We start from the raw sequence: 72,089 nt of genomic DNA, 5'->3' as shown, positions 1-72,089 counted from the left end.
TGTGAGTTCTACATCCATGGGATGCTTGCTAGCTCAAGAGGGTGACCAGGGAGTTGAGAAGGCCGTTTACTACTTAAGTAAGAAAATGGTTGGGTCTGAAGAGCGCTACACCGCCTTGGAAAAAACGTGCTGGGCTTTGGTTTGGGCTTCCAAGAAGTTGAGACACTACATGCTGGCTTACCCAGTGAAGTTGATTTCTCGAATGGATCCACTCAAGTATCTGTTTGAGAAACCGGCTCTCACTGGTAAGTTAGCACGCTGGTTGCTCCTTCTGGCAGAATTCGATCTCGAATACGTCACGAGGAAGTCGGTAAAGGGGCGAGCCATCGCTGAGTTTTTGGCTGATCACCCTGTGGATGGACCGGAAGATGCAGATTTCGTGTTCCCAGATGAGGAGGTGCTAACAGTTGTCGAGGACGTCTGGACTCTGTACTTCGATGGGGCGGCCAATCAGAAAGGATTTGGGATCGGGATTTTGCTAGTCGCCCCCGATGGTTCTCATATTCCGCTTGCATTCAAGCTTAACTTCGAAGTTACAAACAACCAGGCTGAATATGAGGCCTGTATTGTGGGTATGGAGGCCGCACTCACGCTCGGCGTAGAACGACTCGAAGTCATCGGAGACTCCAATCTTGTTGTATCTCAAGCCAATGGGGACTGGAAGGTGCGTGAAGAGGGGTTGAAACCTTATCATCAGGATTTGGAAGGGCTAATTCCTCGCTTTAACAAAGTGACTTTCACCCACATCACCCGTTTGAAGAACCAGTTTGCCGATGCCCTCGCAACTTTGGCTTCCATGGTCGAACTACCCTTCGGAGTCAAACTCCGCCCAGTCTTAATTGAACAACGGGACCGCCCCGCTTATCAATATGTCAACGCCATCGATAATGTCGATGATGGCCTACCCTGGTACCATGACATATGGAATTTCCTTGAGAATGGCACGTATCCGGCTGAGGCCTCCAAGAAGGATCAAACTGCATTGCGAAGAATAGCCGCCCAGTACATCATTTGTGGGGGAAAGTTATATAGAAGGTCTCATTGCGGAATGCACAAGCTCTGTGTCAACGGGGCCGAGGCCGTCAGAATCATGGAGGAGATCCACGAGGGGGTCTGTGGCCCTCACATGAGCGGCGTCATGCTGGCTAGGAAAATCTTGCGCCAGGGTTATTTCTGGTCTACCTTGGAATCTCAGTGTGTAGATTATGTGCGGCGATGTCACAAATGCCAAATTCATGCTAATCTAATGCATGTTCCACCCTCTAACCTATTTGGCATGGCTTCGCCTTGGCCTTTCTCTGTATGGGGTATCGACGTCATCGGCATGGTTAGACCGTCCGCATCAAATGGTCATAGGTTCATCCTCGTGGCCATAGATTATTTTACCAAATGGGTGGAGGCTGAGTCTTATAAAAGCCTAACGGCAGTTCAAGTCGCTCACTTCATCAGGAAAAACATCATCTACCGATATGGGGTTCCGCAAGCGTTCGTATCAGACAATGGGAGTCATTTCAAAGGTAGGGTCCTGGAGCTCTTTGAAGAATTCAAGATCCAAGTCCATCACTCAACGGTCTATCGCCCCCAAACAAACGGTGCGGTTGAAGCGGCCAACAAAAATGTCGAGACAATCATCAAGAAGTCTGCAGAGTCTGCCAGGGACTGGCACGAGCAACTGCCTTTAGCTCTTTGGGGTTATCGAACGTCGATTCGAACATCAACGGGGGCAACCCCCTATTCTTTGGTCTACGGGATGGAAGCAGTTCTCCCTATAGAGCTTGAGGTGCCATCTTTGAGGATTATGGTAGAATCGGAACTCTCGGAATCTGAATGGCTCAGTGGGAGATTCGTTGAACTCATGCTTTTTGATGAAAGGAGGCTTCGGGCCCTGTATCATGTTCAGGGGTATCAGCGGAGAATTGCCCGGGCATTCAACAAAAAAATGAAGTCTAGAGACTTGGTCGAAGGGGACATGGTTACGAAAGAGATTCGGGCACCGGTTTTTGACCCCCGTGGCAAGTTTCGACCCAAGCGTTCCGGACCTTACATCATCAAGACCATCCTTTCTGGGGGAGCAGCTCAGTTCATTGATCTTGACGGCAACGAATTCAGCTCTCTGGTTAACCTGGATCAACTCAAACGATACTATCCCTGAGAGAAGCTCGTTGGGCCGAAAACCACAAGGGTGGGCGGTTCCAAGCAAAAATTAGAGCAAGCCTGCTAGACCGAAAACCTGAGAAGGCGGTTTAGGCAAAAATAAATAGGCATCAATCAAAGCTCGCTAGGCTGAAAACCCGAAGTGGCAGCATTAGGCAAAATTTAGAGCGCAAAAGGAGAGTTAAAATACTCGAGTGAACCTTAGCCTGAACTACGTGCTGACCTGATTCCCTGAAAGGGGATACGTAGGCAATCTCTCTGTGAGATTCGGTCACAATCCATCAACTTGATCCACGGTTTCCCATTACCAGGGGTTGGCGCGATACTTGGTTGACACGGCGGTTCAACACTTGGATCAAAAGGGGAAAACTCTCGAACTTTCACTTTTATTCAAATTATAACTTCTATTACACAGGCTGAGCAGTCTTAAAAAGATTAAAGCATAAAAACAGAATAAAGCGCACGAGGCCTTAACAGGCTCACGGTTTATTCTAGATCATCAGGATTCGTCAGAAGTCAATTGTTGTTTTGCCTGCTTGCGATTTCCCTTCTTAGCCATGTTTGATATCGGTGCGTAAGTTCCGTACTAAAGTCTGGGTCAGCTCCTCCGAGTTGCCGCAGGCCCCAGTCGTGCTCATACCCTCTCAGATTTTGGGCAGTGAAAGCGGGGACTTGGAAATCTTCAGTCCCAGCTCGGTGGAGTCCTTGGCTCATTCCTAGCTGACGAAGGATGCGTCCGGGGATGTAGAATGTGAAAGCGGTCAGCCCAGCTATCACTACTCTCTCGAATCCTGCAGAACTCAGAGCCATGTCTGGAATGTTTAAAGCTTCATGCCGCCATGTGATCTCGTTCGGCAGCATTTCCCTCATAAATGCGCACCATTGATTCACAGACATTTCCGGATAGATCATACCCCGCTGGTGCATTCGGCCGGGCAGATGAGGCCAGTTTGCTTCCGGTACTGTGAGCAATCCCAATTTGTCAGATAACCAGAGCTGCATGAGTGGAAAAACGAGTGAGAAGTCACATAAAGCTTGAGAGAAAAGACAAGTAAGGAGTTTCGATATAGCCGTAGCTGAGAGATGAGGTAAAAACAGAACGTGTGAAAGCCGGAAAAAGGAGAGCTGAGTGAGAATTAAGCTAACCTGCAGTAGTAGTGGACTACCGCCAAACACGTCTGTTTGGCCGGAAGAAACCAAATCCAAACCTATGAGTGTCTCTGCCAGAACCAGTGGTACCACATTTCTCCGGGCACCCATTTGAGCGGCGACGCTCACCAGCATGGGGTTGGCTTGCCCATTTGGGGATACCAGTAAATAAGCAGCCAGCACGCCAATCGCTAGGGCAAATCGGCGTCGAGCCTGCGCGGCTATATTCTCTACGTCACCTTCTGGCCCATACCACTCCATTAGGCGCATGATGTTGATTTGCCCTCCAGTTAGCAAACTTTCAGCCGCTCCCCGGGTGATACCAAGACTTGACTGTAGCAGCTTTGGCATGCTTTTCCTATAAGGCGGCACGACAATCACGCTCGAGGCAACTCCTTGGAGGTATGCTTGGAACTCCTCCACGGTTGGGCACAGCTCGTTAATCCCAAACCTGAACACGTGAACCTCTGGGTCCCAGAATTGTAGGGCTGCCCTCAGGAACTCTGGACGGACCCTCACATTGCGAAGAAAACGGAATGCGGCCAGCCCGTGAAACCGGAATGACAGCCAATCTCCAGCAACAAAGGCCGTGAGCCAAGGGCTAATCAAGGCCGGAAGATTATTTGCCATTCTGCTTCCTCGTGGGACTTTCAAACTATGGGAGAAATGCCTTTCATTTGCAGGATATTGGCCTCTTTATAGGCAGAATGCATAGAGCGTCGTCCCTTCCCAGTACAAACATCCATGCCATGTGGTGTTTTCTTCTTCAAAGTGAGGGCATCTCTGCACTGCCCCCCCCTCTCTGAAGTACTCTGAGCAGTTAAAGGTTGATGACGAGGCTTGGACGTCCAAAAATCTGAGATGGTCAAATAAAGGTGGCCTGGCACGGCCCAACCATCGCGCGATGGTCTCAGTCCATCGCGCGAGAGAGCACCATCCACTCCATCGCGCGACATTCTCATTCCCTCGCGCGATGGTTCAGCCTGCATTTTGACAGATTTCACCAGCTACTGTCCAATTTTGGTCGCATCCTATTCCAAGGGTACTTTTGCAACTTTTGTGGTTCCGGTAAGTCAATATGAGCATATGCAACCATATCCAAGCATCGGATTCGAGATATCACGTTTTACGAGGTTTTTGAACCCTCGGTGGCTTGTTTCAAGGCCAAATGTGTGTTTCGGAAGGTTGAAACTCGTTCCGGAGGGTCGTGTCCTTTTCTCTCAGGCCGTACAGGTCATGGTGACCTATTGTGACTGTACGGAGGTGTCGGTTTCAGTCCGGGACATAATAGAGTCTTGTTTTCCCATCTCGTGTCCCTTTTGTGTCCTCCGTAAGGATTTTGGGCAATTTTGCGTTTCGGGAGGTATTCCTCGAATCCCTTGGCTCTCTTGAGTCATTTTGTGTATTCATGACCTCATGAAGGTGTTCTTTTATCCAAGTTAGGATATTCTGGGTTTTGGCTTTTGAAGGTCCCATATTTCGTATCCTCGTATCCTAACCGTATCCTGGGGTACATTTTCGTTTTTCCTCCGAGTCAATCATGTGTGTACATGTGTGCGCGTTTGTGAACAGTCTCGGTACATTATCAATGCAAGCATGGTATTAGTGGCAAGCGTTTATTTACTCTAAGATCATTGCAAGAGTAAAATGAACTGAAAATGCAAATTTTATAGCTAATCCATATCTATCCATGTCAAAACAAGGAATACTATTGTGCATGCGGCGCTTCGGCCGGTCAAAAGTCATCATGTCAGTTCAGGCACACTCGCCCATCAAATCCAAAAAGGCACACAGGCCCCAAAAACATGTATCATGTATCAACTAAGGCACTCCGGCCTTCCATCTATCTACGTGGGCACGCAGGCCCAAAAGCAAAAATCAAAGATGCGGAGAGACAAGTGAGGCTTCTTAGTAGCCCTCATTCCTCCCCGAACCAGTCACCATCCCCGTCGTCGTCGTCGTCGTCGTCGTCGTCGTCTCCCTCTCTAGGATCCTGTCTAAAACCAGGGTCATCGGCTGAGTCGTCTGAACCACTGCTGTCAGGCGCCTCCTCGTCCTCCTCTTCTTCTTCTCCCTCCTCTTCCTCTTCTTCCTCGGAATCCTCGGGCAGGATCAGCCGCTTCTTGCGGACCGGCTCATCTTGCGAGGGCCTCTGGCGCATCTTCAATTGATACCTCTCCTCTGCGCGCGCCACGGCCTCTCGGGCCGCCTCCTCACTCGCGACGGGTGGCTGTATGCCCCGCGTCTGTGGTCTAGTAGTAGGTGGAGGAGCGGGAGTCCTGCTTGCTAGCTTCTTCTGCGGAGGCTCTCTCGCGCTCTTCCTCCTAGGAGCCGCCTGTCCCTGTGTCTGCATTGTAGAAATTTTGCACATTTAGTATACATTCTATATGTTGTATGTTTGCAAGCAGGTACAATCTATTTCAAAGTTGAGGGCAATTAAAGTACACTATGTATCGAGCAAAGCATGCATATGTCAAGTATCGAATGCAGGAATGTATCGTTTCTCTGAAGGGTATATACCTGAGATCTCTGAGCTGCCGGTGATGGATAGCGCAAGTCCAAAGGCAGGCCACTTGCCGCCCGCCTTATCACGTTCTCCAGTGCAAGCATGCGCCGAACGGCCTCGTTCGCCCACTCATTGGGCACCTGCAAGAATAACTTGAGCATAAGTAATGGAGCAATATCTCAAAGCTTTATGGAAGTACAATAATGAAGGGTACAATGCCTTATCGACACAGTGACGGGCGCTGGCTCAACTTGGGCAGGAACTAGGTGTAGCTCGGCCGGATTGCCCTGAGAATCCACCACAGCTATACGCCATGTCAACTCTGGTGGCCCACCTCTCACAGGTCCACTCGGACTCCGCCTCGCGCGACTCTCGCCACTGCTTTGCCTCGCAGCGACGGCCCTCCTCTCCTCAGCAGCTCCCCGGGCCTGACTCCGGACCTCCCTGAACTCTCGTACTCTCAACGGCCCCGCCAAGCGCTCTCTCTGGTAAACTGCGTAGTCCATGCCGGGACGCAGATAGCGTGTCAAGTCAGTGTCGGGCCGTGTGAAGACCTCTAGCTCGGCCAACGTGTACTCCCCTGTGTGTGAGGCCTGTGGTGGAAGCGGTCCGGGCACCTGGAACCCTGCATGGCCAAGCGACTGGCGTGTCACTTGGTCACCCAAGTACCACTGCCAACCAAAAGCTGACTCCAGCAGCACTCTGCTCGCCGTCACGGCCCTGCTCCTGGCCAAGTACTCAGGCTCTGACTCTGCCACTTTCCAAGGATCCCACTCTACCTGCGCAAGCAAGCAACGCAAACGTCGGTCAGCGACAGCATTAAAGCAATAAAAGGGACGCATATTTAAAATTGATGAAGTCGTGACATACCTGTGAGGGTCGGAGCTCGTCTAGGTATACCCTGAAGCCGTTCAGGTCGCCTCGCCCTCTTTTCTCTCCCATATTCTTCTTGCTCCAGATATGAGCACGTGGGAGGATCCCCAGGTCCAGGCTCTTTATCACTGGACGGCACATGTTCAGAACTTCGTAGGCCCAGAGCTGCACAGTTATCAAGGTTCAAATCATTAGTACAATGCAAGAATATTTTTGAGCAGTTTATGTATTCAAAAAGATAAGTGCATAATGGAAAATGTGCTTTACTCAATTATGATCATACCTCCCAAATCCGCCAGTATCCAGCTGTGCTCATCTCGGTCCTCGACGAGTCCCCCATGAAACCATAGGCCGCGCCAAGCGCAGCTCCTCCCCAGTCAAAACGTGAGGCCGTCCTCAGATCCCTCAGTGCAGGCAAGTACGATAGGTGGACCTTGCTGCGCCTGTTCGGATACAGGGTGGCACCAAAAAGGTATAACAGGTATGCCCGGGCCATCTGCTCCGCCTCCTGCTCCGTTGCCACCTCCTTTGCGAGGTATCTCGTGAACTGGCCATATCTCGCCATCCCCTCCTCAACCTTGGGCACCTCTCCCAAGAACCACTCCAGGGCCGCCTCGTCCTCCTGAATGCCCGAGTCAAACGGGATAGGGTCACCTCCAACCCTCAAACCGGTAAGCGCCGCGAAGTCAGTAGGCGTCACTGTCATCTCCCCGAGCGGTAGGTGGAAAGTGTTGGTGGTATCTCTCCATCTCTCTGCAAGCGCAACCAAGACCGCGTGATCATTTCTGGCCCGAGTCAAGGTCTGTATGAACTCCCCAAAGCCTGCCATATCCACCAATTGCCTCACCCTCTCCGGCAAACCCTGGTACAACGCCAAAGAGCTACAGGCGCCCCCGAAACCCCGGATGTCCCTCTGTCTCGCTCTCTCCTGCATTAGACACGGAGACAAGCAACAGGAAATATATCAACATGTGAGGCTTTCATTCTCAAGATCTAGGTAATCAATACAACTTGGCAGTGGATGGTTGGTTCAAGTTATTATGTTTCATGCATGGCGTTCAACGTGAAGCTATAATCTCACTATTCTTATCTACTTCAAAGGGTTGCGCTATGTTCCTCAGTTTTCAAGCACATGCATTGTATTGAAATGACTATCACAAAAGTAAATGAGGGATTTTCAGAAATTTACCTCAGCCCAGCTGCTAGAAATGTGGATATCGGGGTCTCTCAGAACGAGCTCGGGGTCGTACTCCGCTTGCCGTGGCTTGTATGCCGCAAATCCTGACGGTACAAACAGGTGTGGAACTGGTGACCTATACCCCTCTGCTGAAAACGGAGCACGAGTCAAGCTCTCCGCCTCTGACACTGCGGTCACTCTGGGTCCCTCCCCCCTCGCTCCAACCCGCTCCTCGGCCTCCGCGTCCCTCAAAACCTCCTCCTCACCGGCTCTCGCCCTCTCGGCCCTCGCCGTAGCCTCTGAAGCGGCTATCTCCCGCTCTCGCTCCTCTCGAGCCTCCAAAACGGCGGCCCCAATCATAGGATCCTCCTCAAGCAGCCGGGCTAGCCTCTCGTCACTCAGGAACTCCGCCAGATCCTGTCTTGTGATCGGCCTGTGGCCCGATGACGTGGCCCCCGGCCGAAACAATACCTCCTCCTCCGGAACCTCTGCGGTGTCCTCTTCCTCGCTCGCCACACCCTTGCCTTTTGCCGGATCCCTTAACGGAGCCCCGTTTGGCCCGGCACCACCATCCTCGGAACCTCCACTGCCTACGCCCTCGGAACTGCTACCAACCACCACCGAACCACTCACGGCCTCGCTCGGGTCCAATTGCACGACCCCAGCCCTCACAGCCCCGATCTCAACCGTCGCGCGACGGTCTGACTGCGTCGCGCGATGATCGCCGTCGCCAACCGCCTCCTGCTCGTGACCCCGTTCGCCATCACCGCCGCCCGCTACCTCTGCACTGGTGTCTACAACAACCCCCGTTGCCGGCCGATCCTCTGTTTCGACCACCATTGGTCTTCCCTCGTCCTCCGGACGATCAACTACTTCCCCACTGCCCCGAGTGACGTCGTGATCAGCCATGGATGATGATACGCACGTGGGTTTTGCTTGGTTTTGGGACGAAATCAAGGGTTGGAGAGGAAGAGTTTGGGAGAGAATAGTGTTGGAGGGAGTTCGAAACTGCTGTGAGCGGTTTTCGAATGTCCCCGTCGGTTGTATGGAAGAAAGCAGGTCCGGGCCGGGTCTGGGCTCTTAACAGATCCAGGCCTGAACAAAGAACCCTCGCGCGATGGTATGACTATGTCGCGCGATGGTTTGGTTGTTCTGAATGGGCCCAATCATGCTCATCCACCCTTAAGAGCCCATAGGTTCTCACTTAGGCCCTGCAACAATTTTGAAGTTTATTGTGAGTTGATGTCTTTTTAAAACCCAAAGCACATTTATATATCCCCAGCGGTGGTCCAATTATTAATCAACGACGATCTATCCGTCCAACTTTCAATCAGCGACGATCCATCCGTCCAATTTTCAATCAGCGACGATCGATCCGTCCAATTTTCAATCAGCGACGATCTATCCGTCCAACTTTGAATCAGCGACGATCTATCCGTCCAACTTTCAATCAGCGACGATCTATCCGTCCAACTTTGAATCAGCGACGATCTATCCGTCCAATTATCAATCAGCGACGATCTATCCGTCCAACTTTCGATCAGCGACGATCTATCCGTCCAATCAGCGACGATCCATCCGTCCAATTTTCAATCAGCGACGATCTATCCGTCCAACTTCCAATCAACGACGATCTATCCGTCCAACTTTCGATCAGCGACGATCTATCCGTCCAATCAGCGACGATCTATCCATCCAACTTTGAATCAGCGACGATCTATCCGTCCAAGTATCAATCAACGACGATCGATCCGTCCAACTTTCAATCAGCGACGATCCATCCGTCCAACTTTCAATCAGCGACGATCCATCCGTCCAATTTTCAATCAGCGACGATCTATCCGTCCAACTTCCAATCAGCGACGATCTATCCGTCCAACTTTCGATCAGCGACGATCTATCCGTCCAACTTTCGATCAGCGACGATCTATCCGTCCAAATTCGGATCAGCAATCAATCTGCTCCCCAATCCGTTGGTGCACGGTATTTGTATATACTTGCTAGCACTTTTAGTTTAAATCGGCTTTTGGGTGGATTGGATGGGTGTCTAGAAATCTTTGACGTTACCCGTACCAGCCAATGGTGCTCCGCGTGCCGTCAAAGAGGGACTACTGTAGACACCCCAATCTGACTTCCCGATCGTTTTACTTTCTTCTTCGGTTTCTTGATTCCCCGATGATGAATCAGGTCGAAACAGTCTCGAGAACTTGGAATGGCTTGAGTTTGGCATGTGAGGAACCCATCCTTAACCCTTAAAACCTTTGATCAGAACCTGGACCTTGGTCTGAATGTCGCGCGACAATCTAGGACCCTCGCGCGATGGTTCGTCTGCCAGGTGGTGGTCAAAGTCAAAGCTTTGACCATTGACCATCGCGGGGTTGGCTGGACCCTCGCGCGATGGTTTCACTTCATCGCGCGATGGTTTCACTTCATCGCGCGATGGTCAACACCTGTCTTTTTCACCCAGATTGCGTGGTGGTCAGGGGGCTACAGGCCTATCTGACCCCGTTTTCTCGGCTGAACAGCGTTCTGGGGGGGCTCCCCTTGCACCACCTCACCCCCCATTCTCCCATCACCTTTGCCACCCACTCCTCCACCAAGCATTTGTAACCAGCATTGTTGGCTGGTTACAATGCCTTGGTTAGCCATCCACTAACCCCTTCTTTCTATAAATACCCCCCCCCCCCCCCCCATGCATCCTTGCAAAGGGTTACAAAAACTCTCTAAGAAAGAAGAAGGCAAACTCAAGCACAAGCATCTCACACCATTCACACCCACATAATCACCCTCCAAATCTCACCATCTCATCATTCAAGCCATCTCCAAGGCACTCAAGCAAAGGTATAATATCTTTCTGCTCACTGTTCGAACCCCTGAGGGGGGCTGGCAGGGTCAAGGCTGGTAATCGATACCAGTTCTGGCCCTAAAGCCGGCAGAGTTTCAAGGGCTGTTAGCTGGGAAACCCTCGCGCGATGGTCCCGTATCCTCGCGCGACAATTCTGTCTGCGTGAGATTGGACCACGTGGGGAAGGGACCCTGGTCTTTAAGTTTATTATTGTGTTTGTAGTCTTTTAAAAGTCTTTTAAGGAGCTTTAGCTCACTGCTTTGCTGTTTTGCATGTTGAAAATCATTGTTGGGCTTAGTTTATAATAATTCTTGGTTTAGAATGCTCTTGGGATGCTCCTGAACGTGTCTCAGAGCCCTAAGTATGCAAAGCAATTCCTGGAAGTCCAGTCTGAACAATCGCGCGGTTGTCTCATACTGTCGCGCGAGGGTTCTGTGTCTTCCAGGGACTGCCCTTGCATGAGCAGTTTGGCCTTGGCCTCCGTTTAGACACCCCCACTGTTTAGGGGTTGCACTTATATAATTTTTCTGTCTATTGGCTGTAATATTGTTTACTTTCAAGTACCCATAAACTGCTTGGTTTGCACCTGGGCGAGCACTGGTCCTTCCAAAGCCCAGAAGGGGATGAAATTCAAACCATTGGTGAAGCATCAATACTCGCGCGAGTATGTGGTTATGTCGCGCGACGGTTTGCTTGCATGCGGATGAACTCACGCATGCAAGCTGGCTGTTCGTTTGTGCCAAAATCATACACAGCGCTGTTTTGATATATGATCAACGTTTTGAACTTCATTCCATTTATTACTTGTCATCTCACTAACCCATGCCATATCTTTTCACATCCTGCAAACATGTTACAGTTTTAATCCCCTTAAACTGTTCCCCTGCCCTAAATGGCTAAAAATTGATTAATGAAACAGAATCGCAAACAAATATCTTTCGCAAATGCCTAAGTAGAGACCGATCTCCGGATTGGGCGAGAGGGGTGCCATAAAACCCTTCCCCTCTCGTAACCTGGCTCCCGAACCCAGATATGGTTATGACGGATCAGTTCCTTAACTTTTTCAAATCAAACAGCGCGGCAAGTGCTTCGAAATACGGTTCCTCGGGTGTCGAACCATCAAAACCTGAGTGGCGACTCTGTATTTTGCGAGCGCTTGCTTCCCCGCTCGCGCTCCCTCGACCCGGGCCCCTTGCCTCGCGTCTCGGAATCCGGAAATTCCGAAAATCGGGCACGCATGCCCACAGGATCATCATAAATATATTGCCGGACCTCTCTCAAAAATCGCTGCTTCTCAGCTGTGGACCAATGGGGTGGAATTTGCCCGGTCACCAAATAATTGGCGATATCTGCAAACCATGGGCACACATTAGCAGCGAACAACTGCTCGTCAGGGAAAGAATCCACAATGGGGAGATGAGAGGTGGGGTCCTCAAACTCCAAACGAGACAGGTGGTCGGCCACTACATTCTTAACCCCATTTCTTATCCTTAATCACGAGGTGGAATTCTTGCAGCAAAAGAATCCACCGGATAAGGCGAGCCTTCGCATCCTGCTTGGTCATCAGATACTTCAAGGCCGCATGATCGGTATACACCACAATCTGCGAACCCACCAAGTAGGACCGGAACTTGTCTAAGGCAAACACCACTGCGAGCAATTCCTTCTCGGTAGTGGTGTAGTTCATCTGTGCCTCGTTCAATGTCTTGCTCGCGTAGTACACGACGCAGGGATCCTTTCCTCGTCGTTGCCCTAAAACTACCCCGACAGCATAGTCAGAGGCGTCGCACATCAACTCGAAGGGCAAACTCCAATCTGGAGGCTGAACAATCGGCGGAGTAGTGAGACTCTGCTTCAATGTCTGGAATGCCTCCTCACATGACTCAGACCACACAAATGGGGTGTCTTTGGACAGCAAATGACACAACGGTCGGGAGATAGCACTGAATCCCTTAATGAAACGCCTATAGAAACCGGCGTGACCGAGGAAAGATCGAATGTCTTTTATAGACTTTGGAGTGGGAAGATTTGCAATCAAATCAATCTTCGCCTTGTCCACCTCAATACCCTTAGATGAGACAATGTGTCCCAACACAATGCCTTGGGTCACCATGAAGTGGCATTTCTCCCAGTTAAGCACCAGCTGCTTCTCCTCGCACCGTTGCAAGACCTTCCCCAAGTTCTTGAGGCATTCGTCAAACGAATCCCCGAAAACTGAAAAGTCATCCATAAACACCTCCACTATATTCTCTACCATGTCGCTAAATATTCCCATCATGCACCTTGAAAAGGTTCCGGGAGCTTGCACAAGCCAAAGGGCATGCGACGGTAGGCAAACGTACCATAAGGGCACGTGAAGGTGGTCTTCTCCTGATCCTCCATGGCTACCTCAATCTGATTGTAGCCAGAGTACCCATCCAGGAAGCAATAGAATGCCCGGCCAGCCACCCTCTCCAAAATTTGATCAATGAATGGGAGAGGGAAATGGTCTTTCCGGATGCTCGCATTGAGCTTCCGGTAATCGATACAAACTCGCCAACCGGTTTGAACACGGGTCGGCACTAGTTAGCCCTCGCCTTTTCTCACGACGGTCACTCCTGCCTTTTTAGGCACCACCTGCACTGGGCTCTCCCACTCACTATGGGCTATCGGGTAAATAATACCCGCATCTAAAAGCTTCAGCACCTCAGCCCGAACCACCTCCTTCATATTGGGGTTCAGACGACGCTGAGGTTGCCTAGTAGGTTTCACATCCTCATCTAGAAAAATGCGGTGTGTACACACCGTTGGACTAATACCCTGCAAATCTGCTATTGTCCAGCCTATCGCACCCACGTGCTTTCTCAACATGGTAAGCAACTTAGCCTCTTGATCTACCTCAAGGGATGAAGAGATCACAACCGGAAAAGTATCATCGCCTTTAAGGAAGGCATACTTAAGTGTGTCCGGCAGAGGCTTTAGCTCTGGTTTAGGTGGCTGGACAGACGATGGGAGAGCTGTAGGAAGTGGGGCGCCCAGCGGCTCAAGAACTGGGTTCCAAGCGGCGCCACACACATCGTCCACTGCAAGCATCTCCATTAAACTTCCTACCTCTGGAGAATCTAAGAATGACGCCTCTTCGGCGGTTAAGGCTATCTCCAGAGGATCCTTGTACAACACACTATCGACATGCTCTTGTACTAGCGTGTCGATCAAACTCACCTCATATATCTCCTCATCATCCTCAACCCGACTATCCACATTGAAAACATTCACCTCCATTTTCAAGTCCCCAAACGACAATTGGACTTGTCCAGTTTTGCAATTCATGACAGCACTGGAGGTGGCTAAAAATGGACGGCCTAGGATGATAGGAGTCTTTTCAAAGACCTCTGGTATTGGGCATGTATCCAGGACAATGAAGTCGACTGGAAAAAGAAACTCGCCCACTTGAATTAAAACATCCTCCACCACCCCCTTTGGAATTCTCACACTCCGGTCAGCCAACTGCAGCGTGACCAGTGTGGCTTTCAAATCGCCTAAGCCAAGCTTTAAGTATACTGAATAGGGGAGCAGGTTGACACTCGCTCCTAAATCCAGCAAAGCCTTATCAAACCTTTGGCTCGCAATAGCTATAGGGATGGTCGGACAACCAGGGTCCTTACACTTGGTGGGGATCTCCGCCTGGAGAATGGAGCTCACTTGCTCCGTCAGAAGCACTTTGTCCTGACTCTTGGTTCTCCGCGTCGACGTGCACAGATCCTTCAAAACCTTCGCAAACTGAGGAATTGCGTCAATGGCTTCCATCAAAGAGATAGGAAACTGAACTTTCTTGAATAATTCAAGCATTTGAAAGTTCACATTGACCTTAGGTTTCGCCACCAAGCGATTTGGATATGGAGCAATGGGTGGCGTTGGAGTCGCGGGAGCCGCAGTTGCAGGCACCACCACTTCAGGAGACTCCGCCTCTTTCTCTACCTCAGGAACACTTCCCAAGTCTGGAACGACTGCTGGAATAGCTACCAACACCGGGGGTGGCACCGATTTTTGCTTTAGGGGCAAATCTTTGTCAATCACCTTCCCACTTCTGAGAGTGGTGATCGCCTTAGCATCTTCCAGACTGAGATTCGGATTACTTGGGCCAGAAGAATCACCCACATAATGGGTACCAGCGGCATTGACTAAAGGTTGAGAAGGAAACTTTCCCTTCTCCTGTTGGACTTGTCCAACTGCCGCCGTCAACTGGGTCAATTGGGTCTTAATGTCACCAATTGCCTGTTTGGTTTGTTCAGTGAAGCTTAACTGAGACTGCATGAGAGCCTTCATCATCTCATCAGTCTGCTTATCCCGTGGGGGATGGTTTATGCCTGGGGGTGGTCCAAAAGATGAAGGACCGAACCCCTGCTGTTGCTGAGGTGGGTAACGAAATTGGGTCATTTGGCCTTGAGGAGGCCGGAACTGCTGAACTTGCGGCTGAGGTGGTGCTTGGGGTTGCACCGGGGCTTTTTGATCCCTCTAACTCAAAAGTGGATTTTGGGCCCACCCTGGATTGTAGGTATTTGAATAAGGATCCCAACGCTGGTTAAGCGCGTTCACCTCAGCCTGGTTACTATGGTATGCGTCTTTGACAATGGGAAATGCGGGGCAAGCATTGACAAGGTGCCCCGGACACTCACATAACGCACACACCTCTTCGACTCTCACCTCATTCGCCTGATGGACTTGCTTAAGCTTCAAGTCCTCTAATTGTTTAGCCATCTTGTCCAGCTGAGACTGGGCATTGTGCTCTCGCACACTAGAAGGAAAAATGCCAGACCCACTGGGTCCCTGTGCAGCCATGGCCCTATCACCGAGGTCGGAAGGTTCCCAACTTCGGTGCTTCTCGGCCAACTCGTCGAGAAAGTCCCACGCATCGTCTGGGGACTTATCTAGAAAATCCTCCTCTTTACAGAGGTACTCCATTTGTTGGACCGTAGCAACATTCAAGCCCAAATAGAAAAATGACACCAACTGGTGTTTCACGAAACCATGATGCGGTAGGGACAATAGCAAGTCCTTGAACCGCTCCCAACACCTTAAAAATGACTCGCCCTCTTTCTGCTTATACGATTGGACTTGGCGAGTCAGGTACTTCGATTTACTTTCCGAGAAATATTTCTTGTAAAATAAATCTCGAACAGCAGCCCACGTTCTGAGAGACTGTGGCTTCTGCATCTGCAGCCACTTATCCGCATTGTCCCTGAGCGAGGCTGGGAAAAGCTTAAGGCAAGCATTCTCCCACTGAGTAGTGGTTGCCAGGGTGAGCACCAACCCCTCGAAATGACGGACGTGCTCATACGGATCCTCATTCTCCTTCCCACAAAACAGGGGAAGGGCATTATGCGTACCAGGTTTAATGGTGAAAGCATTACGTGCTTCCACCGTCTCGGTTGGTAAAACTATTGGACCGAGAGGAGTGGTCCTCTCAGGATGCATGTGTGCACGCATCGACATCGGTGGCTTTACTATTGGTGGGTCTCCCTCACTCTCTAATTTACTCTGCTTAGCCCTCCTTTCCGAGGTGATATCTCTCCTCTCTTTTTTGTTTATGTCCGATCTTTATTTATTTTTATTTTTTTTATGCTTTCAATGCGGACATTGAATAGTTCAAGTTGGGGGGAGGAATCACTTTGTTCTTTATCTTGTTAATAAAAAAAATTGAAAATTAAAAATACTTGTTGGATCCTTTCTACTTGAGACTTGAAGATTGCAATGTTTACTTGTTGGTTGCTAGTGTTGAGAATTGTTGGGCATTACTTGAATATGATATTGCATGTTAGTTTTTTTTGCTAACTTGGCGATAGAAATTTATTCTGGCATACATTCTTAGCATCTTTGCACTGCACGTTTGTTGGACCTTGACTGTTTGTGAGTTGTGACTTGAGTGCTTTCAATGGCTAGATTAGTGGAGACTTATGCCCATGTGAGCTTTAGTGCCTTATCTTTCTTTGGAGTGGTGTCACATAAACTCTTCGTTTGTCGTAAAAAAAAAAAGAAAGAGAAAGAAGCTTAATCGTTGTCGATCTCATTATCTTTGTCGTCAAGTATTGGGACTTAATGCATGCCTATTATATCTTCTTTTGGGAATGGAAAGTTATATGGTTGTATTGCCCCTAGGAGATGATAATAGGCCATCTTTACTGATTGAGCCGGTTCGTTTCTTTTTCTTAAATACTTATCTTTGCGAGCCACATTGAGCCTCTTGCATGAGCCTTTTTCTTGTTAAGCTTTACCAACCAAATTGTGTCTTGAGAATGGCGAGCTAATCATGTGAAGATTAATTTTTGAAGAGAATGGAGGAAGTGTATTTGAGAGAGTTGTGCTTGAAATGTGGTGTATTCTTCCCCATAGCTAAAAATAAAAAAATTGAGAAAATAGAAATAAAGAAAAAAAATAGAACTTGAATGAAAAAGGGAAGACACCCTTGCATTTGTTTGAAAAAAGAAACGTGTGAATTTCACTGGGGAATTGTGTGAAGGGTTAAAAATAAGAGAGATGTGACGGAGTTGAAAAGAATGATAAGAGGGTGCACATTGTTACACTTGCCCTATATTGTTTTAGCTCATTCTCAGACACTTGCTTATGATTTATCCTACCCTTTGAAGCAATTTTTCTTACCCAACAATATAACCGAATAAAAGTCCTATTTGATTTTAGGAGCAATGGGCTGTAAATTGGTGGATAGAGAGAATTTCCAATACTTGGCATTCCGTTCATGAGATCGTGTGTCCACTATAAAAAGCTTTCTTTTCGTGTCATCGTGTGCGGAAGTATTTGCTTTCATTTACATAACGTCTGCCCGCACATATTGAGAGTAATATGCACCTTGTTTTGAGTGATTTCATTTGTTGAGTGCATAACACGGTGAGAATTGAAGTCGAGACTCGGTCCGGAGAGAGTACTTGGTTGTGGTTCACTTGTGGTTAAGGTCATTGCTCACACACGCTAAGGTTTGGTGCCATGATTTATTTCTATGTTTTGATAGCCTCTAGAACTATTTTCGCATATGCTATATTCTTGGCATTGGCGTATCGAAGAGTTGCATTGCAGTTCCCTTTTGAGTTCCAAGTAAAGGGATCCGCGGTGTTTTGTGGATGATCACTGCTGAAAATCCTCACGAGACTTCACTCGTCCTACCGGGGCCGCCTGGGGGTTTAAAAGAACTATCGGTTAATTTATTTATTTATTTTCTTTGCTCGAGGACTAGCAAAGTGTAAGTTGGGGGGTGTGATAAGTGCCAAAATATACATATTTTGGCCTTCCAATCTACATTTATTAGTCCTTTATTTTGTTAATTGATTTTTTATGATGTGTTTTTATGTTTATAGGTTGCTCGAGCTCGGTTTCCAATAATTTGAGTAAAAAGAAGAATTTATAGAAGTTCTGGATCAAAATGCAAAGTCCTTCGAAGTTGAATGGCTAATATCTTATTATATGAAGTCCAAGGGGCTTTTATTTTATTAGGGGATTAAAAAAACCTACTCCTATATAAGTCAGTGGTACTGACTTCAGAAAAGGGGCGAGCCGTGAAAAAAAACAGAAAAAGGTTACAGACGAAGGCTGCGTGGAAAAGAATAAAGAACGTGGACTGCCGATTCGTTGTTCTGATGAGTTTTTATTTCTTTTCAAGTTTTTGATGCTTTGTTTAATTATTCGTATTCCGGTAACTCTTTTTAATTTCTGTTCTTAATAAAAGTTGTTCATCTATTTTTGTTTGTTTTGGATCTGTTATTTATTTTATGTATTGTGTAATAGAAGCATGTTGCAATTTAGGGTTTCTTTTCCTTATTGCTTAATAATGAGTAAATAGTCGTATGGGTAGGGTCACGGGGTGATTAGCACACCGTAGCCAGTTCGTGCACTGCTCCTATTTTCAAATAATGAAAAAGATAATTTTAGATTGGTAAAATACTTCCCGTAGACGAATCCAGGCATTGTCGGAGCCCATGTGAACGGGAGAATGGGGGTCCAAAACTCATTCTCCGCTGCGCATGGGTAAACGGCGACCATTAGGATTCGCATCTTTCGGGGTATTTTTTCCTCACTAAAATCAAACGTTTTAAGAATACTGAATGGAGCAGGTTAATCCGGACTGGTTGCGAGTGCTATGAATCCTACGATCGTACCTTCCTTTTAATTTTCTGAAAAGTACAATCAATTTCTAGTTTTTAGTTAATTAATCAATTAAAACGACAAAGGGGTGGCTACCTAAGAGCCCATTTAAATTATAACAACCCGAGTTTTTAGTTAGCACACATCACCGTCTCTGTGGGTTTGACTTCGGTCTTACTGGATATTGTGCTACGTCGATTTTCAGCCCTACGCTTGGGGCAACCCATTAATTTAGGACTAGGACCGATTCCTAGACCTAAAATAATGGGTTGCCCCAAGCGTAGGGCTGAGACCGATGTAGCACAATACCCGGTAAGACCGGAGTCGAATCCACTAAGGACGGTGAAGTGTGTGCTATGGAACTCGGATTAGTATTAAAGTTAGCTCTTAGGTAGCAACCCCTTGTAGTTTTGATTGAGAGATTAACTAAAACAAGAAATTGATTATACTTTTTTAGAAAATTAAAAAGAGGTACAGTCGTACGGTTCATAGCACTCGTAACCAGTCCAGATCAACCTGCTCCATTTGGTATTCTTAAAAATGTTCAATTTTGGATTGAAAAGATACCCCGCAAGATGCGAAACCTTAGGGTCGCCGTATACCCATGCGCAGCGAAGAATGGGTTTTGGACCCCCATTCCCCTGTTCACATGGGCTCCGACAATGCCCGGGTTTGTCCACGGGAAGTATTTTTCAATCTAAAATCGCTTTTTTCATCATTTGAAAATAGGAGTAGTGCCTGAACTGGCCACGGCGTGCTAATCACCCCACGACCCTACCTAAACGACTACTCACTATGCATTGAACAAGAAACACAAAAAACCCTAATTTGCATCATGTTTCTATAATTCCAGAATGAAAATCAAGCAAAAGATAACAACCAAATGAATTCCAACGAACAACTTTGATTAAGAACAGAAATTAAAACTAGTTGTCGAAGTGCAAAATCTTGAATGAATCGTTGAGAACTTGAAGAAAAAGAACTCTAAAGTAAACTGCGTAAATTAAAAGTTGCTGTATTAATATCCGAACCAGTGAACTCGGTTTCCTTCGTTGTACGGCTACTGCTTCGCGCAACCCTCTGTCCTCCGTTTTCGTCCGTAGGAAATCCGTTCTTTTTCCAAAAGCTGCCGAAGTCTCGTCCGTTTCTATCCTATCAAACCTTAATTCCGCCAATTTAACTTGCGAACCATTACTCCAATTGCAGTCTAGACCTTTCACTTGATTGAATTCGAATGGCCCAACGTCGAACACCATTTAATATTTCAACTTTGCAATTTTTTTGTATCAAACTCTCCAAATACCTACAATACAAAAATCAAGCATTAAAACTCTAAATAATAATATAAATAGACTTAGCAATGGTAAATTAGGGGGTGCGTATATGAACATTTACGCGTCTGTCAGACACAACACAATGTAAAGACTGCAAAATGAAATACTATTACACAGACCACTGGCTCACAGAGGACTTGAAAAACTGAGATGGGACCTCAAGTTTTCAAGTCATGTTTCCTTACCATTACACGAACGGATCTACAATTTTAAAAGAGCAAATGTACACATCTATACACGCAGAAGCTCAGAAAACACAGAAGACTGGGAAAGTGAAATGCAATGGCATGCATGAACTCCTGAGCGCTTGGGAATGGATTCGAGCGCTTGGGAGTGAGCTGCATGCCAGCTTACTCTCAAACGGAAAAATGGCACTGCTTCATCATGCTAACACCCTTATCTAAGTTTTTAACAAGAGAAGATCTTATTTTTAACTTAGGAAAACTTTATTCTTACTTGAAATTCGTAAGAAACATTTCTCTTTTAGGAAAAATGATCTTCTGTGTCTGCATGCCAGAATAAAACCATTTTGTTTAAAAGTGCATCTCGTCCCAGCCTACTGCTTAACAAAATGCCATGCATAGGACTAGAAACAGTCCCGAGCGCTCTGGAGCACTCTGGAGCGCTCTAGAGCATTTCCAGTTGGGGTTTTGGAAAAACATTATTCGTGGACTCTTTGCTCTTGCTTTTTCACTAAGGTCTCCCAACCATGCTCCAGTATTAAGGCCTGGGACAGGCTGAGAGACCCCCCTCAGAAGGGAGAACAACCTCTTGATTTGAACCAAGGATAGAAATGTTTCTACCTTTATTTGACACTTTGCTCCTTGGATGGTTGTGAAAGGTGAATGTAGAGATCAGAAACTAAGGGTACTCTGGATTTCTTGCCCTTTTCCTTGATGACTTAGGAAAGGACCTTTGAAATTGGGAAAGAAATCTTTAGTTTTTGAGACTTCTTCCTTTGAACATGAAAGAGAGAAGAGGAGGAATTTTTAAAAGAGAGAATCCCCCCTTCTTTGCTGAAAGACAAGGTATATATATAGAGGATATAACCCATGGTTTTGAAAATCAAGTGATTTTGAAATAAATCCTTTTTTAAAGAAAGAAATCTTCAGCTGATCTCTTCTCTGACTGAGGTTGAGTGTTGACTCACCTCAGCCGGTTTCAAGGGGAATGCAATGATGGCTTGCATGGGTAGTGGGAATCTTCTTCACCCATTGGGCACTGGGAGAGGTCTCGAGCGCTCGGGAGTGGTTTCGAGCGCTTGGGACTTCACTCTCGAGCGCTTGAGAGTGAGCCAGGCCAGTGGTTTTTGGAAAACAGTTTGGAGCGCTTGGAACTGCTTCAAAGCGCTTGGGAATAATTTTGGCCATTTCCTTCAAGGAGCAACGTCTCAATTGGTACATGGCTTGTTCTGATCCATATTCATCATCGAGGAGCCTCAGGGCCACAAATTAAGGAAATTCGACAAGTCCAAATTGGGGTGTCTACACCCCTCCCTAGCTGGTTAGAAAAATGATCAAATGAGAGAGAAGTGCAGATGTCTTACAAAATAAAATGCCCGAGTAGAGACCAATCTCCGGATTGGGAGAGAGGGGTGCCATAAAACCTTTTCCCTTTCGTAACCTGGCTCCCGAACCTCAGATATCGAAGGTGACGACGGACCGGTCCATGCCTTTTTCTTAAAATCAAACAAACTTGGCAAACGTTTTCGAGTTCGGTTCCTTGGGTATTTCACCGCTAAAACCCGAGTGGCGACTCTGAATCGAGGCGTTTCGCCGCACTTTTTAAAAAAGGGCCGCACCCAATCTTTTAAAGGAACACAAAAATCGATCATTTTTTGGGCGCGTGCCCATACCCACATTCGGTGCACACCAATGAGCAACTCGGTTTCTCTGGTTTCCTGACTCCTTCAGGCCTTAACCACCAGGACTTCTTCTTTTCGAACCTCTTCCCCCTTTCAGGAGTGAAATCTTGCTCATAATACGGATCCCAGTAGTTGTCTGATCTAGGCCTGAATGCCGCTCTAGAAGGTGCCCCCAGGCTTACTTTGGGCCCAGGCGCAGTCCTGGGCATGGACCTCATATTCACCAACACCATGTTTGCACTTAGGCCTGAAGGAAATAGGTTACCATCGACTCCCATGGCTTATTTGTCCTTTTCGGGAAACTTGAATTCTTCCCGATCAATCTTGTCTTGAATGTCATTTCTAAACACAAAGCAATTATTCGTTGAATGACTCCAAGAATTATGATACTTACAGTATTCTTTGCCCTTTAGCTCATCCAATGTTGAGATCTTGTGGCCAAAGGGCAACTTCAACAACTTGTTCGCCAAGAGCTGATCGAAAATAGCCTCTGCCTTACTGATGTCAAAGGTGTAAGCCTTGGTCGGCCTATTAGACGTTTCTTGAATCGGTTGTTTCGTTGGTTCCATCTTGACGAAGGCCTTGCAGACGTAAGGCTTTCTATTGACGATCTCAGCTACATCGACATCCACACTAGCCTCTGTCTCAACCGCGACAACATCATAATTAGGGTCCTGATAATACGTCCCCTTGGAAGCTGCCTTTTTGTCCTTCTCTTCCACCAGAAGCTTTTCATAACGCGAGGCCTTTGCAGACAGTTCGAACACGTCTCGAAATTTCGTACCATGATACTTCTTCTTGAACTCAAAGTCCAGGCCGTTCAACACTAAACGCACATGTTCGGCCTCGGGCAAAGGAATCTTACACTTGAAACGTGCTGTCTTGAATCGTAAAAGATAGGATTCCATGCCCTCTTGTGGAAGTGGACGATAACGCGACAAATCCACCATCGTGATCTCTGGTTCAACCCTATAAAACTGCTGGTGAAACATCTCCTCGAGCTGAGCCCAGGTGTGGATAGAATTGGGTGGCAGATTGATATACCAGGGGAAGGCCGTTGCTATCAAGGGATTTGGAAAAAGCCTTAACTTGAGTTTGTCATTCGTTCCAGCCTCTCCACACTGCACTTGAAATTGAGTAATGTGTTCTACTGTGGACTGCATATTCTCGCCTGTGAAGGTCTGAAATTCAGGAACACGGTGCCCCATGGGAAAAGGCTCGCCGTCAACCTCCTCTGTGTGGGGCTTCCTATACATAGGTCTGCCCACAGGTCTGAATCCAGGCCCTAGCTGTACTTGTAGTAAATCCAGGACTTGATCTCTTCCGATCATGTTTGGCACTGGAAGCGGTCGTGGGCCTGCCTCTTGTACCTGTAAATTCATGCCTGGATTTGCCCCCCGAGTCTCTGGGGCTGAATGAGCATGAGACACGTTCTTATCTTTAGCAGAACCCTGTCCTCCGTGAGGAGGCCTTTTGTCTGCCTTTTCAGGCCTGTTTTGGTGCTCCACCAAAACGGCCCTCTGTTCTTTGTTCATTGGAGGAGTCGGTTCTCTTTCAATAACCACTCCTTTAGCCTTTTCTCCTGCCGGTGCAGGACTATTTGACGAAGAAGCCTGATACAACATTTGTGGTGGTATTGGGTCCTTCAAACCTGTCTGTTCATGGCCGTTGCCATAAACTCCGAACTGTGGTAGAACTTGTTGCTGACAGATGAGTGCCTCTCTGTCATTGTGGCAATCATGTTATTGATTGCTAGAGTTAAAGGCTTTATGGACTGAGACATCGTTTGTGACACGGTGTGAGAAATATCCTGTCCTGCAAAAAACATATAATTCTTGACACTATCCGTAGCGTCATGGAGATCTTGTGCACTGAGTTGAGGAGCAGCCTCATCGAGCAGCAGAACGTCAACAGCAACTCCTTCAGGGCTGCCTGGAGGATTGGGCAGTGTTGGATCCGACGGTGGTTGATCTGGTTGCGGCTGCTGATTCTTCTTTGGCAGCATGATTGAACCTTTGAACAACTAGGGTCCCACCGGGCGTGCCAATGAAAACTCTCGTTTTTGGCAAAGGCGTGAATGCGTAGTGCGCTGGCGTGCCAAGACTTGTAGCGCCTAACTTTTGATGAAGATTCCCGTGAATCTCGACTTCTGTCGCAAGAGCGATTGCGTGTGACCCAAAGGTTAAAGATCACAATGAGGTTCGTTGCTTGCCACACGGTCGTGGACTTAAAATTTCCTAGTCGTATAGGAAATTTATAGGAAATGGACGTAGAAACGTGAACTTTATTACTCCGGGATAATAAAGTTTGTACAGAAAAAGTAAAAGATCCAAACTACATGATGAAGTAAGTTTGAATCGGGTTTGAGCACGAGGTACTCGATAAACTACTTTGCTGAAAGTAGGAAAGTATGCTTCGCTGGGAAGGCTTTGGTTGTAAGCGTTGAGCTTTGATTGGTGTTGGATCCGTTTTTCATCTTTGATTTGGCTATAAATAGGAGCTGCAACATGCTGATTCAGGCCTGAATCCGAAATCTGCCTTGCTTGCTATGCTGACATGTGTCCCATGATTGTTCCACTTTTCATGCATGTTTGATCATGGGCAGTTTTCAGAGGTTAATGGCAGTTACTAAGGTCATGAGTCTATTTGATAACTACCTCACTCCCTCATTTTATGCTCTGCGTGTCACATGGCCAATTGACTAAGTCAGTTGGCCTTTGAATGTGGAGGAAAATAACTGCCACAGCAACAACCAATTCCCTACAAACATGGGCCTTGTTCCCTGAACCAAATCAGCATCTTCCTAACACCGTGGGCCTGCTTTGTGGGCCAAATCGACACCCTCTTTATGGGCCAAACCATGGACCTTGCTTTGTGGGCCAAATCGTGACCATGGGTTGCATATTCCCTGGGCCCAAATGATAAATTCCCATGGCCCAGATTAATTAAGGAATTAACAAAAATACCAATCACGACTAGCTCGATCCGTGGTGCCAAAAACGGGTATAAACAGAAACATGTGCAATGGGGCAGCTTAACCGGGTTGGAAATGCCATGTTAGCAAGTTTTGGGACTGAGTGGATAGAGTACAACGGCGGAGGTCTAAATTTGGAGATTTTGTTAGTACAGGTGTTTAATTGAAATAAACTTAAGTTCAGGTGCATCTGTGACATTTGGTGCAAAGTTCAGGTGTCATTTTGAAATTTTCCCTAATAAAAATTGATAACTTGTGCATGTATAAATATTCAAAAGTACTATAAATTTAAATTGTTAATATGTTTTATAGTTTTTTTTATATGTATGAGCTTATTTATGAACAAAATTAAACTATTAGTAGTAGTTCTAAACGTGTCTATGAGAGTATAAGTATTTTTAATATTTTTGACTCGTTAACGTTCGTGAATAAGTTCGAGTCAAACCTAGGCAAGTTTGGTTAGCTCGAGCTCGGCTTGTCAAATTTTCATTGAATTCGAGCTCGACTCGAGTTCGTTTGAAAACTTAATGAACTAATGAACATAAACATTCTAAAACTTGGCTCGATTCGGCTTGTTTGCAGCGGTAACTACAATACACTATAAATACAAAAACTTGATGAAATGTCAATAATCTGGTAAAAAATTCTCCATTATTTTTTGTAACGCCCCGAATTTTGGGTACGTTAAAAAGACAATTTTATTAAAAATTGAAATAGAGTCTAAGAGTTTGGCTCAATATTACATCATAAACCTTACAAAAGTACTTTTATTCAAACAAGGAGGGAACTAGGGTTCCTAACTACTGCTCTTCTTCTTCCTCCATCCGGGCTGGCTCTTCGGCTTCGAAGGCCTCCAAGGTGTAAAGTTCACCCAGTTCATCTATGAGGTCTGACATATTATACCGGCGTCGCCACCAATATAATAGGTCAGGGTCACCAAAAAGGCAACACCGTGAGCTTAAAAAGCTCAATAGAATAATCTAAACCCACTAACCCTTAACTTACAAACAATAGAAATTATACAACAGACAGTAACAGTAACACATCCATATTCGATATTCAACTATCGTTGGTGTCCATGATTTTCTGTGTTTCTCCTACGCGACTCATTGTAGACCGTGTCACCATTTTCCACTTTTCTTTTTCCAAATCAACGTTTCCAAAATTTGTGTTTAACACACCCAACCTTGGTTCCGCCGCTCCGGGTTCCCGAGTATCCACACAATGGTTCCGCCACTCCGGGTTCCCATTGGCACACAATTGCATTGGCACCTCTCCGCGGTAACCAAGCTACACACCCTACCTCGGTTCCGCTGCTCCGGGTTCCCATTGGCACACACACACACCCCCAACTCACATAATGCCACCAAAATTGGTCATTATGTAGTTTCAAAATATTTCCTTCTTCGAACACTTTTTCCTTGTTAACCACACCCTAGGTGCCATGTTTCTAACTTCCTTGATTTCAGTGTCTCATTTTCATGCATAGACTCCGCGGTAGTACTTTTCACGTACGACATCATTCATTGTAATCTTTAATCTAACAAGATCATTCAACTCAATATTATTTAGCATGCTCAAAACATAAGTTGACGAGTTCAACATACTCCCCATCCTTTTCGTTATTTTTAGAAAACACCTTTCAAGTATTTCATGAAATTCTAACATTTTAGGCTACAGACCTTATATACTTAGAGAAAACGGTTAAGATCTTTGAACTAAAGACATTCTACTTTCCAACATACGATTCTATACTATACGTAGAGTTAATAGGCTCGGGATTCTACCTTACTTCTTGGCGGTGGTCGGCTACGAAGATTTGGTCGTCGGTTTTTGTGATTCGGTGGCGTAACGGCTTCGGATTGCTTCGAAAGGAAGAGAGATGGACTTTTCTCTTCCTAGAAACAACTTGCTAACTAAACTAAGCTATGTTAAAGATCTAGTGGTGGTTTTGGAAGTGGTTTGGTGGTTGCTCTCAAGAACTTCAAGAAACTCAAAAAACTTTGAACTTTTGAACCAAGAACACTTAGAATTTCTAGAGAGAAGTGAGAGCAAGAAGTGAAGGTGTGAGTTTAAGCTTGGAATGGCTTGCTATTTATAGGCCAAGGCTCCCCCTCTCCCTCTTTCAACCGAAATCTCTCTCTCTCTCTCTCTCTCTCTCTCTCTCTCTCTCTCTCTCTATATCTTTGATTTTTTTCTTCTTTCAAGCTTGATTGAAAGCTTGATGGGTTAGGTCAAGGTTGCTTGTACTACTTCTACCCAATTCTTAGGCATGCAAGGCTAGATTTAGTCCTTTGAATTGGTTTGGAAGATTTTGTGTAAAAGAAAAATAGTTTGTACAAGATTTGGTGATCAAAAGAGTACAATAGGACATTGGAAAATAAATTTACTTAAGAAAATATATCATCTTAGATTTGAAAGGATGTAAGAAGATCATGGTGAGGACAATCAATCTCTTTTCTTCTTCCTTGCTAGGACAAGTTTAGGTTATACTAAAGGGTTTCTAGTCTTGTCTAGTTCATAGAAGACTAGTTAATAAATGAAAGAGTAAGGAAAAATCTAGATTGGATTGTACCAAGATTGAGTGAGAAATTGACCAAAAGAATTTGACTAGGTTGAGTGAGCAACACATGCACACACAACACTCTCTCGGCCCTCTCTCTCTCTCTCCCTCTATATCTCTCTCTTGCATTAGTACACACACACACACACACACACACACACACACACACACATATATATATATATATATATATATATATATACACACACTATTATGTACAAGTAAACATAAAAATAATATGTACTTATGGTACTAGTGATCAAATGAGATTTTCCAATGCCAAGATTTTTAAATAAAGAATTCTTTTAGGCACATGTGTACTAGTAATTATTTATTCATCCAGATATAAATATATACACATAGGTACTATGTAATCTAGGTAGATCAAGACTCCCTATTAAATTAATCCAAATTGGTACAAAAATCTAATATTAAATAATATTAGTGTACCTAGGGAAATCTAGGGTTTTTAAGTCCAAAAGTACATACATAATATAATATAGGTATAACATCACATGGGAAATCTAGAAAATGAATTATTAAATAAACCCTAGTGCTAGTTGAAAGATTAACCCTATTACCCAATGGATAATAAATCTCCTAGTAATTATTGACCAATGGACAAAAGAAATAAGGAGATTTTTCATATTAAAATAACCAAAATGTCCTTCAAGCATGCATAGAAATCTATTTTTTTAATATATATTAGTACTTAACCAAATCTAGCAATGAATACCCTAAATATAAAATTTAGGGTTTCTATTATCCAATGGATAAAAGTTTCCCTAACTTTTATTGTCCAATGGTTAAAGAAGAAAACTAAAATAAATAAAGAAAATAAATAATGATTTTCCAGTCTAGGGTTGGAAAGGTTCACAAGGCTCAAAGATGGTCAAAAAAGTCCATCTAGGATTAGGAAATTGTAACTAGGTGGATTGGGAGTTCGGTTTCTCCAATAAGTCGGTTAGAAGCTAACTAGACTTGCCAAGTAGGGCCTCTAGCTAAGAAATATACTTTTAAAGGACTAAAATCTAATTATGACGGATTATTAGAATTTAAAAGAAATCTAAGTAATAAAATTCAAATATTGAACGAAATTTTTATTTACAGAAAATCAAGGCCGTTACATTTTTTTTTGTCAATCGATAGAAGAGTGATTTTTTACATCATATATGAAATAAAAAGTACAAATCCGGGACACTACATTAATTGTGAGAGTCCACGAGACCACCAAGCCCAACAAACAACTCAACCAATACAAGAAATAAACTCATTATAGGCTAGAAACAAAGAAAGAAATGAAATGCCCTCTAAGGGAAAAACTGTTACGGCCTAGAAATTTTATTTATCTTATTAATTATTTTGGCCATTTATTAATTCAGAGTTTTTATGGTGTGGGTCCTAATTAGCAATTTTCTTTTTTGCATGATATAGTTACTGTGTGCATTATTATATTTTGAGGGGCATGAGTATAATTATTGATTGCAGTGGTTGGTCTTTATCGGTTGGATAACTAGTCACCAACAAATTAGGGGTAATATGTTACTGGGTAGTTTTATAAAGTTACTCAGTTAGAAGATATTTTCATGAAGTAGGGTTTTTATTTGGAGAGAACGGTCGAGAGAAGAAGTCGAGAAGACTGAATAAGAGAAAGAAGCCGCAGACTTCTGGTGGGTGATCGGGTAAGAGATTCACGATCCCTTTATTCTTGTTCCATTTTTTTTTTATCCATTCTTTGTCGTTCATGGATTGGATTAAAGTTTGATTTTTGGAAGGTATAGAACAATGGGATTACTGAAAGGTTAATTGGGTTCCATTCTTTTGGCACCAATTGTTTTTCTTTTAATCTTGTTGACGTATGGAGTAGTGGAGATGTTGTGTATGATGTGGGTGTGAGACCAGGTGTCTAAAATTGTGCATGTGTCTAAAATTGTGCATGGCGGTGTGCGGTGCTGCGTGTGGCTGGCGAAGTGGTGTGCAGCGCTGCATGTGATGATTTAATGCAAGAGGTGTTTAGCTTGGAGTTTGCAGGATGATTTTTTATATTGACAGTTATAGACTTGTAGTGGAGTAAAATGGTTTTGGAGTTAAAATTGTTATGAGAGTTGGTGGAAGAAGTAGTGGCGTGGCAGTAGTGAGATTTAGGCTTTTGTTTGCTACTGATAGGTTAGCAATTAGGATTAGGGTAGGTTTTTACTTTATTTTGATAGGAAATGATATTCTGTATTTACATTAGTGTGTATTTGAATAGTTGGTCATCCCGTGTTTTGTTATTTTGTTCAGGATAGCCACTTTTCGCATACGTTGTTGGATTGCATTAATACTTTTTGGACCCAGGTGAGTGGTTAAGCATGCTACGTATTTGCGAACTTCCCCGTATCCCTTAAATTATTGTTTTAGAAAATTAATGACTGAAATTGGGAACATGTATTTGTTTTATTTGGTTCTTGAATTGGCATACGGATTGGTGAAATCATTTGTTGATCGAATAATCTTTTGGTGAGAACTTTGTGGATATTGATGGGAACATATTTTGAAAGTCCAGGAAAATTAATCCTCTGTGTGCGGGTGACTCTGGCCATTAGGGAAGAGACCGGATTAGGTCGGTGATTCTAATGCTCAACGGTTGTTATTGACCGGATCGTTCTTAGGGAAAAGTTCCACGGGCTGCCTACTCGTGGTGACTCTATGATTCGATATTGGATCCAATTTTGAGATATTTATTCACTGGCACTTGGTACTGTTGATTTTGGTTGTGGTTCCCCATTGTTGTTGGAGGTTGTATTGTGATCACCATTAAGACTTATCGGATGAATCGTTAATTGGATTAATGGATTATTTTGATGTTCACCGCATATGCCAAATTTATGGTGACATGGTAAATTATTTTGATTCCTGTTTTGGAACTGTATTTAATATACATGCTTTGCTACTCACTGAGCTTGTCAGCTGACGGATTTATTCCAACTCCTTTTTCAGGCAAGTTGGGCAGTTAGGAAGACTCTTGCAGTATCTCGGGGTGTGCTGTTGTTTGACCTCCTTAGGGTGTCTCATCATAATTTAGTATTTTATTTATCGCTTCCGCAATTGAAACATTTTGTCAGATGTTTGGATCTTTTTGACATTATTTGGTCCATGGGATGTTTGTGCCTCATGCTTATGATTGAGATTTATTTGATAACAAAAAAATATTTATTGATCAACGACTTATTTTATTTTAGGCTGCGTGTTTCATGAGTTGGCCTTGTGGTTCACGGCCGGTCACTTCTCATTTTGGGGTGTGACAAAAACACCCCCACGTATGTGAAAAAACTCAAACTTCTGACCTCTTAATGAGATACAAGAGTCCTGGCCAACTAAACTAGCACCAATTGGTTGAATTCTCCATTACTTGCTCGACCCCAATTGAAGCTAGCAGGGAACTTCAAACCCTCGCCATTAAAATACATTAAATTGTGAATTACACTTGTTGAATTGGACCAGCTGATAAAAAAAAAATAATAATTGTTGACTTGAACCTGACCCTTGGTTTTTTACCATATTTTTTTTGAACCAAAGTCTTTTGCCATGTTAACCTCAACTCAATGACGGAGGGAATGTATGTTTTCTTTATTTCGTTTCTGTCCGGATTTACTCGGGTGGATTGTTGATTTCCATATATTTTTTATAGGGTGCTGGTAAAAACAACTGCGAATTTGCTACATGTAGCCAATTCATAAAAGGAAATTTTTGGATTTCTTCTTATAAAGTGGCTACATATAACAAATTCGCAGTTGCAAATAGCCTGGCCCTTTTTATATTGTCTTTCATATGGAGCTCTGCCATTCTGAGACATCTGGTATCTAGGTACTAGCTCCACGTAAGCCGATTCTTGTTGCTAACGGTGCGGAATGAGCGATGGCTCTTGCTTAGGCTCAAGATATTAGATTCGTCTCTTTGTTTTTCCTGTATATCGTTAGGGCTTGGCTGTGTATATGTATTTCTATATTTGGGTGTAGGAAACAATGGCGTATGGTCTGATATGTATTCTAGTGATAATCTGTAAATACTGTACGAAATTTTTAAATGAATATGCTGAAAAAAAACCCTTCCAAAATTAATAGGGAACCAGGCCCCATTCCGCTTTATTTTTAAACCTTCTTTTTTTCAAAAATAAGATAATTTCAAACTCAAATATAACGAAAATGAAAAATAATTTTTTGATTTTTTTCCCACCGTTTAAAAGATCTCAATGAGATCTATCAAAGAAGATCCATATTGATAAAAAAATTATTTGCGTAAATACATAATTTTTGATTTTGAAATTACATTCCTTTTCTAAAACTTCATTTTCTAAAAAGGTGAAACACCCGTCTCAAATCACAGTCCATGAGGTTTAAATTGCATCTAAGACAAATTACACATTGACCTACGAGAAATAACATTTGCAATTTGCATCCCTTGTTTAGTCATTGTCATTTGACCCAAGTAAACAGAAAAAGTGTAATGACGACCTAAACTGATTTTGGACCAAATTAATCCCTGAAACTCACTTTTCTTATTTTAGCTAGTTACTTTTTCACAATTACACAAAAACCAGGCAGTTTACACTCACTCTCTACTGAATTAGATATTTTCTGCCAAGGGCCCTCTTTGGGGCACAACAAATGGGCAAGAAATATTTTGTGGGGCTTATTATGGGCTCTACAAATATGATTAAAAAATTAAATGCTTCAATTTTCAATATGTTTGAACCAGTGGGAAAATCTTATTATTTTGATCATATTATTCTAAAGAGTCATAGTTAAATTTTGTCACTAGAACTCTCATAAATAAATATCTACTTGATTAGTGAACTTCTTTTTGCTTTTGGTAATAATTTTTTACTTTTTAGATTTCTGTAGTTGTGAAGGATGATTAATTTTAAAAAAATATCAGGCAAATATAACAAAATTTGAAAAATACGAACTAAACACACAAAACGAAAAAGCAAAAAAAAAAAAAAATTCACATGAATGCAACCTAAATAGCCTCTAATTACTTTAAAGCCTCTTCGAATAGAAGGATTTCATAAGAAACGAAGAGAAATGATTGATTTTTAGCCAAATCATTCATTTGAATTGAGCATTTTGGTAAGAAATTGAGAGAAAAATACAAAAATAATTTTTTTTGATTGGTTCTCGCCCTTTCTCACCAAAAGTGGTGAGATTAGGAGAGAATGGACTCACCTTTCTCACTATCCAACGAGGCTCTTGGAGATTAGTAACTGCTACTTCAACTTTTGTGATGTAGAAGAGTTCATTAAGGTATCGAATAGGAAAAATCTTACGCACATAGAAAGGACCTCTTTTTGAAGGCGCTATACCGGTATTTGGAGCTATAGCAGTATTTTGGAGGAAGTGACAGTAGCAATCGCCTCGTCCTTGGCATTGTTCACAGAGAAAGGACAGCCAGGAAAAGCTCAAACGTACCCATACTCCAATTTACTGCTATAGAAATATGTCTATCTACTATTTCTTTCATAAAAGCGGCTTGAAATTTTAAAAAAATAGAAGGACAAACTACAACTTTAGTTGTCTGTAAGGAAAATGTATTGAGGATTTCCGAACCACTTGATCAATTCTTATCAAAACAATCACAAAACCATCCACCATCCATAGTGAAGGCACTGGATCAACTCGGCAAATTTCTTCCTAGATTATTTTCATTAGCTTCTCCTGCAATTGAAGACTATCACTATATATGTGTTCGCAACAACAGACTCCCTTAAGAAATTGGTTGGTGATCAAAACACAAAATATTTTTAACTATGAAAGCGTGTAAGCCAAATAATACAAGCAATAATTTCTCATAAGACGATTAAATCTAAAATTTATTGAACCAGATCGACTGTTCTTACTTATGAGAGGACGTCAGGACATTTCCTCGACAATACACTACAAATTGATAAGAAGTCTACTAACATGTAATAGTCCTAACAACAGGACTCTAATAATATGACTACAAATAGTAGAATTAGCAACTCAATAGACAGATATAAGTTGATTCATTGATCTTCAACTGGCATCTCTTGAGGAGTTAAGAAAGGCTTGGGAGGCATTTCAAGAGCTTCAACGTTTCCTTCAAGCATCTCTACGACTTTGTTCATCGAAGGACGAATGTTGGGCCTCATTTGGATACACCATAGTGCTGTTATAACCATTTTCCTCAACATCTCCCTTTCCTCATCCGTGGCTTCTCCCATTTTGATTTCCTTTCCTTCTTTGAATTGGTCGTAAATCCACGAAGGAAAGTAAATTTGGCTTGTGTGATCGGCAAATGCATTCAAGTTCCTCCTCCTGCCTGCCATTTCCATCAACAACATCCCGTAACTATATACATCAGCTTTGTACGAAACGCGCCCAATGTTTTTGTAGAACAACTCTGGAGCCATGTAACCCATTGTTCCTCTTTGCCCAGTAAGAGACACCATGCTATCATCAGTTGAATATAGTTTCGCAAGTCCAAAGTCCGAAACTTTTGGATTGAAATTCTCATCTAAAAGAATGTTGTGAGGCTTGATGTCAAAATGTAGAATTTGCATGTCACAACCCTGATGCAAATATTCAATCCCACGCGCCACTCCAACAGAAATGTCGTACATTTGCTTGCAACTCAAAGAGATGTTTGCTTCTTGAGAAAATAAGTATTTCTCAAGAGAGCCATTAGGCATGAATTCATATACAAGAGCTCGTTTAGATCTCGTAGCACAGAATCCAATTAGTCGAACCACATTTACATGATGAATCCTTCCGATGGTAGCAACTTCATTGATGAATTCTTGGCCATTGGATTTGGGCTTTCCTAAAATCTTTATTGCCGCGACATAACCGCTCCGGAGCTTTCCTTTGTATACAGAACCATAGCCTCCTTCCCCCAACTTGTCCTTGAAACCTCTGCTCATCTTCTTTATTTGGGAGTACGAGTACCTAATCGGCATCAGGTTGTTCTGACTTTGTAGGAAATCTTCAACGGTATCGAACATTGATAAATGTCTTCTCCTAAACTTATAGATTAAAAATGCCAATAGGCACAAAATCCCACATGCACTTCTTGCTCCAAGGATGCCTCCTGCTCAGGGTAAAGTAAATATGACCAAATACGAAACCAAAAAAAAATTAATTCAAAACAAAAAGAACTTTCGGGTCTTTGCCATTACCACCAATGCATGTCCTAGAATTATGGTATACAATGGCCACTTTTTTGTTAGAACATGTGTGAACGTTGAGTCTCACATTGGATAAACAGAAAAAGAGTTGGATCTTAATATACAATTGGATGACTCACAATTTATAAGACTTAGCCTTTTAAGCGGATATGGGTCATTCAATTAATTTATATTGGGTCCAAGTAATGTGGTGGACTCTTTGCCATTACTCACACACAAATTGGGCCTTGAGCACGCATTGGCAGGTCGATGCATCGGACGAACTCCCAACATTTTTGTTCTTGAATCGCACCAAAAGAGATTTTGCGTCTTTAAAACGGTGCTTCACATTCCCACATTTTGTGTAGAATCCCATATAAATCAAGAAAATTTAAGCCTAAATTTATCCCTGATTGCCACTCCTTATCTCTTCCCCTTCCCTTTCCAGCCCAATCCAACGGGATCAGAAAATATTGATCCCTAAATTTATATCCCAAAACTTGGGCTAAACTTGTACATATTTTCCTTCTTCATCCATTAATTTGTAAGTGATTTTCCCAACTTTTTGAGTAGCAAAGAACGAGTGTTGCATATAGATCTCACCTATAATTGTGAACCCACGAACTGTGAACCCATATGGAAGCAAATAATCTGCAATAAACATGCTCTATGTTTCAGTCAACCGATCAAGGTAGTTTCATAGAAGTATGAAATTATAACTCAGTCGTCTAAGATGCATTTACAAGTCTTACTATAAACTCGGTTGATCTAAGGAGTTAGAATACAGAATTGATGAGACCAAACTCGCAGCCAAGAGGAAAATTCGTCCCTTTCTTAAGTAGGAACATTTGAAAAATAGGTAATTAATTTTGAGCTTCATTAGGATTGAAGGAACTTGGGACATCTAGTAACAATTTGAAACTGGAGATACTCGTATGTCAAACTCTTAATCTCGAAAAAGTATCTTTCATGTTAATTAAGTGCAAGAGAAGGAGATGACTAAATTTATTTAAACAAATTTTCTACTATCGTATAAAGTAAATTTCGTTTAATATTCTCTTTTCATGAATCTAATATATTAACATGTCTGACACACTTCTCACATTCCCATGTTAGGCCTATAAATGTAAGGTGAAAATTATGCATCAATTACATTAAGGTATTGAACAAATTAAATTCACTATCCCATGGGTTAGTTTGGTGGTGAAGGCATGAGACGTAGGTGTTGCCTTTCTCCTAATTAGGATCACATATTCGAAGTTTTTCAGGTTCTGTCAACTCTTACAAGGCCAGTCCATACAGAGCTTGCAAGGATACTCAAAAGGTCTCATACAATAACAACTACAACAACAATGATAGTAATAAAAGAGGACCAAAGTAATCTTCTATAGTTGCAGGGATACTTGTGGCTATCAGATTACAACATTTCAATAACATACTGTAAACCAAAAGAGTAAAATCAGATGAGACAGAGAGCACTTACCATAGAAAATACTCTCCAAGAGACCTGCAATTTTTGAGGGAATGAATTACATTAGATATACAAATAGTTGTGTTTTGCTAATCGTCGTAATTGAGAAAAAAGTATAAAAATAATTTTTTTTCTTGGCTCTTTTTCTTTGTTACAATATGGACTCCCCTTTTTCACCTTCCAATTAAAGAGGCTCTGGAGATTAGTAACTACTACTTCAACTTTTTGTGGCATATAGCAGAGTTCGTCATCGAATAGGAAATCTTACAAACATAGAAAGCAGAGGTGCTATACCAGCACACACATAGTTGTTTTGGGTCCGTTTCGAGGCGCAAAAAAATGATCGGAGCCGCTCACTTTGTTTGAAATACTTTGTTTATTGACTTAACAAAAAATAAGCTCAATTCGGTATCGGTTAAGGCATCTACTAAACGTCCAACTCTGTCCCATAATTCAGGCCTGAATTCTAAAGCAAATTGGATATTTCGTAAACGACTTAATTTACTGATGCCGGATTAAGCTTATTTTTTGCAAAGACTGTTAACAATGTATTTTAAACAAAATAAGCAGCTCCAATCATTTTTTTGGAACTCAAAATGGGCCCAAAAAGGTTTAATTTGTGCACGCTAGTACAGATTACCATTATATCCTTTTTTGCATCGAAAGGACCTCTCTTTGAAGGTGCTATAGCAGTATTTGTAGCAACTGACAGAGCTTGAATGAAAGGGCATAAAACATTTGGACACAGATGAGACACAGATGATTCCGTATAGCCTCTAATTATCAGAAATGATTCGTGCACAGCAAGCTGTGCACAGCAGCATTTTTCTCCCGTCTCGGGTCGCACAAAGATGATCGGAGCCGCTCATTTTGTTCAAAATATATCGTTTAAGGTCTCTGTAAAAAATGAGCTTCGTTCGATATCGTTTGAGGCGTTAACAAAACACCCAAAATCACTTCAGAAATGAGCGGCTCCGATCATCTTTGTGCGACCTGAGGCGGGAGAAAAATGCTGCTGTGCACAGCTGCTATGCACAGCAATCTGTGCACGTAGCACAGCTCTCTAATTATTGTTATATTACCGAAATGCTACTGGTACATACAGATTGTGCACAGATTTTGTGGTAGGGCCCACCACGGGTCACACATAAATGATCCGAGCCATTCATTAAATGTGAAACATTTTTTTAAGGGTTCTTGTAAAAAATCGGCTCAATCAAATATCTATAGGTGCTTGATCTAATCATCTAACTTTTCATTTTCTGAAAATCTGAATGAAAATTTAAATGATTGGATCGAGCATTTATAGATATTAGATTGAGCTGATTTTTTACAGAGACTCTTGAAAAAATATTTTACATTTAATGAACAGTTCAGATCATTTGTGTGGGACTCGTGGTAGGCCTCACCACAAAATCTGTGCACAATCTATGCACTGATTGTCTGTACTAGTAGCATGGGTCGTTATATTATAGCCTTATTTTGTAAGTTAGTAACTACTATACACAGGGTTCACATTAAGGTAGGGGTGGCAAACGGGCGGGTTTGGGTCAAATTGGGTAAGTTGTTAGTGGGTTGGGTCTTTAATGGGTCATTGACCCATTTAGACCCGTTAACTATGAGTCTAATTACCCATACCCAACCCGACCCATTTATTTTAAAGCAAACCCGACCCGCCCATTAACCCAATTATATATAAACTAAAAATTAAGATCGAAAAATTAGAAAAGTAAAAAAAAATTATGATCGAAACTCATAAATTTTTTCAAAAAGACGAGAATAAGTAATTTTTTTTGTCTTATTGATTTTTTTTTTTGTCTTTATTCAAAAAGTTATAAGTTTCGATCAAATTTTTTTACTTTTCTGATTCCTCTCATCAAAACAAATTAATAAGTCCCAAAAATATGACACAAAACAAAAAAAATGCAAAAAAAAATTGAATAAGAACAAAAAAATAAGTCAATTTTTTAATCCAAACCCTTTACGGGACTACCATGAGAGAAATTTATTCACGGCGGAGCACAATTTCACGGGTCCATTCGCGCAATTAATGAATGAGATGTGTTTTCAATTTTGACTGGTCAAAATAATTGTTACCGGTCACAATTGATTTTTAATTCGGACCATTCAAAATATTTTTGGACCCGTGTGATGTAGCACAAAACAATTGAATAAAAGAGGGAGAAGGCCATGCTCCCGTGGGGGGGAAAGAGAGAGAGACGGGGGGTGGGTGGGCAGGGGGGAGAGAGAGAGAGAGAGGGGGAGCGGGGGGAAAGAGAGAGAGAGGGGAGGGGGGGGCAGTGGGGAGAGAGAGAGAGCGGGGAGGGAGAGAGGGGCAGGGGGAGGGAGAGAGAGAGATGGAATTTGGGACCAATTAAAAGATGAAATTTGATGGGTTACTTTCATTGCCCATTGGGTCATTTAAGTTGACCCAATTAATGCCCAATTATGACCCAATTAATAATGGGTTAGTTGGGTTTGAACCCATTCTTACCCAACTAATAAATGGGTTGGGTTGGGTCTATTTTCTAATTGATGGGTCTGGGTTTGTTAATGGGTCTGGGTTCAATTTGCCACCCCTACATTAAGGTATCAAACATGAAATCTTACGCACATCGAAAGGACCTGTCGAAATCTGAGTACCGAGCGCAGTATATGAGGCAAGTGGGACGGCTTTGTTTGGTTCGCATATTAGTTTAGTTTAGTTTTAGTAATGGGTGGAGAGAGATAGAGTAATAATTGAAGAGAGAGGTAATGATTGGAAAGAGATAGGGAGAGATGATAAAGTAATTATTAGAAAAATATGGTAATGATTAGAGAAATAAATAAGGTAGTGATTAAAAAACTAAACTAAAATGTGAACCAAACACAAGGACTTGTGCAATTAGACCCAATATCGCAATAGCCTCATCCTTGGCATTTTTCATCAAACAGGAAGTCTAAGTATACTACATCCAACCACTACATCATTCATTACATTTTTTGTAGAGCTCACCCCGGATTTCAAAAAAATACAGAAAAATGTTCATAAATTTTAAAATAATGTATTATGGGGCCCTGTAAAAAATCACTCCAACAAATATCGGTAAGTATTATTTCTTGATTCGTAGGAGCGAAACTATGCAATTGAGCAATTTTGCTCCTACAAATCAAGAAATAATACTTACCGATATTAGTTGGAATTGATTTTTTACAGGGTTCCATAAAAATATTATTCTAAAATTTATGGATATTTTTCTCTATTTTTTTGAGACTCGGAATGAATCCTACAAATAATGTAGTGAATGATATAGTGAATAGATAGCAGTACTTTGTGTAATAATTAAAGTGCCAATGTTGTTAGTCCCAATGACGCAAATGTAATTTACTGTGGAAATCTTTGTGGCATGTGACTGAGTACAATAAGAGCAATGCTAGGTTTTTTTAACCCCGAATAAGTATTTTTACCATTATTAATAAAAGTCTATTAATGATTATAAATATCTCTAAAGATATATTTAATTGTCACTTTTGAAAGTTCGTACCACTTTTCAATTGATTATATCTTGTAATTTATAGTGTTTTATGTGATTTTAAAAATATTGTATTATAGAACAAATCGAGATATATTATCCATATTAAATGTAAAATTTATTACCAATTTAAAGATTTAATAACTAGTTTTTTATCCGGTTAGAATAGAACGACAAACAAATAAATTAGGACACAGGGGGTATTTGGAATAACTTCGGGGCTCTTTTTTCGGGTACCCTGCAGTACTTTCAAGGTATAAAACATTTGGACACAGATGAGTATTTTGTAGCCTTATTTTGTATAAGTTCATCACTACTACTTCTACGTAAGTGGCGTAGTAGAGTTCACATTAATTAAGGTATCGAATAGAAAATCTTACTTACATCCAATGGTCCTGTTTTGGGCGCTGGACCAATAATCGCAGAATTTGTAGCAATTGACGCTGTAATTAGACCCAATGTAACAATAGTGATTTCCTAGGCCTTCGCATTGGTCGCAGAGAGAGGACAGCCAGGAAAGCTCAAACCCATACTCCAATTTACTGTGGAAATCCGAGTAGGAAATGTTTGCTTGGCTTTTATCAGCTGGCAACCACAACGTTGTTATACGTATCTCATCTATTTTGCACTGATCTGCCACGTCCGAAAGTTTTAAGCTTCCGAACAGAAAGTAAGAATAGCGTCTCTTTTCCCCGGAAGAGAGTGCAGAAGAAGTTGCTTTATCAATACAACTAGAAGCACTAGTATTACTTTCCGCGTAGAATCGAGATTTTACTGGCTTTTCACAATCTACCCAGAGTGCCACAGCCACATCCCATGGGATTCGATGATGATGGTAAAAAATATACCCAGAAACAGAATAATCGACTCCGTAAGGGAACTCTAATGCATATTGGTATTCGTCAGCATAAGGGAAGTTGAGATCTGATAAAGAATAAAGAGGGAGGGAAGAGCAATTTCCTTGTTGTAAGCCAACATCGACTAGTCGGATTGTGTAGTTGTCGTAGTTGATGGCGTGGACGTAGTATTTTGCAGAGGAATTCAAGTACAGTACAGGACGATTGTGGTCGCATTCCAGTTCGTATTTCTTGTTTCCGCAGTTTTCGGAATCTTCTTTCAGTCGAAATGGGGGACTGATGTGGATATTTCCACAAGAGGAGACACAATTGGGACTTGTTTGAGCATGGCAGTTGACCAAAAGCAGGGCAAGAAGAAGAAGAAGACAATGGGTTTTGTAGACATCGGAGAGAAGCCTACTGCTCGACATAGGAAGGAGATAAGTTTAGAGAGAGAGAGAGAGAGTATGATCCATATTGCTTCCTCTGACATGGTCAGTCTTTAATCTGTGATTCTGTATCCTTCCAAGGAATCTTTCCATGTACAAGGATCATTTTAGTGTACTTGTCAAGGTTTTGAATAAGTTATCAAGCAACGTAATGGTAATGGTAAAAGTTTAGATATATCTTGTGGTATAATGGTATCGGGAGTACTGAATGAAATACATATATAAGAGGAGATAATTGTAGGGGTCGTGAATTTTTTAACATATCACAATATTTAAAAAATAAACAAATCACCCGTTATGGTTGTGAATCTAGAATGAAAAATATGCATTCCACACATCAGAAATATGCATATCATTTGAAACTATAAGCGCTATATATTTCCAAGATACATCCTTGTGTAGCTAAACAAAAATGCACATCTTTAAAAAAAAAAAAAAAAATGTGTAACATAGACCTAGGTATACACAAGCCACGGGGCGGCGTGGGAGAATGGGTTTCGTCGGGCAGACCGATTAGGTTTAGGATTTTTTTTTTTTTTTTTCTTTTTGTTTTGGACAGTTTCTTTTTAGGTGTTGGACTTTGCCTTTTATTTGGGGGCTGGTTTTTTTTAAAGGTGTTTGTTGGTTCCTTACCAACTTTGAAGTTTGTTTCTATTTTTTTTTTTTGTTGAAAAAAATGAGAGGTGAGATATAGTGATAAGTGAGATACTACTTTTGTTTATGATGCTTCCTGTCCTGGAGTGTCAATACAGGGTTTCTGTTTCGTATTATTATTTTGAATGATTTGAAAATCTTTTCTTTGCTGATAAAAAAATAATATCCACAGTGGTTTTATGTGTCATTTTCAATGGCTTATATATATCTTGACGTATGTTATTTTTTATATTTTTAAAATTATTTTCTTATAGAAATAATTGAGATTAATTTATCAAATAAGATCGATATTGTATAATATACATCGAGAAATATAGGCAATTAAAATGGCACGCAAAACTGCAGTGGACATTTAAAAAAGGGACGGAGGGAGTACTACATAGAACAACACCTTGACACAAAGACTTGAGGTCCTTTGAGTAGAAGAAGAATCAGCAGATAAAGTTATGAAAGAACTCTACAGCAGTGGATCATCAACAACTAATAACAAAATGTTGATCTTCCTCGTGCTCTTATTCTTCTTCTTGTCGCCTACAGGGGGTGGAGCTGGAGCACATGATCGCGATCACGATGATGAGTGCAGGCCCTGGAGGTGTGGAGACAAAGGCCCCGAAATCCGGTTCCCGTTCTGGCTAAAGGATCATCAACCAGGACGTTGTGGCTATGGGCCTGGCTTTGCTCTAACCTGCTCTCCTACCAACAACAACGAAACCCTGGTTGATCTCCCATTCTTTTTCAAGGCAGTGGTCAAAGACATCGATTACCGCCACGAGGAGTTAACATACCAGTTCTCCAGTTGTTTTCCGCATCAAAACCTAAGCTTAATATTCAACACCTCTCCCTTCCTATATTTCTCGGGGAACAGTATTACTCTCTGTGAATACTACGTATTCAGTTGTCCCTCACCACTCCCTGAGCCCTCCTCCTTCTTAGATCCATATTATTACAATTATTATTATAACAAATATGCATCACTCCCATGCCCTAGCCGTCTAGGTCACCATCTGTACTTGATGAATTCGGATTCTATCAGGCAAAACCTTTTGAATTGCACAAAGATGCATACCATTTCATCAGTTCCATGTATATACATAGAATTCCTTCGGTATGCTGGCAACTTGGCCAGCTGGTCGTGGAACGGACCAGTAGATTGTTGGAAATGCGAAAAAAAAGGCAAGTATTGCAGACGGAGTAGTAGCAACAACAGCAAGAAGTATGAAACCGAATGCTTTAACCCTAAGCCACCAACAACAAGAGGTACATCTCATCATCTCATACTTCAAAAGAAAAGGAAGAATGTTTAATTTACTTCACTTATCCTCGTGCTATAATTTTATTTCTTTTTCAACTAATTAAAAAGTTACAGATAGCCTTGTTTGTTTTGGGTGAAAACATTTTCTGGTAAAAGATTTTCTGATTTTCCTTTATTTGGCTACCTAAAATACAGGTCAAACATATTCTTCATTAAAACCTTTTACAGCAAATCAACAAAAATAACTTACGGTCAAATTTTATTCACCTTCAAATTCAAAATTCATATCCTTTCAATTCATCTTCCTACTTCACTCACCTTGAAAGTTCGATATGGTGCAGCCGAAGGAAAAAAAAAAAAACTCATTATCGACGGTAGCAAAGCACACAAAAATAAAAGTCGCGAAATTATTTTATAAGTGATTTTTCGGGAATATTTTTTTCATGTAACATAATTTATACAGAAACAAACGGAGCCTAACTTCTTCAAGCTGGGTTTTTGATGCTTGGGTCTTGGCAACTTCATGAAAAAAGTAAACAAGTTTTGATTTTATTTTATAAATTCCTCATACGATAAATTGACTGGCGCTTTGTATTGTCTTATACAGGTGAAGCGAAAGCCCCACTTGTTACAGGTGGATTATCTTTCTTTTTTCTCCCATCTTTTTTCTCTACATTCTATTAATGAATACACATACCAATCACACCTCCAACAAAGGACGGGGAGTGGTTGGAATTATTTCCTTTTTCCCCTCTCACACATGTGTGGAATTCCATTTTGTGTGGATACACATACATAATTATGAGATCCACAAAGAAGTTCCTAATAATTTGGTCACTCCACGCATATGTGAGAGGAGAGTGGTAGGAGGTGTGGTTGATGGGTATGTACGCATCATTGCTCTTCTCTTAATAATTTGGTTGCTCAAACTTGCAGGACTGATCCCACTTGGCATTTTTCTTCTTGTTTTACTTGCCATAGCTACATATTTTACCCATAGATCCGTCATTTTAAAGAAAGAGGATCAAGTAAAGGTTGAAAGATTTTTAGAGAATTACAGAGCTCTCAAGCCTACAAGGTACACATATGCTGAGATAAAGAAAATCACTCAAAATTTTAAGGAAAAACTCGGCCAAGGAGGTTTTGGAACAGTTTACAAGGGAGAGCTTTGCAATGATGTTCCTATCGCAGCCAAGATCCTCAACAACTTCACTGGTAATGGAGATGACTTCATCAACGAAGTGGGAACAATAGGTACGATCCACCACGTCAATGTGGTTCGCTTGGTCGGATATTGTGCTGATGGGTATAAAAAAGCTCTTGTTTACGAGTATTTGCCGAATGATTCTCTAGAGAAGTTCATATCAACGGATCATAAAAAAGCTTCACTTGGTTGGGAGAAGCTCCAAGATATTGGTATAGGCATAGCCAAAGGAATTGAATATCTTCATCAAGGGTGTAATCAAAGAATCCTTCATTTCGATATTAAGCCTCATAACATCTTGTTAGACAAAAATTTCATTCCAAAAATCTCTGATTTTGGGCTAGCCAAGTTGTGCTCGAAAGAACAAAGCGTTGTATCCATGACAGCTGCTAGGGGAACCGTGGGTTATATTGCACCGGAGGTGTTCTCTAGGAACTTCGGCAATGTGTCACACAAGTCAGATGTCTATAGTTTTGGAATGTTGTTGCTTGAAATGGTTGGAGGGAGGAAGAAGAACATTGATGTTCGTGCAGAAGAAAATAGCGATGAAGTTTATTTTCCTGAATGGATTTATAATCGTTTAAATCGCGAAGAAGTAAACAACAATGAAGTTGAGGAAGGAGAAGATGCCAAGATTGTTAAGAAGCTAACAGTTGTAGGACTTTGGTGCATCCAGTGGTACCCAAGAGATCGGCCATCAATGAAAACTGTGGTTCAAATGCTTGAGGGAGATGGAGATACTTGGGGCATGCCCCCGAATCCCTTTTCTACCACCAATGGGTCAATTACAAGGGGAAACATGGGCGGAAGGCATTTTAGCAGTATCTTAGAGATAATTTCTGAATCCGATTGAGAGAAGTACTGTTGCATAATTGGACAGAGTTTTTGGGGGAGTCAAATGCGCTATCTTTTGTTTGTGAGTATCGTGCAGAAGTTTAATTTGGACTCATCTATTGTTGTACCCTTATTCCAATACTATTTACTTCCGATAGAGTAAACTCGAAATTCTGTGAGAGTCCAGTAATTCGATGGTGTATGCATAGTTTTGCTTTGTTGGTTATTTAGGAAACTGCAATTTAATACTCTAGGACTTTGAGAGTCAAGTAATTCAAATGGTGTATATATGTATAGTTTTGCTTTGTTGAGAAATTTTTGGGTGCAAACGGGGTACAGCTAACGTGATACCCAACACGCACATTCGGAACGTTCAAAAATACAATCGACGGTTCGGATTGAAACACACTTTTTCTTTTCTTTTTTTATTTTAAAATCCGTTAGGTACCTTTTAATCTGGACGGTAGGTCAAATTTTTGGATGACCCGGATGTGCTCGTAGGGTACCACTTGGTACCCGATTTGCAACCAAAAAATTAAAGTGAGATGAAATTAGTACATTACTTTTAAAATATTTGCGGAAAATTTAAAGTACATCCGAAATCCAATTTTACTAATTTATCCATATCTTTGCATATACATATTAACTAAAATTGTGTGTGCCTAAAAATGATTAACTGCAACCCAACCGAAAAGATTTGGCCATGCATGTCATGGACCATCATAGAATAATTGACATGGCCTCCTCCTCACCTCCTTGGCTTTTTGTGCGATTTGCTTGCCTTTCAATGAAACATACATGATAAAGAAGGAAGCAACCACATCACACACCCATCTTGTTTAATGGTTGGTCATTAAAATTTCCAAAGTAGTTTCATATATATTTTAGTTTCTTCTTACAGTATGAATTTTCTTTTTATCAAATATTCCTCTCACGAAATTTTAGTTTCAAGGTCGTTTGAACTTTTAGTTTTAGAGATTTTCTTTTTTCATCAACCAAAAGATAAAAAATTTAATTTATCATCAACAATGGAAGTATAAAGATGAAAGGGATTGATCAAAGGGCACGGAAGCATCATAACATGGAGAAAGCATCCCAACTAGCTAGAATTGGACGCTCACCCCCGACAATCAGATTCATATGCCACTCAAAATCCCCAAAAGAGAACACAGTCGAAAAGGAACCAACCAACATATGTCTACAATATCCTAGGACCAAAAATAGTACGAAAACAAAACGTCCAAAATCCAAAACTAGTAGCAACCTCCATAATAATATATGGCTTTTGAGAGAAAAACAGCATTAGTGTAGCTTAGATTCAAGGTGATTTGAAGAACTTGAACACAGCCTCGAATTTTTAATTTTATATATTTTCTTTTTTCGTCCAACAAAAGAAAAGAAATTAATTCATCAACAACAATGGAAGTTATAAAGATGAAAGGGATTGATCAAAGGGCACGAAAGCATCATAACAGAGAGAAAGCATCCCAACAAGCTAGAATTGGACGCTCACCCCTAATAATTAATCCGATTCATATGTCACTCAAAACCCTAAAAGAAAACACAATTAGAAATGAACCAACCAAAATATGTCGATCTACAACATCCTAGGGCCAAAAATGATTCGAAACCAAAATGTCCGAAGTCCAAAACCAAAAGCAACCTCCCTAAAAATATCTTACTTTTGAGATAAAATCATCATTAGCAGCTCTGAATATAGAGCTTCATCAGTTTTATTCCAACCTCAAAATGCTTCACCAATACTACACCATGCCAAATGTTTGTAGAGATGTGTTGTACAACTTTTAGAGTTTCAAATATTTTCAGCTTTGGGATTAAAAGTTAGCTATAAGATCATTTTTAGCTTTTACAACAAATGTTACTAGGTTTTCAATTTTCTTACAATTTAATTCAAATTCACAGTTTTTATTTGAAAAAAGTTTGAAATTTTTAAGAACATAATTCCACGAAGTAGCATTAATTTTTGTATCCGTATCCTAGGGTGTCTGCACCTTGACTAATATATCTTTGGGAGACCAAATACGACGTGACAATAACTTAGCAAGGTAGCACGCCAGAGTTATCAATTTCAATAGAAATCTTCCCTTCTCTTTCCATGTTTGTTAGATAGGTCTTGAGTCTTGATTCTGTTATAAAAATCTTTCAATCACTAACGGCCATGTTACTAGAACTCCATAAAACAACAAAGACTTGGCAAAGTCGCATGTCATTATCATAGTACTGATGAAAAGAGTCATTCTATCTTTTCATGTTGGTTCCGTATGTTTATATAACAACGTGAGCTTGACTCGTTCCAAAAAAAATTCGATCGCTCATGGCCATGGCATATTTCTTGGATTCCATAAATCAGCAAAGACTTGGAAAATACATATGTAATTATCAAAGAATAGACAAGAATAGCATCTCCTCATCTTTCCATCTCTGTTTTGTTTTAGAAAAATCTCACATTGATTGAGAACCCCATGTTTTACCGTTAGGGATTGATGGCCATGTCCTTACGACTCTGTAAAACAGCTAGCAAAGACTTGTCAAACCCAAGTCATTATCATAGAATAGAACTCGTTAGAAAAATCTTGCAGCACAGACTTGGTAATATCGTCTTTTGTATTTGATATTTATTGGCGATTTCGTATCCGTCACCATCAATTTTAGGGTATAATGTGGAACTTGGCTCATAGAAAAATCTTGCAATGAGTATTTATTCACTACTATTGACACCCCTTATTTGGTAATTGGGAAGTGTTACAATACACACCTCTTATTTAAATGTGTATGATATGCATCCCCATTGTTTGTCATTGCATGCTTAAGACATAATCTAGACCATTAAAAAAGTTACGATATGATTACAACAAAATACTGGTTACCTAAACAATAGGTAACCCAAATAATTGAAAAGAAATAATACAACCCTATTGTCTTTCTAATCCCCCTTTCGAACAAACCTTAGACCCATTGTCGTCCTTTATCGCAATCCGTCTGTCGGCACTCATCCCAGTTCGTTTGTCGCCACCTCTATCAGTTCGATCCATTATATCTGTTCCTCCTCCTTCTACATACGGTTTCTCGGCAATCAAGAACAAAGTTGAGACAATGATTAAAGGAGGAGAAGCAAATAAACCGGACAAAATTCAAATAGAAAATTCCAGGGTGATAAACCCTAGAATTATGTTTGGCCAATTTTTTTCTTTTGATTTTTAAAAAATATTATTCTATTTAATATTTTTCACAATGCCTTTAATTGCATAGTGAACTTTCACATAATAGTCCAATTAAAAGGGATAGTGAAGTCAATCATCCGAATTAAACAAGTAGGGAACACTACCAAAGTTAATAGGTGTGCAAGAGAGTAATGGTCACGAGATAAATTTACCCTTTTGGGACGAAAATATTTAGGACATGCTTTTTTTTTTCTTTTGTCAGCAGACGTACTATTAGTGCCTTGTAAATTAGTGCTTGCATCTGAATTACGAATAAGTAACTAGGTTTTAGCTTTTACAACAAATGTTACTAGGTTTTCAATTTTCTTACAACTTAATTCAAATTCCCAGTTTTGATTTGAAAAAACTTTGCAATTTTTAAGAACATAATTCCACGAAGTAGCATTAATTTTTGTATGCGTATCCTAGGGTGTCTGCACCTTGACTAATATATCTTTGGGAGACCAAATACGACGTGACAATAACTTAGCAAGGTAGCACGCCAGAATTATCAATTTCAATAGAAATCTTCCCTTCTCTGTCCATGTTTGTTAGATGGGTCGTGAGTCTTGATTCTGTTATAAAAATCTTTCAATCACTAACGACCATGTTACTAGAACTCCGTAAAGCAACAAAGACTTGGCAAAGTCGCATGTCATTATCATAGTACTAATGAGAAGAGTCATTCTTTCTTTTCATGTTGGTTCCGTATGTTTATATAACAACGTGAGCTTGACTCGTTCAAAAAAAAATTCGATCGCTCATGGCCATGGCATATTTCTTGGATTCCATAAATCAGCAAAGACTTGGAAAATACATATGTAATTATCAAAGAATAGACAAGAAGAGCATCTCCTCATCTTTCCATCTCTGTTTTGTTTTAGAAAAATCTCACATTGATTGAGAACCCCATGTTTTACCGTTAGGGATTGATGGCCATGTCCTTACGACTCTGTAAAACAGCTAGCAAAGACTTGTCAAACCCAAGTCATTATCATAGAATAGAACTCGTTAGAAAAATCTTGCAGCACGGACTTGGTAATATCGTCTCTTGTATTTTATATTTATTGGTGATTTCGTATCCGCCACCATCGATTTTAGCGTATAATGTGGAACTTGGCTCATTGAAAAATCTTGCAATGAGTATTTATTCACTACTATTGACACCCCTTATTTGGTAATTGGGAAGTGCTACAATACACACCTCTTATTTAAATGTGTATGATATGCATCCCCATTGTTTGTCATTGCATGCTTAAGACATAATCTAGACCATTAAAAAAGTTACGATATGATTACAACAAAATACTGGTTACCTAAACAATAGGTAACCCAAATAATTGAAAAGAAATAATACAACCCTATTGCCTTTCTAATACCCCTTTCGAACAAACCTTAGACCCATTGTCGTCCTTTATCGCAATCCGTCCGTCGGCACTCATCCCAGTCCGTCTGTCGCCACCTCTATCAGTTCGATCCATTATATCTGTTCCTCCTTCTTCTACATACGGTTTCTCGGCAATCAAGAACTAAGTTGAGACAATGAGTAAAGGAGGATAAGCAAATAACCTTGACAAAATTCGAATAGAAAATTCCAGGGTGATAAAACCCTAGAATTATGTTTGGCCAATTTTTTTCTTTTGATTTTAAAAAAAAATATTATTCTATTTATTATTTTTCACAATGCCTTTAATTGCATAGTGAACTTTCACATAATAGTCCAATTAAAAGGGATAGTGAAGTCAATCATCCGAATTAAACAAGTAGGGAACACTACCAAAGTTAATAGGTGTGCAAGAGAGTAATGGTCACAAGATAAATTTACCCTTTTGGGATGAAAATATTTAGGACATGCTATTTGTCTTTTGTCAGCAGACGTACTATTAGTGCCTTGTAAATTAGTGCTTGCATCTGAATTACGAATAAGTAACTAGGTTTTAGCTCTTACAACAAATGTTACTAGGTTTTCAATTTTCTTACAACTTAATTCAAATTCACAGTTTTGATTTGAAAAAAGTTTGCAATTTTTAAGAACATAGTTCCACGCAGTAGCATTAATTTTTGTATCCGTATCCTAGGGTGTCTGCACCATGACTAATAGATCTTTGGGAGACCAAATACGACGTGACAATAACTTAGCAAGGTAGCACGCCAGAGTTATCAATTTCAATAGAAATCTTCCCTTCTCTGTCCATGTTGGTTAGATGGGTCTTAAGTCTTGATTCTGTTATAAAAATCTTTCAATCACTAACGGCCATGTTACTAGAACTCCGTAAAGCAACAAAGACTTGGCAAAGTCGCATGTCATTATCATAGTACTGATGAGAAGAGTCATTCTATCTTTTCATGTTGGTTCCGTATGTTTATATAACAACGTGAGCTTGACTCGTTCAAAAAAAAATTCGATCGCTCATGGCCATGGCATATTTCTTGGATTCCATAAATCAGCAAAGACTTGGAAAATACATATGTAATTATCAAAGAATAGACAAGAATAGCATCTCCTCATCTTTCCATCTCTATTTTGTTTTAGAAAAATCTCACATTGATTGAGAACCCCAAGTTTTACCGTTAGGGATTGATGGCCATGTCCTTACGACTCTGTAAAACAGCTGTCAAAGACTTGTCAAACCCAAGTCATTATCATAGAATTGAACTCGTTAGAAAAATGTTGCAGCACAGACTTGGTAATATCGTCTCTTGTATTTTATATTTATTGGCGATTTCGTATCCGCCGCCATCGATTTTAGTGTATAATGTGGAACTTGGCTCATAGAAAAATCTTGCAATGAATATTTGTTCACTACTATTGACACCCCTTATTTGGTAATTGGGAAGTGCTACAATACACACCTCTTATTTAAATGTGTATGATATGCATCCCCATTATTTGTCATTGCGTGCTTAAGACAGAATCTAGACCATTAAAAAATTTACGATATGATTACAACAAAATACTGGTTACCTAAACAATAGGTAACCCAAATAATTGAAAAGAAATAATACAACCCTATTGTCTTTCTAATCCCCCTTTCGAACAAACCCTAGACCCATTGTCGTCCTTTATCGCAATCCGTCCGTCGGCACTCATCCCAGTCCGTCTGTCGCCACCTCTATCAGTTCGATCCATTATATATATCTGTTCCTCCTCCTTCTACATACGGTTTCTCGGCAATCAAGAACTAAGTTGAGACAATGATTAAAGGAGGAGAAGCAAATAAACCTGACAAAATTCGAATAGAAAATTCCAGGGTGATAAAACCTTAGAATTATGTTTGGCCAATTTTTTTCTTTTGATTTAAAAAAAATATTATTCTATTTAATATTTTTCACAATGCCTTTAATTGCATAGTGAACTTTCACATAATAGTCCAATTAAAAGGGATAGTGAAGTCAATCATCCGAATTAAACAAGTAGGGAACACTACCAAAGTTAATAGGTGTGCAAGAGAATAATGGTCACAAGATAAATTTACCCTTTTGGGACAAAAATATTTAGGACATGCTATTTGTCTTTTGTCAGCAGACGTACTATTAGTGCCTTGTAAATTAGTGCTTGCATCTGAATTACGAATAAGTAACACTGCAATTTGATAAGATAATCAATTATAAGTGTTATCGATACCAATCAATTAATTAGCAATTGAAACCACAAAGAAATATAATCTATTATATAATTAATTATTTGTGTTATCCAAAACAATTGCTTTCAAAACCTATTGCAATGTTAATTCTAAGTTATTTTGCAATCGATTAAAGGACTTACCGAAACCCATCAATTAGCAAATTGATTGAGTAATCGATTTCACGTTATTTCCCGATCGCAGTCAATTCAATTGAAAAAGCGGTTATAATGTTTAATTGAATTACGGAATTGAACATCAACAGAATGGATTACATATTTGATTAACCAATCGATTGTACTTGATCATGATTGATTGCATAATTGATTATATGTTATTAAAAATTTATGAGTTTTTAGTTAAAAAGTTATGAAACAGACCAAGATGTTACGAAACGAATTGCTGAAAATGTTACATTTTTTTTAAAAGTTACAAAACAGACCAAAATATTATGATTCGCGATGAAAACGTTACAAACCTTATTGTTGTATAAAAGTTACGAGATGCACCAAAATGTTATGAATCTATTGCTAAAAAGTTACGATTGATTAGCTTACGTAAAAGTTACGATATGCACTATAAGGATATGATTCACAAGGTTATTTTGAACTTTCGGACTATCAAATATGGGATGATATATATATAAGATTGTTATTAGCTTACTACTGTTGTTTCTAGGTTTTATTAAAACTTAATTCGTTTTCCCCTTTTTACATAAAGAAATATTCCACGTATTCTATAGACTCCAAAATCTATGTAGTTGTTAGTTAAAAATTTAATCTATAATCTAAATTATGCTTTACAGTTATTGCAAATACACCCATGACCCCCGAAGGCAAGAGTATTTTAGCCAAGTAGTAATTAAAGTTTTTCATCAGAATACTAATTTCTGCCTTTTTTCTTATTTGAACAAGTTCACAATTTGTAAGAACGTGATTTCCCGGACGTACCAATTATTTTTCTTTTGACTAATCTCTAGATGATGTTTCGAAAAAATTTTAGTTTGATTTTTAGGTAATGAGTAGAGAGAGAAAATAAGGTAATAATTGAAAATATGGGTAATGAGTGGAGAGAAATGAGAATAATGATTGGAGAGAGGAGAGAGAAATGAGAGTAATGATTGAAAGTAGGGGTATTAAAAGTTTTTTGAGTTGAATTTTTTTTTTCAAAATGCCATCCAAACAAGGCACACGCCAAAGTCTGTTCTGTTAGTATAATAAGATGGGTCTTTAGTCTGGACTTTTTTATAAAATCTTCCAATCAACTCCATAAAGCAACAAAGACTTGGCCAGCGGCAACTCTAGGATTTCTGTTCTTTTTTTTTCAATCCATAGAAGATATAATTTTACATAGTAAAAATCCGGGACATTACATCAATTGTGAGAGTCCACGAGATAACTAAACTCAACAACTCAACCAATACAAGAAATAAGCCCATTATAGGATAGAAACAAAGAAAAAAGGAAAAAGACTTCTAAGGGAAGAACACCGGCCCACACACAGGTGGGAATACCCGAACTTCTGACCTCCTAGTGAGATGCAAGAGTCCTGGCTAACTAAGCTAGTCCCAATTGATTAGAATTTCTGTTTAGCGGTGACAAAATCGTGCAGAAAATTTTCGCACTGCAAACTCTATTTCAATACAGATTTTTATTTGATTAAAAATAAAATGAGCCTGATTAGTTTTGTTTTTTTGTCATATACTATCTATCTATTAAGTAGATTTTCACTTACATTAGCTATGTACGAATGACCCAGTGCGACAAAGAAAGATTATATTATATTAAGAAATACAAAATTTTAGTATACTTTTTTAACCCAATGGATTTGTTTAAACCCCCTCAAACACCGGTAAAGCCGCTCATGCTTTCGTTATAAGATCGGAGCAAAGAGTTAGATGTATTTGGTTAAAAATAAGGGAAAAAAATCTTTAATTTGTTACTCACATGAAAGAAGAATAGTACTCCACTTGTTACTTTTTGTGTATTTTTATACCGCTTTAAGTTTTACATTCTCAAGCAGTTATTTGGGTTGAACTTATTTAATATTGTTGGACTATAATATTTTGTGTCCAAATTTAGTTGGACTTTTAATTATATTTTAACCTTGCACAAATAACTCTACGCCAACAATACTGAGAACAACATGATTTATTTATAGAAAAAAATAAAAAAAATTAGTGCATTTTTTTAACCGATGTGGAGCCGCCCTAGACTTGGCAAAGTCATGTCATTATTGGAGAATAGATGGAAAGAGTCTTTCTGGCCCCATCTTTCCGTACGTGTTGGTTCCGTTTACCAATGTGTGCTTGCCTTGCCTCATTCAAAAAGTTTTGCGATCACTTGTCTTATGGCCATATTCATTGGACTCCATAAAGCAATTGACGAAGACTTCGAAAATCAGAGATTCAGAGAAGACAAGAATAGATGGAAAGAGTCTTTCTGGCCCCATCTTTCCGTGTTGGTTCCGTTTACCCATGTGTGTTTGCCTTGCCTCGTTCAAAAAGTCTTACAATCACTCGTCTCATGGCCGTATTCCTTGGAGTCCATAAAGCAATTGACGAAGACTTGGAAAAGCCAATATAGGTCATTATCAGAGAAGACAAGAATGTCTCTGTTTTGTTTTATATAATTAACAATGTGGGCCTGCCTAGCTTACTCAAAAAAATCTTGCAATTACTGGTGGCTATATATGTTCCTAAGACTACTCCATACAGCAAAGACTTTGGCAAGTCAAGTATCATTATCAGAAAATAGAACTCTCTATAGAACGTTAGTTGGCTATATCTAATGGCTTCTTTCCCTTTCTTTTCGATCGTTATCAATTAACGTTAATGAACCGTTTTCCTCGCAATTTCTTCACTATTTTGCATTGACCGACCTTAGCTCTAGGTGTCTAGGTATGGCAATTTTATCTGAAACCGACGAATAATCAATATGGGGCTAGTATTTCTTAACTTTTTCTACCCGCTGGGTAGTTGGGCGGTTTTTGTTGTGAAATTGTACTACCCGGTTTGTTTTGGTTTAGTGTAAGAAAGTATCCGCACCAAACCCAAATTGAAACCAAAAAAAAAATTGTCGGACTTCTTCATTATCAAATACTATAAGATAGAGCTCTATACAAATATGCACACCCAACATTGTGATTATCACTTTACTTTTTAGGGCTAATTTCACTTACACCTCTTGTACTTTGACCAATTTTTACTTATACCCCCTGAACTTCATGGTAAAATGAAAACCGTTAACTTTTTCGTTAGAAAACGAAAATGTGACGCTGGTGGATTTTTCTTTAGTTTTCTACGAAATTGACCTTTTAAATATCTATAACACCTATGCATACAATGTTTAAGGCCTATTTAGAAAAATAAAATGATTATTATTTTTATTGCCCTAAATAAGAAAGAATTGGAGATGTGTAAAGAAAATAAGAATTAAAAAAAGAGAACAAATGATAACTTTGTAAAAATAGATTTTTTTTAAAAAAACATTAATTTTGAATAATTCATCAAATAGATTTACACCAATCAAAAGAAGTCATTGAGATCATTCAATTAGAGAAAAGCTTTTAGAAAAAAATAATCGAAACAATTTGTTTGTTTTTTTTTTTTTTTGCCAAATGTTGGCACCAACCAAATGGTCTAATAGATGGGACGAAAAGAGAACACATCAAGAAAATGAAGAAAAATATTTTAAGATTTCTTTGCTTCAGATGAAAATTTTTCTCCTTAAAGATGTGAAATAGATTATTTTCAGAGTTTAAAGATAAACTAAAAAATGTGAATAGTTTAGAGATAGAAACAAAATTAACTCTTAATTAAAAATGTTCAACAAACATAGACACAACCGTATAAAACACAGACACACTCATACTACTCCCTTCGTCCTTTATTTAGAGTTCAATATTTCAGTTTTGGGTTGTCTCTTAATAAATGTTCATTTTGTAAAGTTAGTAGATAAAAATTGGTGTATTTTTCATTTTGGCCATAAAAGTAGATTCCATTTTGAAGAGTTAGTGAGTAAAATTGTAATAATGATGTCTCCATAAAAGGTATATAAAGCAAACAGAGGTAAAAGTTAATGTGAAATGTGTAATGATGATGTCTCCTTAATAAGTTGGAGTTACGAAATTGGACACCTAAAAAATGACAACTTAAAAATGGACGAAGGGAGTATTACTTAAAACGAAACCAAACAAGGCAACACTGCCTAAGGTTTTTTTTTTTTTTTACCAAAGATAAACTGCATTAATGTCAAATAAAAAAGTACATCCATAGATAAGTTTACAGCAACACAACCACTTGTTTTACACTATAAAAAGTATGATTAATTTCACTTACACCCCAAGTACTTTGATCAATTTTCACTTATACACCCTAAACTTCAAATTTTGAACAATTGCACACCTAAACTTTATGGTAAAGTGAAACCGTTAACTTTTCCATTAAAATTGACCGAAAAGTGACGTTGACTTCTTTCTCCTTATTTTCCTTACCCAACTAACCCATTTGGTCCAATAGATAATGGCAGTCCAAATCTTGGACGAGAAAAAGGGTCATGTGGCCACCAAACAAAAAGACTACGTGCACAAACAGCTTGTGGGGCCCCCTTTAGAGTTTCACACAAATAATCTGCAACATTCATTAAATTTAAAATAATTGTTAGAGTAGCAATATGAAATTTGAATGAAAAGCTAACATATTGGATCAAGAACTTGTGGTCATCTGATTGAGCTGATTTCTTTCCAAGGCTACTCGAGTAATTGTTTTCAATTTACTGTTCCCCTCACTTGTAGGTTTTATTTTCATCCATATAAATTACATTACATCTGCTCATTTTCAAATAATGTGGAAGTCTCCATGATTATATAGAGGTTAAGGATTTTTGTGTGAATTTTGCACGAAGAGTGTGTTTTCAAAACAAAAAAAAAAAAAGTAATGTGAAGTACTGAAAGGAAAATGAAACTTATTTTTCAGCATATGGTCGGAATTTTGCAGGAAAAGCAGAAGTTGAAATGTGGGTCGAACAAGTACCTTAGTAACTGCATAATAATTGCAAAAAAGTTGATTTTGCCATCCTTTTCCGTTTTTACCTTACTAAATGAACAGGACGGCGCAACGTACTCATGTTTTCCATCTAAGCTAATCACATGACCTTTTAGGGACACCATAAAATGGTAGAGACTTCCTAAGGTCACGCAAATAACATTCTTGTCAAGTTGAGATGAGTGTTTTCTCATCCAATAGTCTTTAGAAAGTTGGCTGTCTGATGGCTTAAATGAGCCTTTTCCTCGCAATTTATTCAGTATTCCTCAAGTATCTTTTTAGTTTTTTTAGTGTAAACCAAACATAGTGCTACTCTATACTTGGACATTACTTGGACATTGCTTTGCTTTTTTTTTTGGTTCGTTTTGAGCATTGGAGTACAAGATTTATGCCACCACGCACACACGAAAATCTTGTGCTAGCTCGTTGTCGTACGCATTAGTTTTTATAGTGTAAACCAAACGTAGCACTACTGTATATTGTTGCGTTGCTTTTTTCAGTTCGTTTAGAGTATTTCAAGATTTACGACTCCATGCACACACAAAAATCTCGTGCTTTTTCGGTGTGTTTTGAGTATCAGAAAGTCTACACATACACACATACAATTTGTGCACAGATTGTGTACAGATTTTGTTGTGGGGCCCACCACGGGTCCCACACAAATCATTCGAGCCGTTCATTAAATGTAAAACATTTTTTCAAAGATTCCCGTAAAAAATAAGCTCAATCCGATATCTATAGGTGCTCGATCCATCTATATAATTTTTCATTATCCGAAAATCTGAATGAAAAGTTAGATGGTTGGATAAAGCACCTATAAATATTGGATTCTATTTTTTACGGGAACCCTTGAAAAAATGTTTTACATTAATAAACAGCTTGGATGATTTATGTGGGACCCGTAGTAGGCCCCACAACAAAATTTGTGCACAATTTGTGCACAAATTGCTGTGTGTGTAGCAGGACTCTCTGAGTATTACAAGACTTACGCATCCGTGCACAGACCAAAATCTCGTGCTCGTTGTCGTACACATGGTATTTTGTATAGGCATTCCTTCGAGGGAGAGGCATGAATCCCATTGTGGTTAAATAGGATTGGGCATAAATCCCAAACACCAATAAACAAAAACGCTGACTCAATTCGGATGGAAAATCATAACCACTGGCAATGTAAGCCCCATGTTCATAATAATTGAAGACCACTCCTCATGTTATGGAATTAACCACCAAAAATTACCCACAAACCTGACCAATTACCCATGGCAAATAGAAAAGAAAAGAAGAAGAAAGCACAGAAGTCAAGGACAAAACGCGGATATTCCAACCAAATTACCCACACACAAAAATTTCGGAAATTATACTCACACAACCGTTGTGTGTGTTGTGTAACCAATTTTGACCGTTCAGATGTGTTTGGACGCTCTAGATTTTAAAAAAACTCTTCAAAGGAAAAGTTTAACTCTTCCAAGGAAAAGTTTGAACGAATCTTAACCATTTATTACAACAATGGACGGATGGAGATTGGTAGTGTTTGATGTTTTGCACAACCGTTGTGCATGTAGCATCTTTGAAAAAGTTTACAGAACCAATAGTCAACAGTTGAGTAAATAGAAGTACGTACTTACATTTTTATTCTCCCAAAAGTACAAAATAAATTTGTAAACAAACTTAAATATCACAACTTTTCTTTATCTAATACAACTCTCTTCATGCATTAAAACTTATAATTCCAATCAAAACCAGCGGCCTTCAGGAAATCTTCTCTCCGAAGGTTAGTAAAATGGAGGATTTTCATTAGGAGAGAAATTGTACGCTCTAAAACATATAGCATCGACGAAAGCAACGTATCTATCTTACCCAGTAAAAAATGTCTTGATCTCGAAGTTTAATTCTCATTGTTAATCCTCATTCTTCCCTTAGAAAGAGGAATGCACAAAAATTTACATGAGAGACCTCATTCGGAAAGTAAAGTTGTAATTCGATCCTTGGGGGCGTCATTCAACCTTAGGTTGGATGCTTTGCTTTGTTTGCTTTGTCGTTGTTTTATTGGCTCCTTGAGCTAAGATGTTTCCTCCTTGATGTACCCTATCGAGATTTATAAAATCGTTCGTTTTGCAGAGCAAAAAAAAAAACAATAAGTCGACGGAAAACATACACCCGTATGATGAGGGGAAATGGAAAATGCTACCTGAGGTGGGCATTGTATCTGCGAAAGGATAGGCCCATTCATATCAAATTGACAGATTGATTGTTCTGCTCCAACTGCTACAATCTTAGAAGATAAACACGAGCATGGGACCTAAACGAAGGAAAACGTACAATCGGCGCATAAAATAAGATATATGCGTCGTAGATATAGTGTATTACAAAATATTTGAAAGAACCAAACACGAGTAGCCGGTAAAACTTTTTTTTTTGAACAGCAAAAAGGTTTTTCTTGATATTTGAATATGAAAAACAAAGATTAAAAGGACATAGGGCACAACGGCATCACAAGGAGCATAAGACCCAACAAAGGCACCTACACACCCCAACGATCAAATGTCACCCAGGCCTAAAAACAGTTGGCAAGAGACCAACAAAAAAACAAGACGCCACAAAACGAACCTTACCACCACACCTGACCCAAAAAGATATCCCCGACAAACTTACCACCACACCTGACCCAAAAAGATATCCCCGACGAACCAAAACCTACACACTCAAAGCCAAAAAATCCCTAAAGATCCAACCTCTTCAACCGACATTATGAAAGATTTCATTATCCATTTCTTCAAGCTGAGCAATCCTACTCTCCACTTCTCCTTCATCACCATCATAACCAAGACCAAGGGATTTGTTAAACTCCCACACCCCCTAAGCATCATTGAGCAAGATACAATTCCTATTATTAATTCCAACGGAAGAAATAGAAAGGGAAATCGCAGCCACAGCCGATCTAAAAATTGCCCCTTTTGGCTTTCGTTTCTTAGAACCCTTCATCTGTAAATAATTTGTTGAACTTTCCCATGATTTCCTCCACTGATTTAACCTTCTTTTTTTTTATCCTTTCTTCCCTCTCTTCTCTTAAGCGGTGCAGATTTAACAGTATCCATACCCAGATTATTATCTAATTCAATCGGATTTGCCGTTTCCACCAAGAGACTAATCCCTTCCTCCTGAGGTGGTCCAACATCTTTGATAACATAAGATCTTCCACCCTTGAGTCCAATAGGCCCATAATTCCTGAAATAAAACTATCCCCTTGCTACTCCCATTTGAAAACCACCATCAATAGGTTGAGCCGTCTTTGAAATGTGACAAGTCTCCTCTCCTTCTTCATGTGTCTTTGATTCACCATGGTTTGTAGTAATAACCACCTCCTTGCCCACACTAGATGGACACTTACCAATAGGATCATTTCCATCAATTTCACCTTCCTCTCTTTTCTCCACCTCAGCATCTTCTAGTTCAGTTTGAGACCAAGATTTTTGCATCATTTCCAAATCAGGTTGAAAACATTCCTCCTCCATCACTCTGATTCTGTGATCACGCCCATCAATCTCCATCTGAAGCCAACCATCAATTTTTGTTATGGATTCAATTCCAATCAAAATTTTACCTTTGGCAAAAGAGGAGCACCTTTAAGTAAACTATCTGTAGAAATGAAACCACCCAAGCAATCCCAATGAATTTGAAAGTGCACTGAGACCAAGCATTATGAGGAACTCCCTGACAGCTTATCCAAGTAAACCTTTCCAAACTTGCACTTTCCCCCTCCCATGGTTTCACCTCTGAAAACCAACTTTGATTTGTCTCTTTTTAGTTGGTTACTCATTGTTAACAGAACTGATCTACCACCCATGGCTCTAACTTGAATATTATCACCTCCCAAACTTGTGAATCCCCTTTCAATTTCAGTAATGGTCATGAGTTTGTGTAGTTTAGCAACAACACTACACAAGAGCCACTCATTCGTCATTGGTTTAATCTTTATCTTTGCTACTACATTCTCCACGTTATCACTTATCACGCTTTCATCTGCCCTGCAACTTCTCATTAACCACTTGAGCAAAAGTTTTCCCATTTTTCCTTGACCAAACATTGTCCATGTTTGTTTTGGCTTCTCCTAACTTGCTAGTTTCAGCCGAGGGTGGACCATGACCAACATTGGATGCTTTATTCATAGTATTCTGTTCAATTTTCTCACGCCTTTGACGAATGCACATGGCCAATTTTCCCCATTAAAATCGCTCACATGCACATTGTTCAAGTGGTTACACAATAAAAATTGGGAGTATTGGAAAAGAGGAGAAACATATGAATTAAAATAGCAATTGTTAAAGTTGTTATGGAATAGGGAAAACTTAGGGAAGGCATAAGCAGGCATGCCATGTCATGGCATACAAAAGTTAATAACTATCGAGATGATTTAATTCCTAAGAACTAAAAGCCAAGACACAACTGAGGGCCAGGCCAATAAATTAAATTTCCGTAAAATTGTTGGCAACAAAGGGGAAAGGAGATCTTAAAAAATCATGGTGTCCGCTGTGGAAATGAGTTATTGCGGTTGCGAATTTAAATGTGATCAGCAAGTGAGCTTCATAACATCTAAGATTTACTGTAGATTTTCGAAGCAGTGAGATCTACTTAACAGAGAGAAGGGAAGAAGATGGAATTTTGAGTCTTTGAGAACTCACAAAAACTGGAAGAAAACATAAGTTAAATATCTTGAACTGAAGCATGAGTGGATATTGTCGAAATGCACTCACGAGCAGGAAGATGCCTTTTGTTAGGTATAGGAAAAGTGTATATAGGGTATTAACTAACCCTAACACATACAATCTTTATTTATATTAAACGTCAACTCCTTACAAGACTTAGATAAGCAATATGGGACTACGACAAAGACTAACAACATTCTAACACTCCCCCTGAAGCTAGGGAGTAGACATCAAAAAGTCTCAGCTTGCTACATAACAACTCTAACCGTGGTTTGAACAATAATTTAGTAAACATGTCAGCCAACTGAGCGCCGGTGGATACAAAGGGAGTAGCTATCACACCACTTGTTAACTTTTCTCACACAAGATGACAGTCCACTTCAATATGTTTGGTTCTTTCATGAAAGACTGAATTTGATGCAATGTGAATTGCTGCCTAATTATCACAGTATAGATTCATAGGAAGGTTCACCCCAAATCCGATTTCTTCAAAAAACGAGCGCACCCATACAATCTCACATGTCGTATGGGCCATTGCTCGATACTCTTCTCCTGCACTTGACCGCGCAACCACTGTCTACTTCTTACTCTTCCAATTGACAAGATTTCCACCCATGAAAACAATACCCTATAGTAGATCCTCTGTCAGAGGGTCCACCTGCCCAATCAGAATCGGTGAACGCCTCAACACGCAAGTATCCATTAGTGCGATAGAACAGACCGAGCCCGGGATACTTTACAATTCTAACAACAGCTTCCCAATGGGGAAGATGAGGAGGAGACATAAACTGACTCATAATACTAACAGCAAATAAGATATCGGGGCGAGTAATAGTAAGGTAGTTTAACTTACCAACCAAACGACGATACTGATCAAAATTAGGAAGTAACTCCCCCTGGTCCACACAAAGCTTGACATTAGGATCCATAGGGGTCTCAACAGGCTTAGTCCTCAACAAGCCAATCTCTTCTAAAATATCCAACACATATTTCTGCTGAGATAAGCTAATACCATCTTTAGATCGCGCCACCTCAATACCCAAGAAGTATCATAATTTTCCCAAGTCTTTGGTATGAAACTCGCACTGTAAGAAACCTTTCAACTCATCAATGTTTCTGATCATCACCTATAATGATAATATCATCCACATAGATGATCAATATTACCTTGCACTACAACAAATGGTCTATTGCGACAAAAACTGTTGACGAAATCTAAATTCGTCGCCAAATGACACATTTTGGCAAGGAAATTGGATTTTCGTCATAAAAAGTGATATTTTTTGCGGGGAAAAAAATTCATCATCAAATACTACTCTTTTGCGACGAAATTGCAATTTCGTCGCCAATAAGTACCCATAGGCGACGAATTTTAAAATTCCTCGCCAATTAGTACCTCCATAGGTGACGAATTTCAAATTTTGTCATCGATAGTGGACATTAAATTTTATTTTTTAAAACTAATTGAAATGTGCGTAATTAACTCTAACTCAAATACCTGATCATAAAAAGATAAATAAAAAAATTATGGGGACTAGTCACTAGGGAGCCCAAGAATTGGCTACATTTGGATGAAAAAGAAAGTGACTTATTTTTTCATCTTTATTCAAAAAAAAATCGTATTTGTTGGTTTTGCGTCAAATTTTTGACTTATTAATTTTTTTATATAAGAGAAATCGGAAAAGTAAAAAATTATGATAAAAACTCGCAGTTTTTTGACTTATTGTTGTCTTTTTTTAAAAAAATAAAAGTTTTGATTAAAATTTTATACATTTTCAATTCCTCTCATCGAGACGAATCAATAAGTCACAAAAATTTGACTCAAAATTAACAAATGCAATTTTTTTTTGAATAATGACAAAATAAGTCATTAATTAAGTGTCTTTTTCATCCAAATGGAGCCTTACTCTCACACTCAAGAGGGGTGGAGTGGCTAGTTTGGGTGGTACACTAGCAAGGCCGAGCCCATACCATAAAAAAAATATAATTAAATAATGGGATTTGTAGGTTATTGATTGTGGTGGTGGTGTGGTGGAGTAGTGATTGTGGTGGTGGTGTGGTGGAGTAATGATTGTGGTGGTGGTGGTGGTGGTGGAGGAGGAGGAGTGGTGGTAGTGGGGTAGAGTTATTATAGGAATGGTGGTCGTGGTGGTCGTGGTGGAGGAGGAGTGGTGGTAGTAGGGTGGAGTTGTTATAGGAATGGTGGTGGTGGTGGAGGAGGAGGAGGAGTGGTGGGGTGTGGGTGGTGGTGGTGGTGGTGGAGTGGTGGAGGGGGTGGTAGTGGAGTTGTTTTAGGAATGGTGGTGGTGGTGGTAGTGTGAGGGGTCGTGGTGGTTGTGTTATAGTGGTGGTGGTGGTGGTGGTGTGAGGGGTCGTGGTGGTTGTGTTGTAGCGGTGGTGGTGGTGGAGGAGGAGTGATTGTGGTGGTGGTGGTGGTGTGAGGGGTCGTGGTGGTTGTGTTGTAGTGGTGGTGGTGGTAGAGGAGGAGGAGGAGGAGTGATTGTGGTGGTGGTGGTGTGAGGGGTCGTGGTAGTTGTGTTGTAGTGGTGGTGGTGGTGGAGGAGGAGGAGGAGTGATTGTGGTGGTGGTTGTGTTGTAGCGGTGGTGGTGGTGAAGGAGGAGGAGGAGGAGTGATTGTGGTGGTGGTGGTGTGAGGGGTCGTGGTGGTTGTGTTGTAGTGGTGGTGGTGGTGGAGGAGGAGGAGTGATTGTGGTGGTGGTGGTGTGAGGGGTCGTGGTGGTTGTGTTGTAGTGGTGGTGGTGGTGGTGGAGGAGGAGGAGGAGTAATTGTGGTGGTGCAGTGGTTGGGGTCTCACCTTTGGTGGTGGTGAAGTGATGGTGGTGTGGTGGTTGTATTGGGGGTGTGGTGGTGGTGGTGGTGGTGGTTAGGAAAAAAAACGAATTGTAAATAGTATATATAATAAATATTATGCCTTTGTTAATAAGTTGGGTGCTGGTGTAGTGGTTGGGTTCATGTCATGTATGCAAGAGGTACAAGGTTCGAAACTCGGTAGGGGCTGAAATGGCACTATAGTAGAAGGGTGTTATTGTTTTTCAGAAAAATCACTAATTACGACGATTTTTTTTTTCATCGTCAAAAAAAATATTGCCGACGAAAAATTTCATCGCCAAAAAAAAATTAGCCGACAAATTTTTTTCGTCGCCACAAACCAAAATTGATGACAAAAAAATTCGTCGCCAAAAGCCAAAGAGCCGACGAAAAACAAAATTCGTCGTCAAGGGACTTTTTGCGTGAAACTAAAGTCGACGAATGGTAGCAACGAATTTTTTCGTCGCCGATTCCTTTGGCGACGAATTTTGCCTCTTTGCTGACGAAAAAAATTCGTCCCCTTATACAATTTTTGTTGTAGTGTTGCTACGATTAGATGTAAGAGAAAAGACCGAATGATCGCACTGACATCGATGCATGCCAAATCGCAAGACAGCATCGCTAAACTTGCCAAACCAAGCTCTAGGAGATTGCTTAAGGACATACAATGTTTTGCGAAGCCAACATACCTGATTAGTCTCCATATAAACTTCCTCTTGAAGATCCCCGTGAAGAAAAATATTTTTAACATCCAATCGAAACAGAGGCCAACCAAGATTGGCTGCAAGAGAGATAAGAAGTTGAACACAATCAAGTTTGGCAACCGAAGAAAAAGTCTCAACATAATCAACACCATATGTCTGATTATATCCTTTAGCTAATAGACGAGCTTTGTAGCGCTCAACAGACCCATTAGGATGATACTTGACTGTGAACACCCAGCGACACCCAACAGTGGTCTTTTCAAGTGGGAGAGGTACCAACACCCAATTACCTTTATGATGGAGAGCTGACATTTCATCCTAAATCGCTGTCCGCCACTCAGAAATAGACAAGGCTTCCTGAACAGTGTTGGGAACAAAAATAGAGAAACAGAAGTGGCAAATGCACGAAGAGATGGAGATAAATAAACATAAGAGACATAATGATCAATGGGATGAGAATTACAAGTACCTTTGCGAAGAGCAATAGAAAGATAAGCGGGAGAAATGGCCGGATCTCGCAACGCAGGGGAAGATTTGGTAGACGACTTAGGTGGTGGAACTTTAGATCAAAGAACATACACCTGCAACGGTGGCGACGGTGGAATTGCCGTGAGTATGTAGTGAGATGGATCCACTGAAGAGGAGACCAGGAAAAAGGGCAATGACTTAGTAAAGGTTACATCAACACACACAAACTCACGGCGAAGAGGAGAGTAACACTTATACCCCTTTTGAGTGCGAGAATACCTAAAAACACACACATTTGACAAATCAATGATCCAATTTACCCCGACCTGGATCCAGAGCATGAACATGACATGTGCAGCCTAACACGCGAGGGGGTAAAGAATATAATGGACTACCAGGAAACAGAACAGAGTGCGAAATCTGACCCCCTAAGACAGTAGACGGCATACGATTAATGAGGTACGTTTCAGTAAGAACAGCGTCACTCCAACAAGATTTGGGCACTTGCCGCTGAAACAAAAAGGCACGAGCGAATTCAAGAATATGTCACAACTTGCGTTCAGCGACTCCATTCTGTTGTGGAGTTCAAGAGCAAGATGTTGGGTGGATAACACCATGATCATTAAGGAAAATAATATTCACGAGCATTATCAGAACGAAAAATACGAATAAAAACTTCAAACTGAGTTTTTATTTCTTGATAAAAGGGCTGAAGTATTGCATACAACTCAGATCGCTCTTTCATAAGATATACATAAGTAATCTGTGAATAATCATCCACAAAAATAACAAAATACTGAAAACCAAACCGAGACGAAACATAAATAGGGCCACAAATATCAGAATGAACTAACTGAAAAAGTCTCGACACCCAACTCTCTATCCTAGGGGGAAAGAAAACACGATGGTGTTTACTAAACTCACAGACTTCACATGGCAAGTCAGTGACACGACCACAAGATGGGACCATCCACTTGAGATTCTGAAGAGACGAATGCCCAAGACGACAATGATGCTGATATGATGAAGTAGAGGACTGAAGTGCAACTAAGGAGGATAGCTCACCAACACTAAAGTAATATAGACCACCATGTTCAGCGCCCCCACTAATCTTCTTCCCCGTCGTGAGATCTTGGAAAATACAAGAGCCAGGAAAGAATGTCACAGAACAATTTGAGGATACGGTAAGTTTACTAACAGAGAGAAGACTATATGGAAAATGAGGAACATATAAAACAGAATCTAAAGAAAGGGATGAACTCAAGGGAACAGAACCCAAACCAGCAACATCAACAATAGAATCATCAGCCAATGTGGCACGAGGAGATTTCCCAAAAGAACGAGAACCAGATAAAAGGGTGGAACTACAGTCATATGATCAGTAGCTCCAGAATCAATAACCCAAGGAGTATTACAAGCAACACCCGCAAAAGAGGAGCCTTTCTAAGCAAACGTAGCAGTGGAGAAAGATGGCACAGAAGTAAGACGATGGTACTCATCCTCTGAAATAGTAACCACATGAGGAGTGGAGCTAGAGCCCTCAATCAAGAAATATCCCTCATCCTCAAAAAGAGAAGCCTGATGCGCAGATGGATGACCATGTAACACCCAACAATAGTCAATAGTGTGATTAGTCCCATGACAGTGAGTACAATACCGAGATACCCGACTACCACCAAGTGATTGCCCACGGCCACGACCACTGAAAGATTGCCCACGACCACCACAGCCAAAATCACGACTAGAACCGCGGCCGCCGCGACCAAAGTCACGGCCATTTCCCCCGGACTCCCGACCACCACGAGAATAGTGACCACCAGAAGCAGAGTGGCCAAAGCAGAATGATCAGGAGGCAGTGGAGGAGCAGAACTAGTATCAGACTGATGAAGATGGCTAAACACTTCAGTCAGAGGAGGCAACTCCTACTCCCCCAGTAGCTGTCGGCAAACAGGATCTAAATTCTCAGTCAAACCAGACAAGAAGTGAGCCACATGCAAATTTTCACGCTGACAATGCATAACCGCAATATCAGTAGAAAGAGGCTGACATATGTTAAATTTTGCATAAGCACCACTAAACTTAGCATAATATTCTTCCAAAGTAGAATCACCAAGGCTAAGTGCAAAATAAGTCTCATAAAGATCAAAGGTCCGACGAAGATTATTAACCCCTGAATATAACTCTTTAGCCCATTGCCTAACCTGTTTAGCAATATCACAAAAGACAAATGTGCTAGCAATGGCGGGCTCTATACTATTCCATAAGCGAAGATGGATCCTAGCATCCTCAACCACCCAATTGGCATGAGTGGACTTACTAGGCTTAGGAGGATCATCGGATATATAAGTACACTATTGTGAGCCCATAAAATATGTTTCAACCGACTTAGCCCAAGTAACATAATTCTTGCCATTCAAGCGAATAAAAGTAATGGACAACATCTCAGGGGACCAATGTGGAGAAAAACCAGCAGCAACATTAGAACTAAAAATAGATGCAGAAGTGGACCCCATCACAAGAAATCTCAACAACGAATATCAACCAACAAGCAAAAGATTAAACCAATAATAGAGAGGGAGCTACTACGATAGCATGGGAGTAGATGCACCAATAGCTCGACCAATATCTCAAACCAACAATGAGCAACCAATCAATAAGCCTCCCAAGCAACCGAGAGAAACAACCAGTCTCTGCTCAAATCAACTACAATCAATAGTTATAGGAAGAATAATCCAGTACACCGCCACCAACCAAGTAGCATATCAACAATGAAGAGAACCAACCACAGAGCAATAAGCAATCAACAATAAAGCAGCGAACAGGTCAGAACACGAAGAACAAAAAAAAAGATCAGAACAGATCAGAGACGCATTATCTGAATAACCAAAAACAGATCCGGAAGTCTACGAATCGAAGGCACGAACAGATCTGAAAAGCGCATAGAAAGACAACAATAATGATTGGAAACACCTATAAAAGGGTCGCTGGAGAGCGGTGAGTGCCGTCGTGGCTTGAAGAGGAGTTGCCGGAGGTCAGAGTGACCTGAAGAGAGGTCGCCGGAGGCTGGTAAGAAGTTTCAGGCACTGGGTAAGTAATATTAGGGACTTTCGAGCACTGGGTCTGCGAGATTTGGGGTTTTCAAGAGTTTTAAGAGCAGCGGCGGTGGTGGGTGGGCGTTGGTTGGTGGTGGGTGGGGGGTGATTAGTGTTTTGAATGCTGTAAGGGTGACGATTTAGGGTTTCAAGTGGTTTTAGGACTTCGATTTAGGGTTTTGAGTGCTGTGAGGGTGGTAGCAGTTGGTGAATATGGAAGGTTTGTGGTGGGGCGCGGCGGAAGTGTAGACACCCCAATCTGATTTCCCGATCGTTTTACTTCGTTTTTCGGTTTCTTGTTTCCCCGATGATGAATCAGGTCGAAAACAATCTTGAGAACATGGAATGGCTTGAGTTTGGCGTGTGTGGAACCCATCCTTAGCGCTGAAAACCCTTGAATCCAAACCTGGACCTCAGGTTTTACAGTCGCGCGATGGACTAGAACCCTCGCGCGATGCTTTGCTTGCCAGGTGGTGGTCAAAGTCAAAGTTTTGACTATTGACCCTCGCGGGGTATAGCTTGACACTCGCGCGATGGACTCACTGTCTCGCACGATGGTCAACACCTATCATTTTCACCCGGATTGCGTGGTGATCAGGGGGCTACAGGTCTATGTAACCCCGTTTCGTCGACTGAACAGCGTTCTGGGGGGCTCCCCTTGCACCACCTCTACCCCATTCTCCCATCACCTTTGCCACCCCACTTCTCCACCAAGCAATTGTGACCAGCCTTGTTGGCTGGTTGCATGGCCTTGCCTAGGCACCAACCAACTCCTCCTTCTATAAGTACCCCCACACCCCCCCCCCCCCCCCTCATGCTTCATCTAAAAGGGTTACCAAAAAATTCTCAAGGAAGAAGAGGCAAATACAAGCACAAGCATTCCATACTACACCCATTCCCACATAATCACAGTCCAAGCCACATCACCTCATTCAAGCCATTTTCAAGACACTCAAGCAAAGGTATAATACCTTTCTGCTTACTGTTCGAACCCCTGAGGGGGGCTGGCAGGGTCAAGGCTGGTAATCAATACCAGTTCTGGCCCTAAAGCTAGCAAGGTTTCAAGAGCCATTGCCAAGAACTCCCTCGCGCGATGGTCCCGCTCACTCGCGCGACAGTTGTGTCTGCACAAGATTAGACCACGTGGGGAAGGGATACTGGTCTTTAAGTTTCTTGTCATGTTCATAGTCACTTTCAAGTCTTTTTAAAGTATTAGCTCACTGCTTTGCATGTTAAAAATCGTAGTTTAGCTTAGTTTACAACTTCACTTGGTTCGGATTGCTCTTGGGATGCTCTCGAACATGTCTCAGAGCCCTAGGCATGCAAAGCAATTCCTGGAAGTCCAGTCAGAACAATCGCGCGCCTGTCTTACTCCCTCGCGCGATGGTTCTGTGATTTCCAGGGACTGCCCTTACATGAGCAGCTTGGCCTTGGCCTCTGTTTAGTCACCCCCACTGTTTAGGGGTCGTGTTTCCATAATATTTCCATCTGCTGTAATATTATTTACTTTCAAGTACATACATAAACTGCGTGGTTTGCACCTGGGTGAGCACTGGTCCTTCCAGAGCCCAGAAGGGGATAAAAGACAAGCTGCTTGTGAAGTATCAACACTCACGCGAGTGTATGGGACTATCGCGCGATGGTTCATTTGCATGCAGGTTGATCCACGCATGCAAGTTGGCCACCGTGTGTGTTAATCTTATACAAACCCCTATTTTGATATTTCAATCATAAGCGTTGGTTTTTATCCCGCTTTTTATATTTTGTTTATTTAAACGTTCCATCCATCCATGATATATCCATCACATCCTGCAAACATGTTACAGTTTTAATCCCCGATTAACTGTTCCCCGCCCTAATTAGCTAAAAATTGATTAATGAAACAGAATCGCAAACAAATATTTTCGCAAATGCCTAAGTAGAGACCGATCTCCGGATTAGGCGAAAGGGGTGCCATAAAATCCTTCCCCTCTCGTAATCTTGCTCCCGAACCCAGATATGGTTACGACGGACTGGTTCCTTAACTTTTTCAAAATCAAAACAGCGCGACAAGTGCTTCGAAATACGGTTCCTTGGGTGTTGGACCTTCAAAACCCAAGTGGCGACTCTGTATTTTCGCGAGCGCTTGCTTCCCCACTCGCGCTCCCTCGATCCGGGCCCTTGCATTTTGGAATCCGGAAATTCCAAGGGCACGCTGCCCACAGTGGCGACTCTGCTGGGGATCAAACCAATATTGGTCTATACTTAGATTTTAATACATTTGAGAACAATCCCACAAAAGTTTGTCAAAACGGTGAGCTTCGCGCTGCCGAAGGTTGGAATGGTGATTTAACGGGATCTCGTGTCCGGCCAATCCGATCTGGGACTTTTCCGATTGTTTTCTCGTGTAGTTTCTTCTAAACATTGACTAAATAAAGTGAGCCAAATTTGAAAAGGCATTTGCGAATTTGCAATTCTGTTTCAATAAATCAAACTTTTTAGCATTCTCATTTGCATCGATGTGGGATAAGCCTCGTTGGATCGTTTTGGCAATCCGGCACGGTTTACCGGAGCCTGGGGACCCCGAATGACCAAGAACCTTCGACGATGATGAGTCATTCTACCATTTGACTGTTGCTCTGCGATTACGCGGGCAGCGGGAGGTATATCTTGGCTCTAGTCCGAGGAACCCGTTACAAACCAAAACCAGCCTTTGCATATACAAAGCATTAGAACTCTCCAAACTAGGACAGGTACCTACAGGATAAGATCTATTTGCATCTAACCCCCATATACTGTCTACGTGTTATTGTTTTCCTTATCGCATGCACTGTACATACATACCGTTCTGCGTAGGGGCATGTTTAGGGCGGCTTCTAAGTTGTCTCTCCTTCGAGTCTGTCTTATGTTTATTAAGACGCTGCCATAGCCCGATGAAGAGTCATGCATCTTGACGGTGCATGTTATCAATTTTCAAAGTCCTAGGATTAGCAAGACTTTGGGAAATCAAGACTTTCTAAGTCCTTGTCTATATACCCAATTGAAGTTTCAAACAAAAAATAAGGAACGACGGAGAGAATGCCGTGATGCTTATACCACCCTGGTTATCATGCACGTACACCGCTCAGCTATGGCACTGTGTCGCCTATGCCACCCCGGTTAAGGTATCACGTCATCCACCCCGAGTTATTCCGAGTTCAAAGTTGAAACTTCAAGAACGGAAAAGTCAAAGGCTTAGACTGTTTTTGACATCTCTTAGTATTATTCGATTCAAACAAGGATACACTCTCGAAAAGAAATCCGAGGATTTTGGCAGCGTCCGAACATCATGAGATAGACTCGTCTGTAGTCTTAGAGTCTAGGGGTGACACTGACGACGATGGTTGTGTTATCATTTTAGTCTTTTATTCAGAATAAAATTGCTGCAGGGCCCTTATGGAACCTTTTCTTACTTTAAGGCAAAGCAAAGCAAGATTCTGA

General features: G+C 40.9%; 5 protein-coding genes across 5 annotated transcripts; 2 read left to right on the top strand and 3 right to left on the bottom strand.

Annotated features, from left to right (window-relative positions):
* Window positions 1–22,313: 22,313 nt before the first annotated feature.
* LOC131328528 (uncharacterized) lies at window positions 22,314–23,657 on the bottom strand. The gene has a single exon (XM_058361466.1). It carries the CDS (start codon window positions 23,655–23,657, stop codon window positions 22,314–22,316), a length of 1,344 nt encoding a protein of 447 aa, XP_058217449.1.
* Window positions 23,658–33,401: 9,744 nt separating this feature from the next.
* Window positions 33,402–35,434, bottom strand: LOC131329930 (rust resistance kinase Lr10-like). The gene is made up of 2 exons (XM_058363358.1): window positions 35,338–35,434; window positions 33,402–34,658 (listed from the first exon to the last, which is right to left on the bottom strand). Exons 1-2 carry the CDS (start codon window positions 35,396–35,398, stop codon window positions 33,595–33,597), a joined length of 1,125 nt encoding a protein of 374 aa, XP_058219341.1. The 5' UTR covers window positions 35,399–35,434; the 3' UTR covers window positions 33,402–33,594.
* A 4,296-nt stretch (window positions 35,435–39,730) lies between these two features.
* LOC131329931 (uncharacterized) lies at window positions 39,731–41,013 on the bottom strand. Its single transcript, XM_058363359.1, has one exon. The coding sequence runs from the start codon at window positions 40,982–40,984 to the stop codon at window positions 40,094–40,096; it is 891 nt and encodes a 296-aa protein (XP_058219342.1). The 5' UTR covers window positions 40,985–41,013; the 3' UTR covers window positions 39,731–40,093.
* A 1,004-nt stretch (window positions 41,014–42,017) lies between these two features.
* On the top strand, window positions 42,018–42,594 carry LOC131328527 (putative RING-H2 finger protein ATL21A; the record flags this gene model as incomplete). Its single annotated transcript, XM_058361465.1, has 1 exon — window positions 42,018–42,594. A coding segment is annotated over exon 1 (492 nt), but the record flags the coding sequence as incomplete, so codon positions are not given.
* Window positions 42,595–42,612: 18 nt separating this feature from the next.
* LOC131329929 (rust resistance kinase Lr10-like) lies at window positions 42,613–45,077 on the top strand. The gene is made up of 3 exons (XM_058363357.1): window positions 42,613–42,913; window positions 43,516–43,542; window positions 43,845–45,077. Exons 1-3 carry the CDS (start codon window positions 42,670–42,672, stop codon window positions 44,963–44,965), a joined length of 1,392 nt encoding a protein of 463 aa, XP_058219340.1. The 5' UTR covers window positions 42,613–42,669; the 3' UTR covers window positions 44,966–45,077.
* Window positions 45,078–72,089: the final 27,012 nt, after the last annotated feature.

Source organism: Rhododendron vialii, chromosome 6a, assembly GCF_030253575.1.
Source record: "Rhododendron vialii isolate Sample 1 chromosome 6a, ASM3025357v1".
Lineage (NCBI taxonomy): Eukaryota > Viridiplantae > Streptophyta > Magnoliopsida > Ericales > Ericaceae > Rhododendron > Rhododendron vialii.
Note: the sequence above shows the minus strand (reverse complement) of the source record. Positions and strands in the feature narration are given on the sequence as shown.

Coding starts and splice junctions, on each gene's coding strand:
- LOC131329929 (XM_058363357.1), top strand. CDS start 42,670: ATGAATTCGGATTCTATCAGGCAAAACCTTTTGAATTGCACAAAGATG. Junction 42,914..43,515: donor TAAGCCACCAACAACAAGAG/GTACATCTCATC, acceptor TGTCTTATACAG/GTGAAGCGAAAGCCCCACTT. Junction 43,543..43,844: donor GAAAGCCCCACTTGTTACAG/GTGGATTATCTT, acceptor TCAAACTTGCAG/GACTGATCCCACTTGGCATT.
- LOC131328528 (XM_058361466.1), bottom strand. CDS start 23,657: ATGTTGTATCAGGCTTCTTCGTCAAATAGTCCTGCACCGGCAGGAGAA.
- LOC131329930 (XM_058363358.1), bottom strand. CDS start 35,398: ATGTTTATTGCAGATTATTTGCTTCCATATGGGTTCACAGTTCGTGGG. Junction 34,659..35,337: donor TCGTGGGTTCACAATTATAG/GTGAGATCTATA, acceptor TACCCTGAGCAG/GAGGCATCCTTGGAGCAAGA.
- LOC131329931 (XM_058363359.1), bottom strand. CDS start 40,984: ATGTCGAGCAGTAGGCTTCTCTCCGATGTCTACAAAACCCATTGTCTT.